Source organism: Trachypithecus francoisi, unplaced genomic scaffold (assembly GCF_009764315.1).
Source record: "Trachypithecus francoisi isolate TF-2019V2 unplaced genomic scaffold, Tfra_2.0 Contig01440, whole genome shotgun sequence".
Classification (NCBI taxonomy): Eukaryota; Metazoa; Chordata; class Mammalia; order Primates; family Cercopithecidae; genus Trachypithecus; species Trachypithecus francoisi.
In genome coordinates this window covers 119,762-191,850 of record NW_022681431.1, presented here as the reverse complement: position 1 = coordinate 191,850, position 72,089 = coordinate 119,762, and the positions used below count along the sequence as shown (strand labels likewise).

The following is a 72,089-nucleotide window of genomic DNA, read 5'->3' as shown; positions in this document are numbered from 1 at the left end:
TGTAATTTCCTGAGTGATAGGAACATCATTGGTTATAATATTTGGTGTTAGTTTCAGTACCTGATACAAGAGCTTCTAAGACTTTTGGAATCTCTGGGGTGATAGGAGTGTCTTTTGTATGATAATGAGATGACAGGTGGCTTCGGCCCCTAGACAGGTTCAGGATCAGGGCTGGTTGTCAGAAAGATGAGTCATGATTAAAGAGTTGGACATACCAGCCCCACCGCTACCTCTGGGAGGGGAGACGAGACAGGCTGGAGATTGAGCTAGTCACGGGTGGCCAATGACTTAATCATGTTGATGTTATGAAAACTCCATAAAACCCTCTAAATACTGGGTTTGGGGAGCTTCTGGTTTGGTGAACTCATTTGGTGCTGGGGAGGGGGCACTTCCAGGAACAGCATGGGAGCCCCGACCTCTCTGCCCCGTGGTGTGCCCTGTGCATCTCTTGCATTTGGCTGTTCCTGTGTTCTCTTCTTTGTAATAAACCAATAAGAGTAAGTAAGTGCCAAGCACTTTGCGTCTGTCACCTCTCTTACTTTTTCAGCAACACTGTGTGGCAGATAATGTCCTCATTTTGCCGGTGACAAAATGAGACTGATGCATTGAGTAACTTGCTCAAGGTCACATAAGTGGAATTCAAGATCCGACTCTGAAACCTGTGCTTTTAACCAGCGTGCTGCATACGTGGCCTCTTTATTTGTTAGGAGTTTTGGTGTCTCTAGGGCCTGACACCAAGTTGACCGTTGTGGCCTAGAGCTGTTCTAAGGGAGCTTTTAGCGGCCCTGCTGAGAACAGAGCCAGCACCTCTGGATTGGCAGGGCAGAGGCTATTCCTGCTGGGAGCTGCAGGTCACTCCCTGTAGCCCTTGGCAGATCTTGCTCATCCACTCCCTCCCTCATTCAGTAGTTCCTGAGTGCCGCCTCTGTGTGGAGGAGAAGAAGGCAGCCTTCCAGGTACACACAGGGAGAGGCAGCTGTACACTGAGCTGGCTGTAGGCTGGGACAGTGTGGCTCCAGAGGTGGCGATAGAATGCTCTGGGACTGCAGAGGGAACACATGCTTGTGAAAGGGAGGAAGGGGCAGGCACCGCAGAGGAGGTGTACTTGAGTTGGACTTTGAGGGAGGAGCTGGATTTCCACAGTGGAATTGAGCAGCTGAGGCTTTCTTAGCAGCTGAAGTTTACAGCCAGCCAGCCTCAAATGTTCAGTTTTTCCTGAATTCCCTTTTTTAAGACAGTGCAGTAAGTTTTCAACAGAGATAAAGCAGTCACCTCCATGTCATTAATGTTCTGCAAATCCTGTGTGTAGTTTTTGATGCTTAGCAGATGGGGGCAGCCTGGGCCATAAGAGAAGAGCCAAGTGTGTCCACCTGTTTGGACATCAGTCAAGTATGGCACAGGGCAGTGATCACTGCCTTCCCCTGAGGAACTCAGTTGTACTTTATGTGGAGAGGACAAAGAAAGCTGTTGCACGGGGAGCAAGCGACATTTCACCTGCAAAGCAAGGCACAAAATACATAGTCTGTGCCCTGCATGAGAAACCTAGCAGAACTGTGTGCTGATTCCCACCCCTGCCTCCCCTCCTGAGAGCGAACTGTCCATTGTACCATGGTGGAAGGCATTTCCGAAGCCTCTGCAATCGGAGTGATCTGTTACTTGCCCATTGAGCCTTGGGGGCAGCAACCAGGTGGTGTGGCTGAAACACAGGCCTTGGCCAGACCTGGTTGGGCATGTTGGTTCTGCCACTGATTGTGAATTACAAAAGCTTGGAGAAGTCATTGTCTTTGTCTGTGCCTCTCATGTAAGATGGGGAACACTGTGGCCATTGCAGAAAAGCAGATAGGTGGAGCGAGTATGAAGTGCTTTGTGTGTGTGTGTCATACGGTGAATGAAATGGCACTGATTGACATTACTGATAGTAATAACAGGTTTAATTCAGGAATAAAACTGGTAAAGTGGGCCAAGTGAGGTGACTTATGCCTATAATCCCAGCACTTTGGGAGGCCAAGGCAGGCGGATCATGAGGTCAGGAGTTTGAGACCAGCCTGGCCAATATGGTGAAACCCCATCTGTATTAAAAATACAAAAATTATCTGGGTGTGGTGGTAGTCCTGGGTGCACCTGTAGTCCCAGCTACTTGAGAGGCTGAAGCAGGAGAATCGTTTGAACCCGGGATGTGGAGGTTACAGTGAGCCAAGATGTTGTCACTGCAGTCCAGCCTGGGCTACAGAGTGAAACTCCGTCTCAAAAAAAAAAAAAAAAAACCTGGTAAAGTATTTTACCCAGCCTAGGTACATGTGGTAGAGCCGAATGAAAGCTTAGAAAAATATGACTTGAGAACTAGCCCAGCAGAGGAATCAGGTGGGATGTGTTGTTACTGAGTAAATAAAATTTGCACCTGCTTTCTCCCAGGCCTTGCTGAGTTGTGTACAACAGAAAGCTCAGGTGTTGGGGGCAGTTGACCGGTTGAAGAATGCACTGCTATTATGTGAGGAACATTGGGCTTTGAAAAAGCAGAACTGGATCCACGTTCTTGCCTGGTAACTCTATCATCTAGTTTGTAAAGGGGAATACAGTTCACTGAAAAATTCTTATGACAGTGGGGAAAGGATTGGGGCATCTGCATTGGTTTGTGTAATATAGATCATATGAAAGAGCATTTAGGCTGGAGGGAGACTTTTCATCTCTATAACTTTACTTTCACAAAACAATTCCATCATGATTTGAAGATTTTTGAGTCAAAACTACATTGTTCTACTATGTGCTTCGGGGCAAATTTATACATACAATTTGCTTAAAATATTTCAGAAGATACAAGAATATATGTGTAGGGTAAAAAGCTGAAATTTGCATTTCCCCTTCTCTAGAGGTAACCATTGGGAATAGTTAAATGTGTATTCCAGCTATTTTGTATATTTATAAATACACTGTGAATATATGAGTGTATATATACATATATGTTATAGAAACACATTTTTAGAGATGGAATATTGCTGTGTTGCCCATGCTAGTCTCAAACTCCTGGGCTCAAGTGACCCTCTCGCCTCAGCCTCCCAAAGTTTTGGAATTACAGGTGTGAGCCACTGCGCCTGGCCTGCATGAGTATATTTACTAATTGCTAAGTTACTCTGTTCAATACGTGTCTATTGAACTCCCCCATGTGCCAAGCATTGTTCTGAATACCTTATATGCACAAATTCACTTAATTTTTAGAGCAGCTCTATTATTGTGGCCCTTTTACAGTGAGGAAACTGAACCACAGAGAGGCTGGGGACGTTGTCTAACATCACACAGCCAGTGCTGTTGGAATTGAGGTTTGAACCCAGACAGCTGGCTTCAGATCTCTTAGCTGTTATCATAGATGACACACCCAAACCTTAGGGCCGCCTCACAAGCCTTGCCTGAGCTCTGCAAGAGCTCTGTGAGAGTCATGTATGTGAGGTTTCTTTCCTTTTTAAGGACACAAGTCTTGGAATTGTCCCAGACCCTGGTAGGACCTCTTGAGGACCAAACAACAGGGATTCTTCAAGCTTGCCGCAAGGCCAGATCTCTGATTTAGCTACTTGGAAGCTAGATGTGGAAGAGAGTAATTTTGCCAGAACAAAATGTCAGGATAGCTGGGCTGACTCGGCCAGATGCAGTGGCTCATGCCTGTAATCCCAGCACTTTGGGAGGCCGAGGCAGGTGGATCACCTGAGGTCGGGAGTTCGAGAGCAGCCTAGCCAACAAGTTGAAACTCCGTCTCTACTAAAAATATAAAAATTAGCTGGGCGTGGCGGTGGGTGCCTGTAACCCCACCTACCAGGGAGGCTGAGGCAGGAGAATTGTTTGAACCCAGGAGGCAGAGGTGGCAGTGAGCTGAGATTGCACCACTGCACTCCAGCTTGGGTGACAGAGCGAGACTCCATCTCAAAAAAAAAAAAAAAAAAAAAGGGGAAGGGGAATGGCTGGGCTGACTCATCCTAGGGAAGAAACCCTGCAGCAGCCATAGGACCTTGGCCGCTTGGGTGAAAAAGAAGGAAGGAAAAGCTTCACCCATGGCGGTGACCTGGACTGCAGAAACCACACTAAATAGTCCACATCCTGGAGCCTGGCCACCCCATTTGCTTCTCTTCTCCTGAGTAGAGGGTGTGGGGAGCTTTCTACCCTGGAGGCTGAGCAGCACAGCTTCTAACCAGGGTAGGCATTTGTCTGTCCTTGGGAATACAGACAGCATTCTCATAACCAGCCCAAATACTCCTGAACAGCTTTTTGTAGGGTGGAGCGGGGCAGGGCAGAGGGTCATTTTGACTCATAGATACCTTTTCCACTTTCACTGCTGATAACTGTGTTGCAGATTAAAGTTTTGTTTTTGATATTGAAGAGGGCTTAAGAGAGTGAGGTATTATGGCACATCTAAGTCTGCTAAAATAGAACCATGGGGTAGTGTAGGAAAATCTCTTCTAAATTATGGATCATATATGGTGAACGTTAGAAGCCATGTGTACCTAAGTTGAAAAAATCAAAACATGTCTTGTATTTGGGTGACCCCGGTAAGTCTGGATCCCACTGCGCCTTGTGTGAACACAGGATGCTGAGGTGTAGGGATCAACAGGCTTTTTCTGGATGTCTTCGCTTCTCCTTTGGGGTAAAGTGGGGCGGCAGTAGGAGTGCACAGCTGTTGGGCCCCTAATATTTGTCAGCTGTTTTACATGTGGGATTCCATTTAATGCAATCTTGGAGGTAAAATTATTTTATTGAAGATAAAGATAGAGGCTTAGAGAAGTTAAGAAAATTGTTCAAGGTCACATCATTTTTTTTTTTTTTTTTGAGACAGAGTTTTGCTCTCCTTGTCTAGGCTGGAGTACAATGGCATGATCTCGGCTCACCACAACCTCTGCTTCCCAGATTTAAGTGATTCTCCTGCCTCCCCCTCCCGAGTAGCTGGGATGACAGGCATGAGCCACCACGCCAGGCTGATTTCATATCTTTAGTAGGGATGGGGTTTTTCCATATTGGTTAGGCTGGTCTTGAACTCTCAACCTTGGGTGATCCCCCCAGCTTGGCTTCCCAAAGTGCTGGGATTACAGGTGTGAGCCACCACGCCTGGCCAAGGCCATGTAATTTGTTAAGTGGAAAGATGAAGTACTTGATGAACTCAGAAGTTTGGCTTCAAGACCCTTGATCTTTCCATAACACGTGGTTCCTTCCCTGGTTGGTGGGGAGTGACTGAAGGAATCAAGGAAGCTGTGTTTTGTGGAAAGAAGACCTGAGGGGTGTGTGGTTATTCCAGGCTTGGAATTGCCATGCTGGGCTTCTGAATTGTATAGCTTGGCCATATGGAGAGAAGCCCCTCATTTAAGACTTATTCTTTGGGGGAAATAAAGGAAGGCTGCCCACATGAGACAGGCAGAGGCAACTTTCTCAGAGTTGCTGTGGCAAAGGAGTCAGCACCATCACTTTTGTGTGGCAGAGGCTGACATGCAAGTGAGTGGCGGATGAGGAGTGGGGAAGCTTCAGGATGGAAAAGAACGGCTCCCAGTGGAGGCTGTTGTGGGGGCTGGAGACAGCTGTGCAGAAGAGGGATGTCCTATGTGATTGGTTAGGGGTGTATTTGGCTTTCTCTGAATGATCCTAACTGGAAATAGGGGCCAAAACTAGGGTGGCTGTCAGTTTTGAGTCAAGTCCTGGCCACGTGGGACAGAGTCATGGTTTTAGTTTCTGCGTTGTGCAGAGAGAGCAGTCTGGCTTCCTGTCTGATGTACTAGCCTGGCTGGCCTCCTGGCTGTTTACTGTAGATAGGGGTTTGGTTTCCTGGGTGGGCAGCTACAGGTTGTGGTCTGAGTTCTCTCTTTATACATATGATCAGGCATGTTCTGTGTGTATATTCAGTCCCTCATTTTTCTTGTCAGTAAAAATATCAAATGACAAATTGGATACATTGGGAACTTTTTAGATGTCTGTGTCCCCTGGAGGAAGTTTTCACGTTCACATTTAATCAGAATGAATATAAACAATTGGGCCATTTATCTGGAAGATTTAAAAGGTAAATCTTCAACAATACTACCTCGGCGCCATTGCCTCTCTGTCCATCATTAGGGAATGTGTTTTTATCCACTGCCAGCTCATCGTCCACCAGTTTCTGGTTGATCCATTTCTCTATACGTCTTGTCTTGTGTGCATCTCATTGCTTGCTAGTGTTAGCTTTCCCCTTCGTCAGTGTAGTTTATTTGTGTAGCCTCTGTTGGTAGGAAGTTATTTGTGGAATTTGTGAATGGAAGGGACCTTGGAGGTCTGCTAGATCAGCCCAGTGATTTTCAAGATAAACAGGAATACAGGGAAATGTTCCAGCTTTTTTGGTGGCAAAACCAGGAATAGAAAGCAGTGTTCTTTGTGCCACAATGTCATTGGAAGACAACTCAATGTGGGCCTAATATGCAGAGTAACTAACTTTCATTTATCTCTGCTTCTTACTCTTGTTATCAGACATTTTAAATTGACCTTAATGTGTTAGCAGAAATATGAAAAGTCCTGACTTGTTTACATATAAGGTACTTCTTTGCCTACTCATTTGGTTGTTTTTTTCAACAGGATTGAAAAGACATTGTGATAAACTGAATGTTTATGTCTCCCCCAGATTCTTGTACTGGAGCGCTAACTGCCAGTGTGATGGTATTAGGGGGTAGGACCTTTGGGAGGTGATTAGGGTTAGATGAGGTCATGAGCGTGGGCCCTGGTCTGACAGGATTAGTGCCTTTTGAAGAAGAGAAACCAGGCTCGGTGTGGTGGCTCACACCTATAATCCCAGCACTTTGGGAGCCCAAGGTGGGCAGATCACGAGGTCAGGAGATTGAGACCATCCTGAAAATGTTTCTACGAAAAATACGAAAATTAATTGGGTGTGGTGGCACGTGCCTGTAATCCCAGCTACTCGGGAGGCTGAGTCAGGAGAGTTGCTTGAACCAGGGAGTCGGAGGTTGCAGTGAGTTAAGATTGTGCCACTGCACTCCAGCCTGGTGACAGAGTGAGACTCTATCTCAAAAGAAAAAAGAGAAAGCAGAGAGCTCCCACTACCCTGGTGTGAAGAAACAAGAGAAAGATGGCTGTCTGCAAGCCAGGAAGAGGTCCCTGTCCCAGAACTGAGTTGGCCGACACCTTGATCTTGGACTTCCAGCCGCCAGAGCTGTGAGAAATAAACTAATGTTTAAACCACACAACCTATGGTGTTTATTATGGTATTTGCCTATGGTATTATGGCCATCTGCTTTGACTGATACAGAGATGATTCCAGAATACTGTAGCCTGTATCTAAGGTGGTGATGCCATGAAAATAAATGTAGTAGTTCATTCCTTTATATAAAGATAGCGCTGTGAGTCCAGGGCCTTTGCTCATGTCTTAGTTGAATCTTGTTTTCTTATAATAGCTTTCTAATTTCTCTTTTTGCCCTCTAATTTATATTATATATCTGGATTAAATCATATATGGTATGATTTTAAACTTCATGTCTATACAAACTTTTAGTGATTTTATTTCACTTTATTTTATTTTTGAGACATGCCCTTGCTCTGTTGCTCAGGCTGGAATGCAGGCGTGCCATCACAGCTCACAGTAACCCTAAATTCCTGGGCTCAAGTGATCCTCCCGCCTCAGCCTCCTGAGTAGCTGGGACTACAGGTGTGCTATCCTGCCTAGGTAATTTTTAAATTTTTTGTAAGGACAGAGTCTTGCTGTGTTGTCCAGAGTGGTTTCAAACTCCTGGCCTCAAGCAGTCCTCTCACCTCAGCCTCTCAAAGCACTGGATTACAGGCATGAGCCTCCACACTCAGTCCAGTGATTTTTCATTGTTAAGATCAAGGACAGGTTCCCTGGCTTGGCATTCAAGGCTCATGATCCGGGCGTGATATGCAAGTTGGGTTTCAGTGTTTCCATTCCCACCATCAGCCTTGCATTCCAACTTGTTGCCTAAGCCCTGTTCTGAAACCCAGCCTGAAAGCTGCACTTAGAATTTATACCTTCTCATCTCTTCATCTTCTTTGCCTATGATCTTTTTTTTTTTTTTTGAGGCGGAGTCTTGCTCTGTCGCCCAGGCTGGAGTGCAGTGGCCGGAACTAAGCTCACTGCAAGCTCCACCTCCCGGGTTCCCGCCATTCTCCTGCCTCAGCCTCCGGAGTAGCTGGACTACAGGCGTCCGCCACCTCGCCCGGCTAGTTTTTTCCATGTTTTAGTAGAGACGGCGTTTCACCGTGTTACCCCAGGATGGTCTCGATCTCCTGACCTCGTGATCCGCCCGTCTCGGCCTCCCAAAGTGCTGGGATTACAGGCTTGAGCCACCGTGCCCGGCTTCTTTGCCTATGTTCTTATCTCCATCTGGGACATCATCTCCACACTTCTGCCTCTTTAAATCTTCTCCATCTTTCAAGACTTGAAATACTCACTTCCTTTACATGATCCCTGCTCTGACATCCAAGCTAGAATTAATCTTTCTTACTTTGAACTCTGATAGAGATTAATGTTTTTCATCCTTTAATTATGCAGCAGTCCTGTGTGTTAGATATTATTATTTCCCCAGTTTTTCATAGTTACTTTGAAAATATTTACTGTAGTCATATATTTTGAATATGTAATATGAGCGACATTCAGAAGGTCCTGGCGAGTGAAAGGCAGTCCTCCTCCCATCACTGCTCTGTGACCACTATTGCCAGTTTTGTTTGTTTGTTTGCTTGTTTGTTTTTCCAAGATGGAGTCTTGCTCTGTCACCAAGCTGGCGTGATCTCAGCTCTCTGCAACCTCCACCTCCCGGGTTAAAGCGATTCTCCTGCCTCAACCTCCTGAGTAGCTGGTACTACAGGTGTGCGCCACCATGCCCAGATTATTTTTGTATTTTTAGTAGAGACGGGGTTTCACCATGTTGGCCAGGATGGTCTGGATATCTTAACCTCGTGATCCACCTGCCTCAGCCTCTCAAAGTGCTGGGATTACACATGTGAGCGACTGCACGCAGCCTATGTACCTTCTTTTTAAAAACACAGATGTTGGCATAAGATAAACACTGTTCTCCACCAGTTCCCCACTGGTAAATATTTAGGTTATTCCCTACCGTTTGGATTAATCAATGCTGAGTTGTACGTAATTCTTGCATATTTGCATCAATATGTTCATAGGATGCATTGCTGGAAATGGAATTGTGGGATCCAGGGTTCTGCACATTTTAAATGTTGACGGGTGTTGCTCGATTCTCTTCCGTTAGGGCCATACCGTTATCTCACTGTCAATGTGTAAGGGCGCCTATTACTATTTCCTTGCCAACAGTTTCTTCTGACATCACACACACACACACACACACACACGCGAAAATAGCCCCCTTGTTCCAAAAACATGGACATTTTACATTTCTACTTAAAGTGTGCGCACACTGACTGAAGCTCTGTGTTGCAGTGATGTGTGCTGCTAGGATTGTGGCTCTGTTTCGAATTTGCTAGCCAGGCTACGGCTTTCCAGTCAGGTATTTTTTGCTTTTTTCATGTTGTTGCTGCCGTTGGGCCAGGGTAACGTGTGTGAATTTCCCTCTACTGCCCAGCCAGATTTCCTTTCCAGTGGAAGGGCTCAGTGTCTCATCCGGCAGTCCTGTTTCCTGGTGATCTGGGCCAAGTGTCTCATCCGGCAGCCCTGTTTCCTGGTGACCTGAGTTGAATGTCTCATCCGGTAGCCCTGTTTCCTGGTGATCTGGGCCGAGTGTCTAATCCGGCAGCCTGTTTCCTGGTGATCTGGGCCGAGTGTCTCATCCGGCAGCCCTGTTTCCTGGTGATCTGGGCTGAGTGCCTCCATGAGAAGTTGCACCCATCTTCTCCAGTAGTGCATCTTTTCACAGCAAGCAAAACATTTTTACCACGTTTCTAGTGGGACAGGCACTAGCTCTTTTCTGGGCATCAGGAGACCTGGCTTTGTTCTGGTTCAAGCAACAGCTGGTGAGTTACCAAAGACAAGTTGCATCTGGCCCCTGGTCCTTTGCTTTATATGTAGAATCACAGTCCGAGTGGGCATCACTGCCGTGGCCTCTATGCGGTACTGAGTGTTGTGGGGATGATGCCTAAGTGTCAGGGTGCATTTCCACCACTAGGGGATTACAGGCCAGCCAAAGACACAGGAGGAAAGCTAACAGCCCCGGGCAGGTACACAGAACCAGAGGAGTTTGAAAGGATGGTTCCAAGCTCCTTGGTGTGATTGATGTGATCACAATAAACATTTTATCTCTAAGTCTTGGGCCATTGGACCAAGAGAAGAGAGAGCTGGTATTGAGTTGTAGTGAGAGGTGCATGGTTTGTATGCCTGCTGAGCCTGGCTGGGACTCAATTCCATTGAGTCCCTTTCCATTTTACCTTCTGTTTCCACCTTTTTCATGCTCCTGCTTGTTTCTGCAGAAAAAAATGCAATAAATTCCTTTCAGAAACTTTACAAAAGCCATAAATGCTTATTGAAAATAGTTCAAATGATATGGAAGACAGAAAGATAGTGAGTGTTTCTCTGTTGTGTGTTTGGATGAATGTGTCTTTGGGGTAGTCACTATTAACACGGGGTGTATTTCCTTCCAGATCTTTTCCAGTGTACCTACAAATATACATGTATGCATTGTAAAAAACAAAATAGTACCTGATAAACATTGAGTCCCCCTACTCCCACTGCACAATCTACATGGACATCCTTTTATGGTGATACGATGAGACCTGATTGACTCCTTTTGTTCGCAGGAGTGGCAGGTAATAATAGCTACAGATAACTCACCTTCAGTGGGCATTTACCATGTGACAGGGTCTGTGCTCCAGGCAGGCTACATGAAGTGGGTCTTAAGGCTTTTTACAACAATGCTATGGGTGAACACAGTAATTGTTAACATTTTGCAAATGACAGAATTGCAGTAGAGAGAAGCAAAGCTGCTTGCTCAAACTCATGGCACGATTCCCGAGAGAGAGAGAACACTTTTAAAACAATTGTTGTTATAATCAGGTGATTTACGATCATTTCAAGAAATAGTGCATTCAGTGAATACATTTCAGGGTCTGGTACAGTCTGGGAGCTGTTCCTGAAAATGCACTGGGCTAGAGGTAAGGGAGGGGTCCATTGGCCCTGGACCCCTAGTGCAAGTAGGGAGGTCCCGGGGAGAGTGGGCATGGAGAGGAGGTCTCTGAACAAACCTTGCAACATCCATTTCTGCTGAGTCTGGTCCGAGGTCTGGGTCTTGACATGTACACTTTTCAGAGATACTTCGTTTTGATTTTTATCATGGCTCACCTGAGCAGCCATGGTTTGAAACTGTCTGGAGATGTGGTCTGGCAGGCCAGTGCTATGCCCATCCTTCCTGCTCCTGCAGGAGGGGAGTCATCCTGGGACTAGAGGGCTTCGCCTGTAATCAGCTATCTCATAATAAGTGGATTTGATGCTGGTTTCGCTAGGTCAGGACATTTCCCATTTGGAAGGAAAACTGATACTTGTTTTTGGGTTTTGCTGAGGAGCCACAGGGTTTAGAGCAGGGACTGGAAGTTTGTTGAGACACACGTGAGTGCACTCAAACATCTTCCATGAAACGTGGAAATAAACACAGTGTTCCAGAGAGGTCCCTGGCTTTGGGATATAAATATTTCTGTAACAGAATGGCACTGGATGTCTGCTGTATTTTTTTCTCTGCTATTTTGGCAAGTTTTATTTGGGTGTATGTCTCCTGTACAGAAGGTATGACATCACTTTTTGCCACCAAGTATTTACAGCCATTGGTGCCTCCTATGTGGGTCACTTTTGTGCCATGGTTTCTTTGGGAAAATTGTAGGTCTCCTACCCAAAGCACATTGCCCATTTCAAGGTGCTCCTGATTTCTGAACACTTGTGGCAGTGCCTTCCATGTGGGTGAAGCCAGCCGAGAAAGTACCCCTCCCCAGGAGGTGGGGACTGGTGATTGCCTGAGTGAGGAGGCCAGGGATGAGCCCTGGACTAGAACTTGTGACTGACTGCTTTTCCTTCCCCTCCTCTCCCTCCTATTTTCCCACCACCCCCATTTTTAAAAATTTCTTATTAAAAATTAAGCAATTATTTTGGTTTCCTTTATTCACTATTCCTTGCTAATCACATACAGACTGAGCCTGGGACAGTGGAAAGGAAAGTTGTACTTGGCTTCAGATGATCCTACCAGCCCCACATTGAGGGGCTTCCGCCAGGTGGCATTGTCAAGTGGTGTTGTGGAGGTTCTCCTTTCAGTCCTCAGCGTTAACCAGCAGAGGCAGGTGGTACTTATTCCTGGTTAATGTTGAGGAAGTTGAGCTCAAAGTGGCTAAGGGAACTTCCCAAAGTCACATAGGAAGTAGCAGAGTAACCAAACACAGATTGTCTCTGAATCAGGCAGGTCGTCCGATTCCAAAATGGGCTGTTAATTTTTGGAGGTCAAAAAGCTGAACAGATACAGACATTTCTTTTTTTATTTATTTTTTTTTTGAGCTAGGGTTTTGCTATGCTGCCGAGGCTGGTCTAGGCTCAAGCTGTCCTCTTGCCTTAGCGTTCTGAGTGCTGGGCTTACAGGTTTGTGTCACCACACCCAACCGAACAGACATTTCTTGAAGGAAGACATACAAATGGCCAAAAAATATGTGAAAAAAATGCTCAGTATCACTTATAATCAGAGAAATGCAAATCAAAAACCGCAGCGAGGTATCATCTCACCTGTTAGGATGGCTATTATCAAAAAGACAAAAAATAACAAGTGCTGGTGAGGATATGGAGAAAAGGGAGCTCTTACACACTGTAGAGGGGTGTAAACTAGAGCAGCTGGCTGGGCGCGGGGCGCACGCGGACATCCCAGCACTTTGGGAGGCCGAGGCGGGCAGATCACCTGATGTCAGGAGTTTGAAACCAGCCTGGTCAACATGGTGAAACCCCGTCTCTACTAAAAACACAAAAATTAGCTGGGAGTGGTGGATCATACCTGTAATCCCAGCACTGTTGGGCGGCTGAGGTGGGCGGGTCACTTGAGGCCAGGAGTTCAAGACCAGCCTGGCCAACGTGATGAAACCCCATCTCTACTAAAAAATACAAAAATTTGCCGGGTGCAGTGGCAGGTGCCCGTAATCCCAGCTACTCGGGAGGCCGAGGCATGAGAACCACTGGAACCTGGGAGGCGGATGCTACAGTAAGCAAGCCAAGATTGCACCACTGTACTCCAGCCTGGGCAACAGTGAGACTGTCTCAAAGAGAAAAAAGAAAAAGAGAGTAAGCTAGGGCACCCACTATGGCAAACAGTATGGAGGTTCCTCAGAAAACTGCAAATGAAATTACAGTGTGATCCAGCAGTCCCACTACAGTGTAGATACCCAAAGAAAAGGAAATCAGTGTCCGAGGGGCATCTGCACCTCTGTGTTCCCTGCAGCACTGTTCACCATAGCCAAGATATGGAACCAGCCTTGATGTCCAACAGCAGATGATGGATAGAGAAAATGTGGTCTTGATACACAGTGGAGTACTATTCAGCCATAACACAGAATGAAGTCCTGTTATTCTCAGCAACGTGGATGGAACTGGAAGATATTATGAAATAAGCCAGGGACAGAAAGTTACACAGCACATGTTCTCTTATGTGGAAGGCAGAAAAGAGTGGATCTCATGGAAGATGAAAGTAGACAGAGGATCCTAGAGGATGAGAAGGGTGGGGGAAGAGAGAGATAGGGAGAAATTTTTTAAAGGATACAAAATTATAGCTGGATAGGAATAAGTTCTAGTGTTCTATAACATAGGATGACTATAGTTAACAAGAATACATAGTTTCAGGTTGGGTGTGGTGGCTCATGCCTGTAATCCTAACACTTTGGGAGGCTGAGGTGGGTGGATCACCTGAGGTCAGGAGTTTGAGACAAGCCTGGCCAACGTGATGAAACCCCATTTCTACTAAAAATACAAAAATTAGCCGGGCATAGTGGTGGGTGCCTGTAACCCCAGCTACCAGGGAGGCCGAGGCAGGAGAATAGCTTGAACCTGGGAAGCAGATGTTGCAGTGAGCTGAGATCACACCACTGCACTCCAGCCTGGGCAAAAGAACAAGACTTTGTCTCAAAAAAAAAAAAAAATATATAGTTCCAGATAATTGGAGGAAGGGTATTGAACCTTACCAACACAAAGAAATGATAAATGTTTGAGATGGTGGATGCATGCTAATTACACTTATCACATACATTACATGTATTATGACATCACTATGCGTACTCCATACATATGTACAGTACACAATTATGTGTCAATTAAAAAAGAAAAGGCTGAACTTAGATTGGAATGGCTATGAAGTAGCTAGCTTTTCCATATTTTTGATAGAGACCCTAGGCATTTATTTTAAGTAAACTACCCTTGGCTTCAGGAAGTGTTTAGTATTTGAATTTTAGCCTTTCATTTTATAATACAGAGAAGTAAAACTGCAGGCTTGCTTTAGATACCATCAAAGGGGTTTGCCGTGTTGACTTTTTTATGTAATAAGGGGAAATATACCTTAATCAATAGGAATACATGCTCATTTTTCTCTCTCATACACATTTTTGGTTGTTGTCCAGGCATTGTGATACTTATGTAAACGGTATGCGATATCTTAGGTAGGAAGGAATCAGAATTTGAAGGTAAGAATACTTAGAGTTATATATTTTTCAAGCTTTCAAACTGAACATTTTACATGTCCATTATGTAACTGTAATTAAATTTTCAAAAAGACAATACCTGTCTTTAATATGGGTGATGGTTTTTTTTTTTTTTTGAGACAGGGTCTCACTTTCTCCCAGGCTGGAGTGTAGTGGTGTGATCATGGCTCACTGCAGCCTCAGCCTCATAGGCTCGAGAGATTCTCCCACTTCAGCCTCCCAAGTAGCTGGGACCACAGGTGTACAACACCATGCCCAGCTAATGTTTAAAATTTTTTGCAGAGACAGGGCCTCCCTCTGTTGCTCAGGCTGGTCTGGAATTCCTGGGTTCAAGTGATTCTCCTGCTTCATCCTCCCAAAGTGTTGTGATTACAGTCATGTGCCACTGCCTGGCCCCATATAAGTGGGATGATGACTTTAGCCTAGGATTTCCAGACCAGCCTGGGTAACATGGCACAAGACCCTGTCTCTACAAAAACTAAAAAAATTGACTGGTCATGGTGGCACCTGCCTGTGGCCCCAGCTACTCCAGGAGGCTGAGGCAGGAGGATAACTTGAGCCCAGGAGTCGAGGCTGCAGTGAACTCTGATCTTGTCATTGCATTCCAGCCTGGGTGACAGAGTGAGACTTTGTCTCTTAAAAAAAGTTACTGGCTACTTGATTATTCATAGGAAAAAACCTGAACTCTGATCTAAACCTCATACCTCATACAAAAATTAACTCAAAATGGATCATGGACTAAAATGTAAAATGCAAAATAAAGATGAAAAGAGGAGCTGGAGACTGGGAGAAACTATTTGCAAATCACATGTCTGATAAAGGACTCATATCTCTAATATATAAAGAACTATCAAAATTCAGCAGTGAAACCAAATCATCTACTTTGAAAATGAATAAAAGACCTGAAGAGACATTTCAGATAACATATAAGCACATGAAAAGATGTTCAACATCATGAGCCATCAGAAAAATGCACACTAAAGCCACGTCACTATACACCTATCAGAATGGCTAAAATAAAAAGTAGTAACAAGACTAATGCTGCTGAGGATGCGGGGAAACAGGATCACTCACACTTGGCTGGTGGGAGTGGAAGATGGTACAGCCATTCTGGAAAACAGCTTGACAGTTTCTTAAAAAACTAAATGTGCAATTGCCATAGGATGCAGCACCCACATACATGGGCAGTTACCCCAGAGAAACGAAGACTTATGTTCACACAAAAGCCTATGTGTATCTGTTCATAGCAGCATTATTTATAAAGGCTATGGAAACTGGAAACAGCCCGGAGACTGCTCAGCAGGTGAATGGTTAAACAAACTGGGGCACCCAGGCCCCAAATACCACTCTGCAGTAGTTAATGACATCCTTGTTTATCAGTCTTTCAAACTAGAAACCTCCATCATGCTTCATCCCCTTTTCTCCATCCTGGGTCTGAGTGGACGTCATTTTGCATTTCTTTCCAATGCATTTTCCCTCTGTCCTTTCTGGTTGTGCCTCATGCCTCATTTGAACTGTTGTAAGGGCCACCGAATTGTTTCTCTGTCTCATCATGGAATCCTTTCTACACTTCATGCCCCGCATTGCCATTGGAACAATCTTTCCAAAACATGAACAAACTAACTTAAAAGAAATATCCCAGGTAGCCTTCCAAATAAGTCTAAGCTTTCTGTTAGAAGTTTTACTTCTTGTCTATAGGGAACCCCAGGACTGTAGAGAGACGGATTTGCTGTCTGCATTTTAAGATCAGGCAGAAATCCCTGGAGGGGCCCATGTGGAATAGTGGTACAAATACTGGTTCTAGAATCAGAAGCCCTCATATCCTGGTCCTAACACTAGCTGGATGTTCTTGGGAAAGTTTTGGTTTCAAACCTCAGTATGAGGAAGTATACTCAAGGGATCACACAAGGCTGCTGGGAGGAGCGGATGAGGGACGTGGTGAACATGCTGTGTAATCCGTGAAGCACGTCGTATGTGTGAGAAGTGGAGCTGTGTGGATAGCGGTTCTGGAATCATTGTATGAAAACGATGGAAAGCGCATTCGTAATTCTGCCTGATGATACCACTGGGCATCTGTGTTGTACGTGCCTGCAACATGGGTTAGGCCCGTGTCAGTACAGCTCACGGTTTGGTTTTCATGCAGTTAGAAAGGCCCGAGAGGACCCTGTCCCATTCCAGCTGTAGGAAGGAGGTGGCTGTCTCCTGCCTATATTTGGTGGGATTGTCTGTGGCTCCTTGGGGACAAGAATACAGGGAGTGGGGGAAGAAAGCCGGCCTGACTGCTCGCTAGTCAGCCTTCCCCCAGGGAGGAGTGGAGGGGTCATTTCGTGGTAACTTGCCATGTCTTTCTTAAGCCATCTGCTCTTAGAAATGACCAGCATGACAAGTAAAAGACCCATTAGAGACAGATGGGCTGTGCGTCCTGTGCGTTTATGGATTTGTGGCCTCAGAGCTGCCAGGACTTCATAGCTTTCTGGGGAATGCTGGGTCAGCCAAGGGGCTGAAAATAGTGAGAGGAAGAAAATTCCCCCTCGCTGCTCTGGTCTGGGAGTGATGACTGAGGAGAGCGGCATGGAGGGCCCAGTCGTGGGGTCCCTCTCAAGCACACCCTCACCACAGTGGGAATGCGGGTCTCAACCTCCCCAGGCCTCTGTGATTTTTGTCTATCACATACTCACCTCCAGCAGGGATGTCTATGGTGATGAGATGAGAGAGCATCATAGCACATGTGGCACTTAGTAGGCTTGTGGTGAGTGGACGCTGGCATCAGTGGAACAGGAAACTAGGCGCTGCGTGTGGACGCACTCACGTGCTGGTGGCATGGGTGGACAGAGGAGAGAAGGACGCTCTGCAATTCTCCTGTTGGTCTGTCACCCCCGCTGTTGTGAGCAGAATCCGTGAGTGTATTCTGTTGCCCCAGTCAACTTGGTAGGCTGATTGCTCAATTTTCTGCTTCCACTTTTGATTTCTTAAGAATGGAAAAACGAATACTTCAGTGACTTTTCTGGTTGATGGCATACATTCCTTGATATCACCTTAATGCTCTTTAATTTCTATGTATTTTGGATGTCGGAGCTTGCCTGACATCTGTGTTTTTATACCTCACCCTCTCGCGTAACTGTTGGCCACACCAGGACCAGAGAGAAGTGACCAGACCGATTGGTAGCAGGGCTAGGACTGGAATTCCCCAGGCTTTTGATGCCCAGCAGGCTCTGTTTTCTGTATTGCACTGCTCTTCCTTATTTTGACACCTGTTAGGACAGTGGATGTGAAATGTAGCTGGGCACTTTTGGGGGTGTGCTAGGAGTGTGGCAGATGCCTCAGACGCATTTTCCCCTGGTTCTGAATTCTCATGGCTCAGAGTCAGTCTCTAGGCTACTGATCGGGAAGATACAGAAAGTTGTTTTGTATGGCAAACTATGCCAGGGCATTTTTTTCACCCGGTAATGTATTTGGTTTGGACTGGAATAAATCTCTGATATTGGTTTCTTTGCCAATATTATTAGGGAGTGGAGGCTGACTTGTTAACTTAGCCCGATTCGTAGTGCTTAGAATCTCAGTGAGTGTGTGTTGAACTGAGCGGAAGTGTGAGGCATCTTGGACAGTGGTTTGCAAACCTAGCTGCATCTGGGGGGCTGTGAAAAAAGCACGCGTGCTTACTCCAGACCAGTTGAAATAGAATCTGCAAGAACAGAGCCTGGGCAGCTATAGTGTTGTTAAAAACCCCCAGGTGGTTCGGATATACCGTAAAGGTTGAGAACCACTGCTCCACAGTGAATTGGAGGCCTGGATCATAGATGTGCCTTATGCTTTCACCAGCTTAGAATGGTTCTTGTGCTTTAGAACTGTGAAAAAAATGTTATGCAAACAAATGTGGAAATAGCCAAATGCCACATCCTGTTACTATCTGCCATGAAGTATATTTACCAGTTATTCACTCTATTCTGATCTCTACCCATTCCACCGTTTCTTCATGGAACAACAATTTGACAGTTGGTTATGCAGAACCAGAGTAAGTCTAGTTTGATTGGCGGGAAACGATTTTGGGTATGAAGTACTCTTTAGGCATTTATTGAACTCTTGTTTGTATCACCTCTGTGCTGGACCGTTTATAGATATTACTTCTTTAAGCAAGGCCTGTGGAGTCAGGCTGCCTGGGTTTTGCTAACTAGCTGTGTCATTTGGGGCAAGTTTTTAAGCTTATATAAACCTGACTTTCATCTATGAAATGGGATGACAAGGGGTCATTATCATCTCACAGGATGGTGCAAATGTGTGTGTAAAGTGCTTAGTTTGGTGCCTAACACATAGCAACTACTCAGTAAAGTTATTACACCCTCATCATCAATTTAAATGTAAATATTAAGAGTGAATAAATTTGTAAAAGGTATTATACCCTTACCCCTTGAACCAAAGGCTACTTTAGTTTTAAGTGGTTGGGTTAATTTATCACTTAAATATTGGCCTCTTGAATACCTGGAATTTCAATTGAACGTAGCCAGAGGATTTCATAATTGGATCGTTGCCTCTGGAAGTTGGAGATTTGTTTGGTTTCACTTCCTACACTAAGCATGTGGCTGTACACACCTTTATGGTGACTTCTGGTACTGGGGAATCAAAGCTTCATTCGCTTCTTTGGAGGAGATGATCTTATGCTATACCAGGCACTCAGACTTCGTTAACTATGTACCATCCAGACAAGACCAGGTGCTTCCCATGGCAGCCTATCCTTTTCTTAGTTCTCTCATCAATCTAGCCTGTTCCTTCTATTCCTCTTTATACTAGAACTTCTCTTTGAACAAGGAATGTTGTTTTGTCACTGCTAGGTCCCCAGCAATTAGTCATGCCTAGCACATACTAGGTGCCTCCTGAATGTGAATAGGTGATCATCTAGCAGAACACAAGATAAATGCGTGGGTTGAGATTTAAGCTGTGTGGTATGAATGCTGCATTGGCAAACTTATTAAATCAATTTTCTTAATACAAGTTTAACATGTTTTAGTAACTGACTTAGTTCAGTAATCATTTACTGAGTGTCTTCTAGGCCAGACATTGGGAACCGAAAGGTAATAATATATGATTCCTGCCTCATGAGCAGGAAGTCTAGTGCGATGGACAGACATGTGCCAATGGCTGCCATGGAATATGGTGAGTATTAAGATAAAGGGGCACCCTGTGTGCCCTTGGAGCACAGAGCAGGGCTTGTGTTCTGGGAACATGGGCTCCATTTGCAAACACAATTTAAATTAATTTTCTTTTTTCTTTTTTTTTTTTTGAGACAGAGTCTTGCTGTGTTGTCCAGGCTGGAGTACAGTGGTGTGATCTTGGCTCACTGCAACGTGCTCCCCCCAGGTTGAAGCAATTCTCATGCCTCAGCCTCCCGAGTAGCTGGGATAACAGGTGTGCACCACCACGCCCAGCTAATTTTTGCATTTTTAGTAGAGATGGAGTTTCACCATGCTGGCCGGGCTGGTCTTAAACTCCTGACATCAGGTGATCCTCCCACCTCGGCCTTCCAAAATTCTGGGATTATAGGCATGTATGTGTTCATCCTTTTAAATATCTGTGGGTAGCACTTAACTTTCTTTTTTTTTTTTTTTTTTTTTTTTTTGAGACGGAGTCTCGCTCTGTCACCCAGGCTGGAGTGCTGTGGCCGGATCTCAGCTCACTGCAAGCTCCGCTTCTCGGGTTCACGCCATTCTCCTGCCTCAGCCTCCCGAGTAGCTGGGACTACAGGCGCCGCCACATTGCCCGGCTAGTTTTTTGTAGTTTTTAGTAGAGACGGGGTTTCACCGTGTTAGCCAGGATGGTCTCGATCTCCTGACCTCATGATCCGCCCGTCTCGGCCTCCCAAAGTGCTGGGATTACAGGCTTGAGCCACCGCGCCCGGCCAGCACTTAACTTTCAATGGGTACTAATTAAACTATTGAATGACTTTAGTATGGATTGAATGACTTTGCTCGGGCCTTGTTTTTAATTTCCTTCATTAGAGGTAAAAAAAAAAAAAAAAAAAAAACGCAGGTTGAATATCCTTCATCCAAACTGCTTGGAGCCACAAGTGTCTCAGTTTTTTTACATTTTTGGATTTTTGAATATTTGTATTATACTTGCTGGTTGAGCATCCTGAATTCAAAAATCCAGAATCTGAGCTGCTTCAATGAACATTTCGTTGAGCGTCACGTCAGCACTCAAAAAGTTGTGGATTTTGGAGTGTCTGGTTAGGGAGACTCATCCTATATAGGTGCTGGATTGTTGCAGGAGTTCTGGACCAGAGGTTAGGTGACTAGGCTTTGGTTTTCGCTTTGTTACTAAACAGGCTGTTTTCTTCCATAAGCTCAGCTTTAGATCCCCCGGTTGTGAAAGAAGGGGATGGGCCATCTGATGTTTAAGGCCTCTGTTCTGACTGGGAGACACCTGGCTTCAGTTCATCTTCCTTAGGAGTGAATAAAGAATATGGGAATTTTGAAATTGTTAGTCAACAGTTACAGGGTTGTTGCAGCCTGGTTTTGGGTAGAGGTCATCTTTAGTGAGCCCGGGGAGAAGCACTGGTTTAGCTGTCAGCTGAGTAGGGTAAGCGGTCCTCTTAATTTTCCTGTTTTAGTGAAAGCATTGTTAAGGGTCACAGCGTGAGTGGAGCTGGCAGGACAGAGGAGGGGAACTCACTGTTACAGGTTATATTGAATGTCTTTTTAGTCACTAAATGCTTTTTGTGATATGTTTTTCACAATTTCAGTGTTGTATGATTTCTCTGTGTTAAGCACATGAAATTTAACGTCAACAAAAAAGAATGCTCTTTTTTTTTTTTCTTTGAGATGGAGTTTCGCTTTTGTTGCCCAGGCTGGAGTACAGTGGCATGATCTCAGCTCACTGCAACCTCAGCCTCCTGAGTTCAAGCGATTTTCCTGCCTCAGCCTCCTGAGTAGCTGGGATTACAGGTGCCCGCCAGCATGCCCGGCTAATTTTTGTATTTTTAGTACAGACGGGGCTTCTCCATATTGGCCAGGTTGTTCTTGAACTTCTGACCTCAGGTGATCCTCCTGTCTCGGCTTCCCAAAGTGCTGGGATTACAGGCGTGAGCCGCCATGCCCGGCCTTGAATGTTCTTTCTATGGGAATCTACAAAAGCCAGCTTTTTAGTCTAGTGGCAGAAAACCTCTTCTTCATTGTTTAGCTGTGCTGTGAGCTTTGAGGGCTTCAAGCCCAGCTGAAAAAGCTGTAGTATTTTATGTCAGTTGGCTGTCTTGGAGAACTTAATGAGCACTGGGCTGGAGTGATACTGTCAAAATTCACGAGCTGTTTGAGGCTCTCGAAGCCTAGATACTGGGGTTGCCCAAATACATTGGCTGGACTCACTATTTCTCTCGGGAGTAAGGGTGTGGAAAATGCCGTGGTCTTAACTCTGCTCTTAATTTTGCAGTGCTGTTATTAATGGTAAGAATGATTTCATACGTTTGTATTTTGCTTCGTAATTCACAGAGAATTTTAAAATCCATTATCTGATTTTATTCCCTCAGCAGTTCTATGAAAAAGGCAGAGCAGTTTTCCTATCTTCTGTTTTCCCATGATTCTCTTGTGGCTCACAGAAGCTAAGAGCCTTCACCAAGGTCATAGGGTGAATGAGTCGCAGAGCTGGAAGTAGAGGCTCAGGCTTCTAGGGACCCTGTTTCTTCCTCGAATAGCTGGCTCTGGTGGCACTATGCTCAGGTAACTGCGCATGCTCGGTTTGGTCTTTTGTAAATCCCTGCCCCATTTCGGGGGAGGTTCTTGGGAGGCTTCTATTCATTTTGGAGCATTTAGGTATCTTGTCCTCTCTCCCTCCTCCCAGATGCATGGGCATTTCTGCAGGTCCCCAGGCTGGCCCTTGTGAGTGGGGGCGCCTCCTGCCTCCACGTTGTTTACATGCCCCTTCTGAAGGTGCTCCTCCCCGCATGGAGCCCCCTCGTGCCTGCCTCCACACTGCAGGCTGTTCCGTAAATGTTACTGAGTCAGTATCATTGTTTTCTAGAAATGGGACGGGGTATGGATGCCAAGTTCTTTTCTGTGTGAAGGCTGCAATTGTATCATCTTGCCTTCCCCGTGTGTGCTCCTTGAGGGTGTCGCTGTGCTGCGGTCATCTGTGTTCCCTAGGGTGCCTCCCTTGGAGTCCGGGCCGTAGCAGACATGCAGTCAGTGCTCATGGCCTAAATGAGAGGAAGGCCAGCAGAGCCATGAAATCTGGAAAATGACAAGTGAGGAAAGGAATTTTTATTGAAGGCATGTGAAAAAGAAATCTTTTTAGAAAAGTTGACCTGTTTCTCAACTGGAGTTGAACTTCAGCTCAGAAAAGCAGCTGTGTGCCCAGAGGGCTTTGGGATTTCAGTTTGTGACAGATGAATTGAATTTGTTGTTGTATGAATGTATTATCCTTTTGTGGTTTTATTAGGCCTTTCTCCCAAATGGAATAGATTTTTCTATAAAAGTCACACTTCCTTTTTGAGAAGTGTAACACTAATTTATGGGATGGTCTCCCACAAGATTACCTGCCAGGAACCAAACACACTGCCTCAGACTCAGGCCCTGGTTTCTGCCTGTGCAGCTGCAGGGCAGAGAGGCACGCTCCAGCTGAAATCAATACGCATGTCTGCATCTTCTCTTTCTTTACTGCTGTTCCGTCTCTCAGCTGGCCTGCCTCTAACGTCTAGGAGCTTGGTGGGTGTAGATACATTACGGTATGGAGGAGGGATATGGTGTTGCAACAGCCAGGAGACTCGCTGAAGTCTCTGTTCTCTTCCTGCTCACTGCTCTGACTTTGTATAAGTCACCTTTGTAGGGCTGTGCACAGTGGCTTACACCTGTAATCTCAGGACTTTGGGAGGCTGACCTGGGAGGATCTCTTGAGTCCAGAGTTTGGAACCAGTCTGGGCAACATGGTGAAACCACATCCCTAGAAAAAATAAAAATTAAAAAATTAGCCAGGTGTGGTGGCTCATGCCTGTAATCCCAGATAGTGGAGAGGCTGAGGTGCGAGGATCACTGGAGCCCGGGAAATTGAGGCTGCAGTGAACCATTATCACGCCACTGCACTCCAGCCTGGTCAGAGCAAGACCTTGTCTCAAAAAAAACAAAAAAAAACAAACAAAAACCCATTTGTAATAGTGGCAGTAGTTAACTTTTGAAAGTTTGGAGAAAAGTTCCTAAATAACCTGTGACCATGGACAACTTCCTTAGCCTTTCTCTGCCTTAGTTTCCTCATCTATGAAAAATGAGAGAATATGGTACTGATCTTACAGGATTTCAACGAGAAGCAAACGAGATCAAACTCACATGGTAAGTGCACACTCAATGTTATTATTTCAACATTTTAGAGGAAAAAGAATGCTAATGGGTTACTATGGCTAAACATAGTCTATCACTGGCGTTAGTCATGGTATTGGAAGGAACTTGAATTCCATATAGATAGTGTGATGGAGAAAGTATTTTGGGCATTGGCAGTATTGGACGTGTCTGTCCTGTGTAGAGAGCCGTTTCCGCTTGTTTCTTTAAATGTTATGGGAAAAGCAGTCGACCCTGTGCTCTCTGCTGGACAGCTTCAGTCTCCGCGTATTGATTTGGCTAATGGTCGCTCGCTGTCATCATGGCAGCAGCAGTTGAAGGGACAGCTTGTCTTGATTTGCATTTTTGGGTGTTTGTGCTATTTCATTAAGACATGGAAGCCTGCTTATGGCAAGCTGGCAAATTCAGCAAAACTTGGAAAAACCTGTTAGCACAGTTTGCACGTGTGCGGGCACAGAGCAGCCAAATAAACACACACATTTTTCTGTGTTTTAAAAACTCTCTGAAAAAAAAAGAAAAAGACATTAAACCATTGCCCAGATGGTTTATAGGGGTAGAACTTTTTCCTTGAAGTACATGAGTATGGCTGTCAGACATCTGAAACCCGAAGGCATCTTAAAACATCATTTTGGGCCGGGCTCGGTGGCTCAAGCCTGTAATCCCAGCACTTTGGGAGGCCGAGACGGGCGGATCACAAAGGTCAGGAGATCGAGACCATCCTGGCTAACCTGGTGAAACCCCGTCTCTACTAAAAAATACAAAAAACTAGCTGGGCGAGGTGGCGGGCGCCTGTAGTCCCAGCTACTCGGGAGGCTGAGGCAGGAGAATGGCATAAACCCAGGAGGTGGAGCTTGCAGTGAGTTGAGATCCGGCCACTGCATTCCAGCCTGGGCGACAGAGCGGGACTCTGTCTCCAAAAGCAAAACAAAACAAAAACAAACAAAAAAAACCCCATCATTTTGATGCTACCCCCTACCCGCCCTTTTTTTCCATTTGTAAGGGACAAGGATCCAGGAAGGAAAGTATCAGCTTACAAAGGCTTTTGTTACAATTAATCGTTCATGTTCTTTCTTTTGGTATGTTACTCTCTGTTTACATTTTTTTTATTTTTACTTTTTTTGATACAGAGTCTTGCTCTGTCACCCAGGCTGGAGTGCAGTGGCACGATCTCGGCTCACTCCAACCTCTACCTCCCAGGTTCAAGGGATTCTTGTGCCTCAGCTTCCTGAGTAACTGAAATTACAGGCATGTGACACTATGTCCAGCTAATTTTTTTGTTTTTAGTAGAGACAGAGTTTCGCCATATTGGTCAGGCTGATCTTGAACTCCTGAACTCAGGTGATCTGCCTGCCTCAGTCTCCCAAAGAGCTGATATTACAGGTGTGAGTTACGCGCCCGGCCGCTGTCTCCATTTTGTAACACTAGCATCACCCCAGTGTAGGGTGGCTAGGGGTATTCTTCTTTCCTGTTTCCTGGTGTATTTTCCTCTACAGCATTGATCAGTCTTTAACATACTTTTTGGTTGTCTGTCTCTACCTACAAAAATATATGTTCCCTGTTATATCACCAATGCCTGACACGTAGATAGTTAGTCAATATTTGTTGGATGAATGAATGAATGAATGGGCTGAAAGAACCTTATTCTTCTTTCTTCGGTCACTTCACACCAAATGCTTTTGGAAAATGCTATGTGAACAGGAATCGTAAGCAGGAGAGGTTACACACATGACTGTGGGATAGCCCATCATCCTCAGATACTTGTCTGGAAGGAGATGGAGTACTTGAGTAGAAATGATACAAGATAACTTCTTCAGGAAATCAGCCAAGTGTCACAGCTTTTCACACAGGCGTGTGATGTTTGTGTATGTGTGTATGAAGAGCTGTCGTGGCCTAGAATCACGGGCCTTTAGATCCCTTGTACAGATAGAAAAGTAAAGGCGGAGGCCCAGGAGTGCTGCAGGCCACCGAGGTAGAGTCCCTGTCTGTCCTTCTCAGTGTCCGGTCCCTTCTCACTGCACTCCCCTCTTTACTGCTAAAGCCACTTTCCCTGACTCGGAATGTGTAACCACGAGGGAGAAAATATACTCCAGGCTCACAGTTTGTGGAGAAAAAGCCCAGCAGCTGAAAATAATGTTCACAAAGTTTGTACCTAGAAAAAGTGGCCGTTTCTATCATGTCTTTGAATTTCCCTGTTTCTCATACATTTTATAAACAAGACAGTAGAAGGAGATTCGGGAACAGCAACTTTAGAACAAGGGGGAAAAAATCAAACCTAGAGCACTCCAGTTTCTCTTTTTTTCTCAGTTGAGGGCTGAGGCACTTTAGCTTCCTGTCTAAGGAACTACTCAAATCTGATTAGAAGCCATTGTGGGCTGGTAATTATCCGTAATTTTAGGAAGACAGGTGCAGCACCAACTCTGTTCTCTAATAGCAGGCTTATTAATTTTAAATTTGCATGGCGGGAGAAGCAGATGGCGAGGTGGGATAAGCGTTCAGATGCTTGGTCATTGATAGCTTTTTAGTTCCACGTATCACATGGGGATTTGGGACCCAGGAAGCCTTCTGAGAACTGATGACTATCTGTCCCCTAAACAGCTGGGATCTTTTTCATCCTGAGCTCAGAAAGATTGCTCCTACTGCAGCCAGGGAAGACAGGTTGTTGACTGGTTAGAAATCATAGCAGGTTATTTTCTCCATCCGCAGTTCGCAGTTGGAAAGCAGAGCTATCAAAAAGTTGTCTTCTCTATCGTATTTCAAATCTGGGTGTTTAAAAAATTATGTAAGCAAATTAAGCATTTCTTTCTTTCTTTCTTTCTTTTTTTTTTTGAGGCGGAGTCTCCCTCTGTCGCCTGGGCTGCAGTGCAGTGGCCGGATCTCAGCTCACTGCAAGCTCCGCCTCCCGGGTTTACGCCATTCTCCTGCCTCAGCCTCTTGAGTAGCTGGGATTATAGGCACCGCCACCTCGCCCGGCTATTTTTTTTTGTATTTTTTAGTAGAGACGGGGTTTCACCATGTTAGCCAGGATACTCTTGATCTCCTGACCTCGTGATCAGCCCGTCTCAGCCTCCCAAAGTGCTGGGATTACAGGCTTGAGCCTCCGCGCCCGGCCAAAGCATTTCTTTAATGGTAGTTGTGTGTGTTCTTGATGCGAATGAGAGGTGCATTCCCTTGCAAAATCCCTGGGACTTTATAGGAGGATGTGACCCTTAGAACAGAAGTTGGTTTTCTAGATGATCATGTAGACATGATGCTGAGCACTAGACAAAGATGTTGATTGAAGCGATTTAAAAAAATTTTGTCTGAGTTCAGATTTTACACCAATATTTAGAAAATCAGCAAAAGAACTTGGAGGAATGTTCTCAGGCATGCAGTTCAGCCCCCTGCCCACATTGTCATAAAATCCCAGTGTGAGTACAGGGAGGCGCATTCCTTTCTGTTCTCATCACAGGTCCTTTCCTGGCTCTGCACCTGCCTGTCATGCACGTCCGTGTGAAGAGACCACCAAACCGGCTTTGTGGGAGCAATAAAACTTTTTAATCACCTGGGTGCAGGTGGGCTGAGTCCGAAAAAGAGAGTCAGCGAAGGGAGATAAGGGTGGTGCCGTTTTCTAGGATTTGGGTAGGTAAAGGAAAATTACAGTCAAAGGGGGGTTGTTCTCTAGTGGGCAGGAGTGGGGGTCACAAGGTGCTCAGTGTGGGAGCTTTTTGAGCCAGGATGAGCCAGGAAAAGGAATTTCACAAGATAATATAATCGCTTAAGGCAAGGACCGGTCATTTTCACTTCTTTTGTGGTAGAATGTCATCAGTTAAGGTGGGACAGCACATTTGCATTTCTTTTGTGATTCTTCAGTTACTTCAGGCCATCTGGGCATATATGTACAAGTCACAGGGGATGTTGTGGCTTGGATTGGGCTCAGAAGCATGACATTGCCCTCTTCCCGACATTCCCTACCTTTTCCCTCCTGTGCGGTTCTCTCACAAAGTGAATGGCCTCAGCCACAGCTTCTCTGCAGCTGCATCAGACTGTGGCGACAGGAGTGGTGGCTGCTGCAGGGCCTGCTGTCCCCTCGGAGCCCGGTCTTGCTTGCTGCTGCAGCCTGGTGATCATTTTGCACCTCAAGTATGCAATTCTACAGAATGAGAGCCAACTTGCTGGGGATGGGGCTTCTTTATCATGGTGCTCTGCATAATTTAATCTCGGGTAGAAAGTATGGAAAAGTATGTGATACCTGTGGTTTGATGTCAGAAGGACGTTGTGAACTTGATGTGGACTGAGGATGTTAAGGTGCAACAGGTACCCCGGCTTCATTAAATGAGACTTCCCCATCTCCCTGCCAGGCACGCACAGGTGTATGGCCACATCTTATGTGTTATCCTTATCTAGAGTGTGCCTTGTCGTCATGCTTAAAGTTACATGATGATATTCTTCCTTGTAGAGTAGGTCCCAAACCGCATCCAACACAGAAATGTACTCTTGCTATTATACATAGAAAGTGCTTTCATATACCAAGTGGGAGAGCAGTCCTAAAATCTGGGCTGGAATCACAGAAGGAAGGCAGTGGAAAGCAACAGATTCCCTAGTCCAAAGCTGATTTTTGATGAACCTAGAAACGGGACCAAGAGAAGTGAATTTGCCTAAGGCCCTGAGAGTGTCTCACGGTAGGATTTGAACCTAGCAGTTTCTTGACCTATTTCTTTAAATGATTAGTCATGCTTCCTCTGATTCCTATATAAACATATTCCTCATTCATTCTTTGTTTCAGTGAATTATTGCGGTGCTACCACGCAACAGTATTTGAGTCAAAACGTGGCAGTGTTTATCCCTTTCCAAGGTTTTCAGTTGCACAGTTTGTCAAAGTTGTGCTAACAGTATCTTGTTGGTTGCAAGGTGTCCTTTCAGAAGCCAATTGTGTGGTGTATTTATGTTGATTGTTGGAGGTAGTTTGGTTAGAACCTAGTTCGAGTGGCTGGTGTGGGCCTGGGGGACAATGACAGCTGCCTGCTTCATGGGCAGAGATGAAGTCATTGCTTCCTGCGAAGTACCATCCTCCTGGCCACACACTCCAGCCCATTTCGTTTGTGTTGATTTCCTTGGCATCTGCACGTTTCTGGCTTCATGTGAGTCTCATTTATTTGAGCATATGACTTCAGGCTGTGGGGAAGAATGGCCATTTTAGCACAGAGATGCACACAAAGGAACAACTGGCTGAATGTGAGTGAAGACATTCTTAGTGGGGGTTTCATTTCTTTTATTCTGTAACAGGCAGTCTGGGAAGCATTCTGGATATGTGGCCTGTGCTGCCACAGTTCCTGCAGGATCGCAGATCTTTGGAGATTGTAGTGATAACTGTTATCATTGAGAATGTCATTCTCGCAGGCTCTAATAAGTCAGGATTTATTCAGTGTTAATTTGTTAAAGACAACTGTATTTCTAGCCAAATCCATGTTAGACGTTTCTCCTGGCAGTGTTGCTGGGGCTATTCCCGTGGCTTAGTCTTATGGAAGCACACGCCTTTGAATACTGCTGAAGCTGTGAGTACCCAAAGCGCACCGGAGTACTTTTGCCATACGGGGTGTTAGTCACTGATACACATCTCAGTCAGACCTGATGGATTCTTGACCCCTTTCTTTTTAAATTTTTAAATTTTTATTTTTTATTTTTGTTTTTTAAGAGCACAACCCCTCAGGTGGCCACCGTGAATCTCTGCTGTCTTCAGTTGGCTGCAGCCTATTTGCCATCTCTGGTTCAAACATATTCGAAGCCTGATGATGCTTCCCTCCGTTCTTCTGCTGTGTGACCTCCGCGCCTGCAGGGTTCAAGACTGTCAGAGCTGGGAGCCCCCTTCACAACTACCAGGGTTTCTGGAACCTCCTTTATCTAGCCCTGGGGATGGAAGAGATGTCATCAGAGGTGAAGGCTTATTAGGTTTACATGCCATTGATAACGAATGTGGTTTTCTTTTATATAAGGGGAGCTTCTTATAATGCGCTTTAGTAGGTAAAGAAGCTTTTGAGGTTTGCTTTCTCTGGAAAGGTAATTTGTGATCCTGCTGTTGCTTTCAACAAAAATGTAATTTGCATACCAGTGCATGTTGTATTACTGAGCACTGGCTGACAAATGGTTCTTAACTCGTCATTCACTCCGCCACTGTTTCTTGAATGGCATATGTGTGCCAGCTGTAGTAGGAACTTGCTAGGCTCTAGGACTAACCCTTATGAAACGGGGGTCCTGGGGGAAGCAAATGCATATAACTATAAACGTTTGAGGGGATATCAGAGGGGGTGACTATAGGTGCAAAACTTCGTTCATTCATTGCCCCATCTAGGAGGTTTTGTGTCTTAGCAGCGTGTTCCATAGCAACATATCCGTGTATCAAAATATTCATCATATTATTTTGAAATTCTCTGCTTAGGTATGTGTTTTTCCGACAAAGTTTAGAACTGGTTAAGGACAGGCTATGGGGTATGTATGATATATATCTACACACACACATATATTTATATATATATATACACATTACCATTGTAAATATACTATATATTAATATATATGCACACATATATATTCCTCTCTATATATATGTACAGACACACCACACACATATATATACACACACACATATATATGAAATACACACACACACACACACTTCTACTGCCAAGCACAGAAAGTCCAAACTAGGCAAGAGTTGTTTTAGTGTTCATGAAAAAATAGATGTGCTTAGTTGAGAGTGGCCTTAAGTTGCCAGGGGAAAGACAGGATGGATTCACAAAGGGAGATAGTGGTTTTTTTTTTTCTTTGTTTAACTCTTGAATTCGAAATAATCCAGACTTATTGAAAAGTTGCAAAAATAGTACAGAGAATTCCAATATACTCTTCCCTCAGATTCCCCAAACATTTCACCACATTTGTACTTTCTTTTTCTCTCTCTGTGGATATAATTTTTTTTTTTTTCCTGAAATGTTTGAGAGTGGAAGCTAGAATGCAGGGCAGAGTGAAAGGCGGAAGGAGAGAGGTGGGTTGGGAGGCTTTTTTTGTTTTTTTTTAACGTTCTGAAATGGAGTTTCACTCTTGTCACCCAGGCTGCAGTGCAATGGCACAATCTCGGCTCACTGTAACCTCTGCCTTCTGAGTTCAAGTGATTCTCCTGCTTCAGTCTCCCGGATAGCTGGGATTACAGGCGCCCACCACCATGCTCGGCTAATTTTTTGTATTTTTAGTAGAGGGGTTTCACCATGTTGGTCAGGCTGGTCTTGAGCTCCTGACCTCTGATGATCCACCTGCCTTGGCCTACCAAAGTGCTGGGATTACAGGCGTGAGCCACTGTGCCTGGCGATTGGGAGGCTTTTGCAGTAACCCAGATCGCTATGATAAGGGCTGGACCTGGTTGGAAATGATAAGAAAGGTGAGAAGTGGTTAGGTCTGGCATATATTTTGAAAGCAGAGTTTAATGGGTTGGATGACAAGAGAGAGAAAAAGAAGTTTTAAGGATGATGTCAAGGATTTTGGCCTGAGTAACTGGAAGACGAGAGATGCTGTTATTGGGATCGGGAAGACTATGGGAGGAGTGGGTTATAGCAGGGGGAATCAAAAGTGTGTTTTCGGCATGCTAAATTTGAGGTCCAAAAAGGGATGTCAAGAAGTGTTGGCTTGGCGCAGTGCCTCACGCCTGTATTTCCAGCACTTTGGGAGGCTGAGGCAGGCAGATCACCTGAGGTCAAGAGTTCTAGACCAGCCTGATAGTTATTAAAATCTATCATTGATGTTTACTAATTAATCATATTATTGCTTCTAATACCGTAGGGAGTGTACACCTACCTGTGATGTTGTTCCTAATATCCAGGGACAGAGAGCATGATCTTAGTTTTAATATCGTAGTAGGTGTGCACTCACCCTGTGACACTGATCCTAATATCCGGGGGGTAGAGTATGACATGACTCCCAACATAGCAATGAATGGACAGCCACCTGGTGATATTAATCCTAATATTCACAGAACAAGTGTATGATATTACTCCCAATATCGCAGGGTGGATACAGCTCTTCTGTGATATGGTTCCTAGTATCTGGAGGGGGAGAGGATGATAACAATTCCAGTATCGCAGGCTGTGTTCACCCACCCTGTGATATTGTTATTAATATCCTGGAAGGGAGAGGATGATATGACTCCCCGTAGAGCAGGAGGCGTACATCCATCCTGGGATATTGTCCCTAATATCCATGGAGAGGAGAGGCTGATATTACTCCCAATATGGCAGGGGGTGAACATCCACCCTGTGATATTCTTCTTAATATTCCAAGGCTGAGAGGTTGATATGACTCCCAGTATCGCAGACACTGTACACCCCCGTGTGATAATCTTCCTGATATCCGGAAGGGGGGAAGATGGTATTAATCCCCACATCGCAGGAGGTGAACACCCACTCTGTGATATCTTTCCTAGTATGCAGGGGGAGAGGGGATAATATTATTCCAATATTGCAGAAGATGTACACGCCCCCCCGTGATATTGTCCTTAATATTCCAAGGCACAGAAGACGATGTTACTCCCAATATCGCAGAAAGTGTACACCCCCCAGTGATGTTGTTCCCATGATCCAGGAGGGAAGAGGATGATATGACTTTCAACCCTTGCACCCTGCAATGCTCTCACCCTGCAACACCGACACCCAGCTCAACCTGACGTGGGACCAGAGGTGCTGGCTGGGAGTGTTCATTGCTTCTCTTTTTTCCCTTGCCAGAATCAGTAGAGGAAGCTGAGAAGGAGCAGCCACAGGAACAAGGTAGGTTTTGCCCGTGTCTCAGGCTTCCTCTGGTTATGAGCTGGGCCTTGGAGTAAAACTGGGGGAGAGGACAGAGCTGAGTACTTTGGGCATTGGATGCGGCTGTCACCTCTCTGTGGTGTGGGTCGGGGGCTTGAGGAACATCACCTGAGGTGGGCCTGAACCTCCCGTCTACTCTGGCACTGGAGGCCGTGGTGTCCCACACTTCTTCCAGTGAACATGCTGACCCCCGCCTGGTCCCCGACTGAGGTGGGGCATCCTTTCCACTGCTGGGGCCCACATGTAGCTGTGGGTTCCTTTTTCATGACCCGGAGAAGCTGCAGTTCACCTTGTGCTCTGCCTCAGAGATGGGAGGCCACACTGCCCTCAGCGGGTAGCAGAATTCAGAGCCTTAGGTTGCAGGGGCCTCAACTGAGGTCCCTGAAGGGTCTGCTCCTTCCTGAGGGGAGCCAGTGGGGAAGGGAAGGCTGTTGTAGGTTTGCCTCGGAGGGAGTGGTTCCACCCTCTGCCAAAGTCACTGGGGCAAAGACACATGGCTCTCCAGCTGTCCCAGAGGCCAGGGTAGTGGCTGGGAGGGGCTGTGTGCCTCTGCCGAGTAGGGGAGATTTCTTAGCTAATCTGGTGTAGTCAAGTCAGACATTTGTCTCTAAATCATATTTATTTATTTTTTTTAATTCCAAGGCTTTACAGATAAGGAGGCACTTTGTATTGAAAATGCTTTTTACATGTGAGCTTGAAACAGAGAGTCTGCTTCAATCTAGGTGTTTTCCTTCCCAGTAATGCCTCCTTTCATCCCAGGTTTTCCAACAGGAAATGAGCTTGTTTGCTCACCTCTGGGAGGGGGCTTTGGCTAGGAATCCACCAAAGCCAGCAGGCTGGCCTTTGTGAACCCTTTTGGAACTGTGGGCTTCAGGTTTTCAGACCATCCAAGGTGAAGGTGGCCTCAGAGGCCTGGAAGCTTTCCCATCCTTCTGGCAGGGATGGTCCGTTTCCCTGCACGGAGCTTGGTACCTGGGTACAACACCCCTGTCCTGTGCCATCGGTGGCTTTACCAATTTTGCGTAGCAGCTTTTGAGCTGATCAATAGCTCTGATTGACTGTTGAGGATTTCATGGATTCCTGTACCCCACCGGGGGCCCAATATGCTGACAGAAGTTACATTTGTAGTTGTGGTGCTGCATACACACGGGTCCAGTTAGAAGGCTTTGATTCTTTCTAAAGGGAAAGACATCTCTGAGGGATCGCTGAGCTGCCATAGTCTCCTCAAACCATGCTGTCAGGTGGGCGACAAAGCAGGCAGGAGGGTGATTTCGTAGGAGAGTCGGGCCACGGGCCTGCGTGTTCTCTCTGTCCCCATAGTGCCAGAGTTCCTACATGCTCCAGGCCCGGGTTTCATTGCACATAATTCTCAAGGGCTCATGGCAAGCTGCACCAGGGACACAGAGGGCCGGGATGCGGGGACCCTGCCCCCAGTGGACCAAGGACTCACTGCTGGACTCTAATCTGTCTAGGTGTTTTTGTGACTTGCAGAAATACCTCCACCTGGCCTGGGCCTGGAGCCACAGGAGACCCTTCCGAAGGTGAGGAATGTTCTGGAACAATGCAAGACCTGCCCAGGTTGCCCCCAGGAGCCAGCGTCCTGGGGTCTCTGTGCGGCATCCAGCAACGTGAGCTTGCAGGACTCCGAGGAGCCCTCCTTCTGATTGGAAGCTGAAGAAGACTGGGAGGATCCAGAGGCTCTGAGCTCACAGCTGCTGTTCCTGAACACCTCCGGATACAAGGGCAGCTTCCGTGGCCTGTACAACGTGGCGCTGCCATGGCTGGGCGGCATGTTCTGCAGCTTTAGCGACAAGGAGGAGCTGACTGGGCGCCAGGCATAGGCTCGAGGGGTGGCCAGGAAAGCTGGCCTCCTCCTGGCCCTGGCCAAGCTCTGCTTCCTCCTGGGGCAGCTGTGCAGCAGGAGGCTCAAGCTGTCCCAGGCCCGGGTGTACTTTGACGAAACACTGGGGACCCTGGAGGGCAGCTTCGGGGACTTGTTCCAGGTGGTGGCTGTGTACGCCAACCTGACCAGCATTTACCGGAAGCAGAACTGGGAGAACTTTACACAGGTGGTTCCCAAAGCCGTGGCCCTGCTCCTGGGGATGCCCGGCCACATCTACAGCACCGAGGCAGACGGGGAGCTCCTGCAGCTGGCGCTGCAGTGGGCGGTGGGTGGCCAGAGCCTGCAGGCCGAGGCCCGGGCCTGCTTCCTGCTGGCCAGGCACCACGTGCACCTCAAGCAGCCCGAGGAGGCCCTGTCCTTCCTAGAGCGGCTGTTGCTTTTGCACAGGGACTCGGGAGCCCCAGACGCTGCTTGGCTCTGAGACTGCTCCCTGCTCCTGGCAGACATCTACAGCAGCAAGTGCCTGCCCCACCTGGTGCTGAGCTGTGTCAAGGTGGCCTCATTGAGGACACAGGACTCGCTGGCCGGCTCGCTGAGGAGCGTGAACCTGGTGCTCCAGAACGCCCTCCAGCCCCACAGCCTCCCCACCCAGACTTCCCACTACCTCAGACGAGTGCTGGCCTCCCTAACCCTGGGCACAGGGCAGGCTCTGCGTGGCCTCCACACCAGCCTGGCCCAGCCGTACAGCCACCAAGGCTACTATGGGCCGGCCATCACCTTCATGACGCAGGTGGTGGAAGCCAGTGCTGTTGCCGGAGTCTGTGCCATCGTGGACCCCCTCGTGGCCCTGGCCTGGCTGCACGTGCTTCATGGGCAGAGCCTGGTGGCCTTGAACATCCTGCAGTCTGTCCAGGATGCAGTGGTGGCTAGTGAGGACCAGGAAGGTGTGATTGCCAACATGGTGGTCGTGGCTCTGAAGAGGACGGGCCGGACGAGGCAGGCAACCGAGGGCTACTACCGTGCCCTATGGATGGTTTGCGACCTGGGCCAGTGGAGGAACCAGGCAGTGGTTCTGGTCAACTTCGGGACCCTGTGTCTGCACGCGGGTGCCAGCAGGCTGGCCCAGCACTACCTCCTGGAGGCCGTGCGTCTGTTCTCGAGGCTTCCCTGTGGGGAGTGTGGCCAGGACTTCACCCACGTACTCCTGCAGCTGGGTCACCTCTGCACCCGCCAGGGCCCGGCCCATCAGTGCAAGGGCTACTAGGAGTGGGCCCTTCTGGTCGCCGTGGAGATGGACCACGTGGAAAGTGAGTGCCCCAGTTCCTCTTGTGCGCCTTCTGGGGCCACTCGGGTCAGGGCGCACCTGGGGTTTGTGATTCGGAAACAAGTGGTGGTTTTTCCACCATCGAAAGTGCTGAGTCATGGCCAGCAACAGATGGTGGCAAGCGCCCTGGAGACAGGCGGTTCCCATGCAGGGCCAGGCCCTCTGTGCCCTACTGGGGCAGCCAGCTCTTTCCGGTTTGCTCAGGCACCATCCTGCCTTGAGCACGGAAAGTCCTGCGTGCTGGGAATCCCTGGCCATAACCCTGGGATCAAGGCAGGCGCTGCTGAGCTGGGACATAGGGCCCCTCCATGAGCCAGGCCCTGAATGCCAGTTCTTGTGCCCATGTTATCTGCTTGGTGTCTCGGCAGCCCTGCGCACCTGTCGTCCCACTTCACAGAGGACACAGGGGTGGGTGATTGACCAAAGCCACAGAGCAGTTCATGCAAAAGCAACTCGTGCAGTGTGCCAGGCCCCACCCACAAATGGAGCTTGTGGGGTCCTCGGGAGGCAGGTGCTGAGCGTGGGAACGTGAGCTTCAGGCCAGAGAAGCCACAAAAGGGTGAGTGGCATGATGGCGGGGCAGCACTTGGCCCCGGGTTAGGGAAGCCTCTTTAGTCTGGGACCAGAGGGTTGAGAGGATTTAGTCAAGTACTAAGTGTGGATGAGGGAGTGGTGGTGGGGGAGGGGCTGGTGGTGTAGCCTGTGTGAAGGCCCAGGGGTGAGCGAGTGGGGGTGAGTGAGCAGGGATGACTGGGGGTGCGTGGGGGTGAGTGGGGCGTGTGAGTGTGATGAGGAGTGAGAGGGGGTATGATGGGGTGAGTGAACGGGGGTGTGAGCGAGTGGGGGTGAGTGAGCGGGAATGTGAGTGGGGATGAGTGGGGTGTGAGCAGGGGTGAGTGAGCAGGGCTCATACAGGGAGGTGCAGAGTTGGGAGTGGGTGTGTTGGGTGCTGGCTGGTGAGAAGCTCTTCTGGAGAGCTAAGCAGGGCCTGGGGCCTCAGGCTGTAGCTTGCCTTTTCCCCAAGAGCACTGGGGAGCCATGGAGTGCTATCGAACAGTCACTGCACACTGAGCAGTGAACGGACAGTAGGTGGGCAGGGCTGTCTGAAATCTAGGCCGCAGAGGATAGATGAGGAAGTTGAGTCCAGGGAAATGGCTGAGACAAGGGATATTGTTGAGTCCCCTCTGTCTTGCAGCGTTTGTCATGGCACAGTGAGACCACTCAGAGGTGTCTCCTGTGGCCTGGACCAGAGCCCAAGGGGCTGTGACCAAACCTGCCCATTTCCCAGCACAGGCCTGGCACCCACTCCTGGCCCTAGGAGGGATGAGATTTTGCAAAGAACCGTGTGAAGGGGCCCCGGTCCCACACATCTGCCCAAGGAGGGGGGGGGGTTCATACCCAGGCTTCTTCCCCAGGGGTATTCTCTGATTGGAAGGAGACCCTCCAGGAACCCAGCAACCCAGCCCCCACTGCAGCCTCCGGTGGCTCCTGGCACAATAGCCTGTGGTACCTCCTCCTACGAGGCCCTCCCCGGGGTGCTGGGGGATTCAGACTTGGAAATGCAGGCCAGGGAATAGAGATCATGCTTCCCTGTCTCCCCACCCTGCGCTGAACGGTCAAGGAGACCGAGGGTGAGGTTGATACCCCACGTGCTTACTTGGGGTCATTTTTGTCACTTTCGGTAGTTTGTGTCCTTCTAGGAGTTTGGCTGTTGTGTCTAGATGGTCTGATTTGTTGGTGTACAATTGTTCGTAGTGTTTTCATGGAATCCTTTTATTTCTGTCAGGTCGGCACTAATGTTTCCTCTTTCATTTCTGATTTTAGAAACTTGGGTTTGTCATTGTTTATTATTTTTATTAGAGATGGGGTCTCATCATGTTCCCCCAGGCTGGTCTTGAATGCTGGCCTCAGCGATCCTTCCACCTCGGCCTCACAAAGCGCTGGGATGACAGGCGTGAGCCATGGTGCTCAGTCTCTGATTTGAGTCATTTGTGTCCCAACTTTCTTTTCTTGGTCTGGTGAAAGACTTGTCAATTTTGTTATTATTTTCAAAAAACCCACTTTTGGTTCTGTTGACTATCTCTTTTGATTTTCCATTCTCTGTATTTTTACTTCCCATTTCCACTCTCACGTTTATTATTTTCTTCCTTTTATTCACTTTGGGTTTAGTTCATTTTCTAGTTTCTCAAGGTGGAAGGTTAGGTTTTTGATTTGAGATTTTTCTTCTTTCTTTGAATGTAGACATTTACAGTTATAAATTTCCCTTTCAGCACTGCCTTAGCTGCGTCTTGGAGTTTTTGATACGCTGTGTTTTTTTTTGTTTTTTTTTTTAGGTTTTTGCTCCATTGCCCAGGCTGGGGTGCAGTGGTGCAATCTTGGCTCACTGCAACTTCTACCCAGGTTCAAGCCATTCTCATGCCTCAGCCTCTCGAGTAGCTGGGATTACAGATGTGCACCACCACACCCGGCTGATTTTTGTATTTTTTTATAGAGACGAGGTTTCACCATGTTTCCCAGGCTGATCTCAAACTTCTGGACTCAAGCGATCCTCCCGCCTTGGCCTCCCACAGTGCTGGGATGACAGGCGGGAGCCACCGCGCTGGTCCGGGCTGTGCCTTTGTTTGTATTCTTCTCAAATTAGTTTTCAGTTTCCCTGATGGTCTCTTCTTTGACTCACTGGTTGTTTAGGAGTGTGTAATTTCCACATATTTTTGCATTTCCCACGTTTTCTTCACTGTTGACTTCCAGTTTCGTGCCAGTACAGCTGAAGAACACCTCTGCTTTGGTCTCAGTCCTTCTCCATTCACTGAGGCTCGTTTTGTGGCCTGGCACATGGTCTGTCATGGGGAATGTCCCATGGGTGCTCGAGAGGACTGTGTATTCAGCTGTCGTTGGGGGCCGTGTGTGACACGTCCATTCGGCCTACCTGGTTTCCGATGTTAATCTTCGGAATGTTTCTTACACTAGAAAATCAGAAGCTTTCCACTGTTCCCAGCACCCTGACTTTGGGAGAGGCCAGTGAGCCTGTGGGTTTGGAGCCTGGTTGCATGAAAGAAGCATGTGTGGGAACACCAGGGGCTGGTTTTGAACCCCATTCCCCCAACATGATGCCATGTGTGGCAGATGTGACGCTTGGCTTTGCTCTCCCGGGGTTCCATCTGCGACAGGGGCTACTTGTGCCCCTGGCCTCATCAGCTCAGGCTGAAGGCGGCCCTGGTCCTGGCCAGAGGGACTTTGTGAAGCAGAAATAGATGGCCTGGTGCTGGGGCTGAGCCTGGCCAGGACCTCGGCCCTGGGAGTTGTAAAGAAGGCCGGCCTCTACCCTGAGCATGTGCACCAAGCTGTGCCCATGTCACGGTGTGCTCGGCGTCTGCCCTTGCACAGGCACATGGCCTGTCTGAGCTCAGGCTGCCCGCCTATGGGGCCCAGGTTCACAGAGGTGTGAAAGGAACGAGCACAGCACAGGGGCCTCCGAGCCCAGCCAGCCTCGCTTCGATGCTGGGAGGCTGACGTCTCTCCATTTTGTCTTCCGCCCAGGCCAGCTGCGGGCCGTCCAGCGGCTGTGCTACTTCTACAGCGTTGTCAACAGCGTCGTCAAGCCCAGCGAGGCCCAGTGTGTCATCTACCATGAACTCCAGCTCTCCCTGGCCCTCAAGGTGGCCGACAAGGTGCTGGAGGGGGCAGTTCCTGGAGACCATCAGTCAGCTCTACCTGTCCCTGGGCACTGAGCGGTCAGGGCTGGCTTTGCAGTGGTGGGGCTGGGGAGGGTGGCAAGGGGGCTGGGGGGGCCAGGGCAGGGATGGGGGGGGCACAGGGAAGCTGGCCCAGGGCCCTATCAGGCCCTTTCCTTTGGATCACTTGGTTCTTTGGCATCGGATGCTTTGAGATGGTGGACCTGGGGTCGTCCCAGGGCTGCTGCTGGCTTGAGAGTCCCAGCTTGAGCTTCGCTTGTTGGGTCAAAGATCATCTCAACCCCAGCAGAGGCAGTACGTACACCCTGGGATGTTCTTCCTACTATGGTGGCTTTTGTCATCTGACCTCTGCCTGCCCCGAATCTTCACTCCTGACCTTCATCTGTCCCCTTAAATGTGACCACAGCAGCCACCTGTGGCTTCTCTCCCACAGAAGACAGAGCCAATTGTGTCACCTGCTTCCCTGGGGCAGGGTTTCAAGGTCTCACGTCCCATATGTGGCCCACTTGGCTTCCCCCGAGCATTCTGACCTGGTGGGGTAACCATGGCCCTGGCCACCCCACACACAGCTCCCGGTGACATTGCTGCAGTCACAGCCCCTCGAGTGTCGGACTTACTGAGAGAGCAGGGAAGGAGCCAGATTCCATGGGGACCTGGGAGACTGGCTCCAGTCTTGGCCTCAGGTTCACAGAAGGAAAATGGGCCAGTGTGCTGGAGCCATGTTTCTCAAAGTGTAGTCCCTAGATGAGCAGAGCAGCATCTATGTCACCTAGGAGATGGTGGCAAGTGGGAGTTCTAGGGCCTGCCCCAGGCCTGTGGAGCTGGAAGCTGTGGGGGGCAGGGCCAGCAAGCTATACAGACAGGCCTCCGAGTGACTGTGATGCCTGCACACCTTGGGAACCATCGACCTAGATAGCCTCTGAACACTAACGGCTCCTGGTGCGTCTGGAGAAGACACAGGCCATGTCTGGGAGGCAGGGGAGATGGGCTAGCACACTCCTCCTGCCACAGGGCAGCATGATGCTCGATTCCCTCAGAAGGATGACCTTTATCTTTTCCATGCCGTGTGTGTTCACCCTGGCCCTCCCAGCAGCCTGGGAAGGGCAGAACACTGCACACACAAGAGGGCCGTTTCCAGTCCCCACATTCCAGATTCACCTGTCACCAGACACACAGGAGGAGGCAGACTGGTTCTAGGAGGATGAGAGCCCTTGTTCTGACACTGCGTCTGATTCCAGGGCCTACAGATCCACTCTGGACTATACAAACAAAGTCTGGGGATTCTCATTGACCTCCAGAAGAAAGAAGAGGCGCATGCCTGGCTGCAAGCAGGGAAGATCTACTACATCCTGCGGCAGAGCGAGCTGGTGGACCTGTACATCCAGGTGAGTGGCAAGGGATGCAGGAGGGCCCCTGTGCTGTTCACTCTGTCCATCCATCCTTCCATCATCTATTTACCTATTCATCCTTCCATCCATCCGTCCTTTCATCCATCTATTCACCCATCTATCCATTCACCTGTCCACCCACCCATGCATTCATCCTTCCATCATCTGTTTACCTGTTCATCCATCCATCCATCCATCCATTCTTCCATCATCTTCCCATACACCTGTGGGTCCTTCCATCCATCATCCATCCATCCTTTATCATCCATCCATTCACCTGTTCGTCCATCCATCTTTCCATCATCCATCCAACCATCCATTTATCCATCCATCCGTGCATTCATCCATCCATCATTCATATATCCTTTTATCATTCATCCATTCACTTGTTCTTCCATCCATCCATTTACCTGTTCATCCTTCCATCCATCCATCATCCATCCATCTATCCGTCTGTCCATTCATCCATCATTCATACATCCTCTTATCCATTCATTCACCCGTCTATCCATCCATTCACCTGTTCTTCCCTCCATCCTTCCATCATCCATCCATTCACCTGTTCATCCTTCCATCCATCACCCATCCACCCATCCATCCATCCACCCACCAACCTACCTATTAATCCATCCCTCCATCTGTCAATTTGTTTATCCATACATTCGTCTATACACCATCTGTGCATCCATATGTATACATCATCTACCCACCCATACATACACATTCCAACCACCCATCCGTCTGTGCGTCCATGTATTCATCTGTCCGTCCATCCATCCAAGCATTCATCTATCCACACACCCATCTGTCTATACATCTGCTCATCCATCCATCCATCCATCTACTCATTCCTAAGCCATTGCTGAGCACCTGTTGTGTGACTTTTCTCTCCCTCCAACTGGTTCCCTCACATCCTCCTCCAGTGGCCGGCATCTTCTCCCTGAGGGCAGAGGTGTGGCCCCTCACAGTGCCTAGCACCTGATGGTATACAGCACATGCTCAAAGAATGGGACCACTCAGTTAACACACAGGAGAACTTGCTCCAAGCGACACGTGGCACATCTCCTTACAAAATGAATCTATCAATAGTGGCTGTTTTCAGAGGCTTTCCCAAACAGCGTGATCTAGAACAAATTGTGAAGCCCACAAGCCTGGTGAGGCTTTCATTATTGAGCACCTGCTGTATACCTCCTTGAGCTGAGGAGAGGGATCAAGAGCTCATGGCCGAGAGAGGAACAGGCCCACCCACAAACACTGTTGATGTGGAGCCCTGAGCTGCAGCAGGGATGTGGCAACGCAGAAAGGAACCAGGGGATGGGTTCCCAGCAATCTGGGGGCCACGGAGACTGATTGAGTGCTGGGGCGGGGGGGGGGGAGTGGGCTAGGGCTATCCCTGGTGGTAGGATTCACAGGTGTCGGGCTCCTGGGCTGCAGCTGCTCAGTCACCTCCTGGCACTGGGGTGCATCAGTTCATTGTCCTCATGCCAGTGGTGGGGCAGCCCTAATCTACAGGTCTGAAAAATGCTCAGGTGTACCTGCAGTGTGTGAGAGGAAGGAGGCTGGTGAAGGTGGGCATGGCCACCTCTCAGGTGTGGGTCTTGAAGGAACTCCTGCCTCCTTTCAGGTGGCACAGAATGTGGTCCTGTACACAGGCAACCCCGGGCTGGAGCTGTTTCAGGAAGCTGGAGACATCTTCAATGGGGCCTGGGAGCGGGAGAAAGCCGTGTCCTTCTACCGGGTGAGCTGGCCTGTGGGCTGATGTAGGTGGGCCTCAGGGGGGCACCAGGAGGGCTGAGGCACAGGTGTGGCAGGGCAGAGGCCTCCCACCTGGAGGCAAGGCCACCCATGCACATGCTTCGTTTCCCAGTGGTCTCACAGGGAATGATATTGACCGTGCCCCTGCCTGGGAGAAACGCTCGGGTCTGGACATGACAGTGGCTCTACCCTTGCACCTGATGACCCCATGTTCCAGATGAGGACACTGAGGCTCAGAGAGCCACAGGGACATGTCAAAGGACACACAGCATGTCAGTGGGAGGGCCAGCACCCAACTCTGCCTGCACCCCGAAGCGGGGACGGCTTCTCCCTTCCTCTGAGCTCACGGTGTGGCTCAGCCCTGGGCACAGATAAATGTGTCTTTAGAGCAGAGAGGAGTGCTGGCTCCTCCCAGTCAGACCCCCGGTGCACAGGCGGGAGAGGCTGGTCGGAGGCTGCCAGGTGTAGCTAGATGGGCCTCAGATGACTCTTCAGCCTCCAACTTGGGTGTCTGAACCGTGCGTTATCCCGGAGCACAGAGCTCTGTGGAGGTGCAGGGGTCACTGGGGCGTGGGAAACTCCAAGCACATGTCTGAGCTCTAAGGAGGGCGCTGGGCAAGGTGGGTGCTGCGGGAAGCGTGACCCCACCTGCCTGTGTGGTAGGACCGGGCCCTTACCCTGGCAGTGACTACGGGCAACCGCAAGGTGAGCCGCAGCTGCAGCTCTGCAACAAGCTGGTGGCAATGCTGGCCACGCTGGAGGAGCCCCAAGAGGGCTTGGAGATTGCCCACATGGCCCTAGCACTCAGCATCACTCTGGATAAGTCCCCTGAGTCCCCGCCCTGCCAGGACCGACACTTTGCCAGAGCCGAGCCTCCAGGTCTTCAGGGCAGGAGCTGAAACAGCTGCTGGATTTTCCTGGTCTCCTGTCCAGGCAGGCAGATCTGCCCAGCTGGCTTCCCTGTCTGGCCGTGGGCCACAGCCCGAGGTCTCTCATGTAGTGCAGAGCTCCCTGCCTGGCTGAGCTCTGCTTCCTCTGTCTCTTCCCGCTGCTGACCACAAGGGCCGCCCAGCGTGCCCTCTGCCTTCCAGACATGCCAGGCATCTCGGTCCCTGTATGTGCCAGGCTGAGTGGCACATTCCCTTTGTCTTGTGCCCCTCCCACCCTCATCAACCACACAACTCTCTGGCTGATGAAATCCCAGTTCCCCCTCCAGCAGCCTGCCCCTTAAGGCAGGGCATCCCCTGGTGCTGTGCCAGGGTCGTCTGTCCTCCTCCAGAGACAGGGAACCCTGGGCAGGCCGCAGGCCCCAGCGCCTTGTGCCTTGGGGCCCAGTACACAGTAGGTATGCAGCTGTGTGGGAATGCATTGAATGCAGGCTCCATGGCACTCACCCTGAAAAGGGGAGGACATCGGAGACAGCCTAGGTGGGTTTGTGCAGCTGTGGGGGGACCAGGAGCTCAGGCACGCAGTGACTCCCCAAGGTTAGGGGCTCTGATCATGACATACCCAGGAGGAGTCGGATGTCACGTCTGTGGGCTGCATGGAGCCGGGGTGCCCGGGAGCACCTGGGCTGCATGGGTTTTGGGCTCCCCTGGTTAAAACCAGTGAGCAAAGGCAGGTGGCTATGTGTAGGCACAGAGCTGCGCCATCCAAGTCCGACTTTGCCAAAGCCTCACAGTAGACAGGGACAGGCCTTATTAGTTCTGCTTTGCAGATGGGAAAGTGAGTCTGGGAACCTGGAAGGGACTGGCCAGAGCTGTCCAGGTGACCGCAGGTGCCTGGAGGCAAGCCAGGGGTGCTGCCTGGGGTCTGCATACCTGCTCCTGAGGGGCCTGTGCCCTCCTTGCCCCAGGGAGCCACGTCCTCATACCTGGCCCTTTGGCCTGCACCCCAGGGGACTGGTTGAACGAGGGCATGGCCTACCACAGGCTGGCCGCCCTACACCACCGGCTGGGCCATGGCAAGCTGGCGGAGCGCTTCTACCTCAAGGCCCTGTAGCTCTGCAACTCGCCGCTGGGGTTCGACGAGGAGACCCTCTACTACGTGAAGGTGTATCTTCTACGACCTGAAGGTGGGTGGGGAGGGACAGGGCTCTGGGTGTTCCTGGCCCCCTTGGAGTGGGATCTCTACCGACACCCCAGAGGCCTGGGTTCCAGCCTTCCTTAGGAATGGCCCAGTGGCCTCCCTGAGGCTCTGCACCCAGCTGGAGGAGATGGCAAGGTTCACAGATACAACCCAGCTCCCAAGCTGGCCAGGCCCCACCTTCAAGAACTCAGTCTCAGCCAGGGAGGCTGATACATGAGCGGGCAATGGTGGCCTCTGGGTAAAGAAGGGGGTTGTAGTCAGGGGGACGCTTCTGGAGGAGGTGACACCAGCGCTGAATCTTGACTGTCAAGTTGCATGTAACAAAGGAAGCAGGGCGGGAGAAGGATATTTCGGAGGACGGCATCATCCTCACGTTGAATCCATGTTGCACGATCCAACCCAAATCCCAGTGCCTCCTCTAGGGAGCCTGCCCAGGGTGCCAGCCTGCACTGAGCAACTCCTTCCTGGAGTCCTGAGACACCTTGAATCTTCACATCACCCAGGAAGGGTGGGGTGGGACCAGTGTCTTACCATTGGGTTGACAGACAGACAGGGGAACCCCAGCTCAGAGCAGGAGTAATGGGGCGGGGCCCCAGCCAGCCAGGCTGAGACCTTGCTGGGTCAGGTCTGTCTCGAGGGGAGGTGCTGTGCTCCCTCTGCCCCCAGCCCTGCAGGGGTGGAGAGCTGGGACTGGCAGACTCAGAGCCGGGGTGTCTCCACCCCTCTGCCCAGCAGGCACAGCCCTTCCTCAGCATCGCACCGGCACCGCTTCAGTGCTCCTTATGGACTGAGGGGCCAGGGCACTCCAGTCCAGGGGCCGAGATCTTGGGGGCCTGAGAACAACATGAGCTGGGGCAGCCTTAAGACCCCGCCCTGTATCCCCCACTGCAGGCCTGGGGCTGCCCGGTAGGCCTCTGCCCAGTGCTGGCAACACCTGGTGGTCAGAAGCGGTCCCTGTGGCCTCCCAAGTCCCAGCCAGACAGGGAGGTGTCAGGCCCAGAGGGACGCTGCTCACCTCTCAGGGGCTCGCCTGGGACCCAGGGGATGGGCCTCCCAAAAGTGGGCCTTTATCTCTCTTGGTCAAGCCTGCTGCCCCCTCCGCCTGTCCAGGAGGAAGGAAAGGGCCAAGTAGTACCTGAGAGGCCAAAGTCCATGGTTTTGAGGTCGAGGGGCAGAGACCTCCTTCACGTCCTTCCCGTGCACAGCCCCCCTTGCCATGCACAGCCCTCTGGGTCTCATCGTGACTATGCTGTCAGTGCAGGCCAGCTTCCCACAGGGAGGCTCCCTCGGAATTCCCCAAGGGCGGCTGTCTTTCCAAGGCCACACCCTCCTCCTTGTATAGGAGGCTCTGGACCCAGGGCCCAGAGCAGTGGGAGAAAAAGCTGGTCTGGATGGGGCCTGGAAGGCTGGCAAAGAAACAGAGGTAAATGGGCATCTTTTCCAATTGCCTCTAAACTGGGGTCCCCTTTAGTCTCCACGTGAGAGTGAGCCCTAGAATAGGGTGGATTAGGTGTGTCCTGGCTCAGCCTGCCACTCACTAGCTGCTGCACACACTACAGGCACATGGAAATGCACACAGACACGTGCACACAGGGACATGCACACACAGGCACACGCAGACACATATGCATTGGCTGGCTCCTTCCTGTTTAGTTAGGATGCCCCCAGCCCTTCAGGAAGCCTTTGCCTCCCCCCACCGGCTGAGTCCGGGGCCTCCTGGGCCCTTCCCGCTCTCCTGGGCTTCCATCTGCCACAGCCCGGGCCACGTTTGTGGTCAGTGTTCAGTCCCAGGTCCCTCAGACTGGGAGCAAGGACGTTAGGCTCAGCCATGCACCCAGCACAGAGTCCAGTGTTTGGCTGGGCCAGGGGGCATTGGATGAGCAGCGGCGGTGACTCGGGGCCTTCTCTCACCCCTGCTCCGTGTGTGGGGCGGGGCAGTGAGGGAATGGACTGCTGCATCTTGGACTTTGTCCTTGGCCCTGGGAGCCATCTTGAGATGGTAAAGAGGGACAGACCAGGCACGGGTCTTAGAGAGGTCCCTTGGGTCACTCCCATGTGGAGGAGGCACCTGGGGAGAAGCCAGGTGGGGGGTGGGAGGGTCAAGGAGGAGGTCTGGGAGGCCACATCCCAACCCAGGGATGGTGAGTTTGAGCCAAAGATGCATTGAAAATGGGAGTGGAGGTCTGGGGAGTCACACATCGTCAATATTTCAGGGAACATTGACAGACAGGATACCTGTGAGATGGTTTTGTACCTGGCCTGGCCCGTGGAGGGCCTGGAAATGGTCAGCATGGACAGGGGCCAGAGGGGAGCCTGGGTCACTCAACACTGTGCCCCTGCTGTGGCTTGGAGCCACGGGTCCTGCATGGAACGCTCAGAGCAGGCAGGATCTGCCCTGACCACAGCCCACGGGGAAAGCAGCCACTGCCTGCAGAAAGGGTGGGACTGGGACAGGAGGCTTCGGGTGAGTGGGGCATAGGGATAGTCAGGAAGGCTTCCAGGGGTGTCAGGATCGTCCCCACCTCCTGCAGCTGAGACCACAGCAGTGTCACAGGCTTCAGGGCTCATGGGGTGAGCCAGCATTGGCTGGACATGTGGAATGACCTGGAGACAGGAACGGCCTCTGGGAAGACGGGCTCCGAGTCCTCCTCTTGCTGAGCATGGCCTGTCCCTTTCAGGAACCGTTTGAGGCAGCCGGGTACTACCAGCTGGCACTGGCAGCCGCCGTGGACCTGGGCAACAAGAAGGCACAGCTGAAGACCTACACGCGGCCGGCCACCATCTCCCACAACTTCCTCCTGGACCGCGAGAAGTCGCTCTTCTTCTACCGGAAGGCCAGGACCTTCGCCACAGTGCTCAATGTCTGCAGCGTCAACCTGCCTCCTCTGCCACTCTGCGGGTGGGCCCCCTGGTTGGCCCCAGCCACCCTCGCTGAGGACAGCATCCGAGGGAGTGGGTTTTGTGCAAGGAGGATGGTCTCCTGCCTCTCCTGGTGTCTCCCGTGGCTCATTTTCTGGGAAATGGAGGCATGAAAGCAGGGTTCAAATAGCAATAAATGTTTTTTTGCAATAACATACCGAAGTCCCCATGGCATCCTTCCCTGTGTGCTTCCTGGGCGGGGTCTAGGTGCCAGCTCCTTCCCTGGTGGCAGCCCTCTGATCTTGGGGATGAGAAGGACCCTGAGTCCAACAGACCTGGGCCAGGTCACCATGAGTCTCGGTTTCCTCGGTGGCCAGAGGGGAGACGGTGGTGGAACTGCCTGGGCCGCTCCCTGCTCAGAGCTTTGCTGTAGGTCTCCTGCCGCCCTTGCCTTCAGGCCACTGTGCCTGGATATGGGGGCTGCTAGTGTCCCTGTCCGCCATTGAAGAAATAGAGGCACAGAGAGGTTAGGTGTCTCACCCACCGTCACGCAGCAGGTAGGGGCGGAGACACAGAGCCCAGTACACTGACCACCACACCACCCTGCCAGCCTGCAGCCAGGAAGGTGTCCCCCATCAGGACCCAAGGTCAGCTCCTGGACCTCTCTTGTGGTATCAGGAGAGCCGCAGGCCAGTGAAGGTGGCCCCGGGGATCCCTCACTCAGTCTCCTCTGCTCCCAGACTTGGTTGGGCCGAGCCTGGCCAGTCCCACCTCTGGCCACTGGTCAGCCCTGCGGGAAGTGAGACGCACGGATCTCCGCCTGTGTAGATGCTGCTACCCAGTATTGAAAGCTTTATCTGGGCTGCCCCCCAGCCGTCCCCACATAACCCTCCCCTTCTGGCCCCCGGCCCTCATCCCAGTCCCTGGAATCCCAGGTTTTCCTTCTTGGAATCTCTTGGCCCCAGGGAACACAGCTCACGTGGTCTCTTTGCCAGTTTATGCAAGGAAACCGAGGTTCAGAGACTGTGGGTGTCCCATGTGATCTCACATACACTGCACTCTCCCAGGCCCCCCTTTTAAACACTTTAAATGAGGTGACGTTCACATCGCATACAATTAACTATTTCAACGCGAATGTGGTAGCATTTGTGCACTCACAGTCCTGTGCAACCACTCACGCCAAGTAGTTTCAAAACGTCTTCATCTCCCCACAAGAAACCTCCCATCCTCACTAAGCAGTTACCCCTCCTTGGTATCCCCCAAGCCCCTCGTTTAATGGAAGGGGAAGCTGAGGCCCGGAGAGAGACTTGCCAGTGGGTGGAGCTCTGATAATAAGGAATCAGGCACCCATCTGCTGCTTCAGTCCTGGGTTGGTTTTCCACCCAGCAGAGGTGACAGAGCCAGGAGGTTCTGGGAGCGCCACAGGTGTCACTGGTTCAGGCCTGGGTTGGTTTTCCACCCAGCAGAGGTGACAGAGCCAGGAGGTTCTGGGACCCCATGGTTGCAGCCAGAGCCCTGCCCTGAGCCTCCCCACCAGGGGGCAGCAGAGAGCTTTCCAGAACCGGCCACGGGGCTGGCGGGAAGCAGCGGGTCAGAGCGGCTGACAAACCTCACGTGGACCCCAGGTCACTGTCTCTGTGGGTTGGGCTTGAGAATTGGAGAGGAGGCCGCATGATTAGAAACGTGAAGACAGCACGGCCTGGCTGGAGCAGCCGGAAGCGTCGTCACGTTTACTGAGGACACAGATCTCCTGCCCGCTGGGCCGGGCCTGCAGCCAATCTTCTGGGGGGGAGGGGGCGGCCTGTAGGTCCGGGTTGCTCTCGGTCCCCGACCTGCCTCAGAGTCCGGGGGCTTTGGAACTGTGCCTCCCCATCTCCACCCACCCTGGCTGGTGCCACGAGGGGACTGGATCCTGGGATCCTGTTCCTCTTGGGCAGCAGAGACTGGGGGACCAGAGGAGATGATGGGTCTTCAAGCCCCACATTCAAACCCCAGCCCACCACGCACAGTCTGGGTGTTCGTGGTGAGGGAGTTGATGTCTCTGAGCCCGTTTTGTCACCACTAAAATGAGGCCGACCTACTGGGGCAGAGTGCCAACCTCAGGGCTAACAGAGGCCTGTTTCCTACTGACAATACCTCTTACTCCTGGGAACAGCTCCAACAACCACACACTAGGGAACACTCAACCCAGGCCAACTTGTCAGAGGCACGTGAGCCAGAGCGACTCCATCTTGAATGGAGGCTGGGTAAAGGGAGGCTGAGACCTGCTGGGCCGCATTCCCAGGAGGCTAGGCATTCTTAGTCACAGGATGAGATAGGAGGTCGGCACAAGATACAGCTCATAAAGACCTTGCTGATAAAGCAGGTTGCAGTAAAGTCGGCCAAAGCTCACCAAACCCAAGATGGCCACGAGAGTGACCTGTGATTGTCCTCTCAGCTCATTATGTGCTAATTCTAATGCATTAGCTGCCACAAGACACTCCCACCAGCGCCACAACAATTTACAGATGCCATGGCAACATCTGGAGGTTCCCTACATGGTCTCAGAAGGGAGGGCAGAAACTCTCAGTTCTGGGAATTGCCCACCCCTTTCCTGGAACACTCATGAATAGTCCAACCCTTGTTTAGCGTATGATCAAGAAATAACCATGAAAATGGGCAACCAGCAGCCTTTGGGGCCACTCTGCCTATGGAGCAGCCATTCTTCTTTCTTTTTTTTTTTTTTTTGAGATGGAGTCTCTCTCTGTTGGCCGAAATGGAATGCAGTGGCATGATCTTGGCTCACTACAACCTCTGCCTCCTGGGTTCAAGTGATTCTCCTGCCTCAGCCTTCCTAGTAGCTGGGATTACAGGCACCTGCCACCATGCCCAATTAATTTTTTGTATTTTAGTGGCAACAGTGTTCTGCCATGTTGGACCAGGCTGGTCTCGAACTTCTCACCTCAGGTGATCCACCTGCCTCGGCATCCCAAAGTTATAGGATTACAGGAGTGAGCCACTGCGCCTGACCAGAGTAGCCATTCTTTTATTCTTTTTCTTTCCTAATAAACTTGCTTTCACTTTATGGACTCGCCCCAAATTCTTTCTTCTGTGAGATCCAAGAAACCTCTCTTGGGGTCTGGATCGGAACCGCTTTTCAGTAACAAACTTGCTTAACCTCTCAGACCCTTCGTGTCTTCATCTGTAACCAAAGACAAAGCCTCCCCCGAGGTTCCAAAAGTGTGCAGAGAACGCATGGGAAACGAGGGGCACAGAGTTGGTGTGCAGAACCAGTATCACAGACTGGGTGTCAAGCCACTGTCATACTGGAAGTAATATCACGCTCTCCCCCACAAGTTATGAGGAACAGTATCACAGGGGGGTGTGTACCTTCTCCGGTAGTGGGAGTAGTATCATCATCTCTTCCTTTAGATGACAGGAACGATGTCACAGGTTGGGTGTACATCCCGTGTGCTTTTGGAAGCAATGTCATTCTCTCTTCTTGTAGGTTTTACAATTCATATCACAGGCGGGATGTACACCCCTTGTTATATTGGATGGAGTCTCATCCTATTTCAACCTGTATCTTTAGAACAATATCCCATAGGGGTTATATATCTCTTCAATATTGGTAGTAATACCATCTTCTCCTTTCCTGGATATGAGAAACAGTATCACAGGAGGGGTGTACACCCCTTGCAATGTTGGTAGTAATATCATCTCTCGCCTGTGGTTATTAAGGACAAAATCCCACGGTGGCTGTATGGTTCCTACTTTATTGGGAGTAATATCATCCATTCACCCCCTGGATATCAGGAACCATATCGCAGAAGAGTTGTCCAACCCTTTCGATATTGTCAGCCATGTCATCTTCTTCCCGCCTGGATATTAGGAACGATGCCCCAGGGTTGGGGGCGGTGTGCACCCACTGCGATATCGAAAGTAAACTCAGCCTCTTTCCCGCTGGATATTAGGAACTGTATCACAGGCGGCTGTACACTTCTTGCCATATTGGGAGTCTTATCATCCTCTCCTATCTTGGATATTATGAAAAATATTACAAACGAGTGTACACCTGCTGAGACATTGAGAGTAATATTACGCTCTGCTCTTCGGGATATTACGAACAATATCACAGGAGGTGTGTACAACCCCTGCGATATTGGGAGAAATATCTTTCTCTCCCCTTGAATATAAGAAACAATATCACAGGAGGATGTACCCCCCCGTGATACTGGGAGTCATATCATGTTATTCGGAACAATAGCACAGTGGGTGTGTAAAACCCCTGCCATATTACCACTAGTATTACTTTCTCCATCCCAAGATATACGGAACAATATCACAAGGGGATGTTCACTCCTGTGATATTGGGGATAATATGTGCCTCTCCCCGGCTGGCTATTAGTAATATCTTCCTCTCCCCGGCTGGATGTGAGGGAAAATATCACAGTGGAGGTCCACGCCCCTTGCGATATTGGGAGTAACATCATCCTCTCGCACTCTGGATAGAAGAAACAAGAAGACCGAAAGGATGAACACACACTGCGGTAATTTCATTAATGTCATCCTCTACCCCCTGGTTATTAGGAAAAACAGCATAGAGGAGTGGACACTTTCTGCGATATTGGGAGTAATATCTTCTCCTCGCCGGATATCAGGAATAAGTCTATTAATTAATATTAATAAATATAAAAATTAATACTAATCAACGACATTAATGACAATAAAGACACTAAATATTAATACTAATTTAAAATGTTAATGATTAGTATTATTAACACTATTAATAAAATAATGATATCATCAATTAATGTTACTTAAATCAACACTAAGTGATGCTGGCAATAAAACAATATTAAGAATTAATCATAATAAATGTCAATTATTAAAAATTAATTTTTGGTGTCCATCTATTTAAAATAATCCATATTAATGGTAAAATATTAATTGATAGTATTAATTATTACAATCGATTCTTGATGTTTAATAATTAATAATATCATTGTTCCCTGAGCAATACATTGGAGGTGTACACCGGTCTGTGAAAGAGTTCATTATTTCCAGAGGGGAAGACGATACTACTCACAATATCCAAAACAGGCGGTGAGTCCACCATGGCTCCCAATAACCAAGGGGGGGAGGGGTGGCTCCCATAGCCGGGGGGGAAGGGGGTGGCTATTGGTCCCCACCTCGCGGGGGATGGCTCACCCACCTTGTCACAGCCCCTGCTTTTGACAAGGGCATTCCAAAGCTAATCTGAAAAACTAGTCCAGGCCATGATCGGTGGGGGATCAGAATTGCCTCATCACCCCACCTCCCTTCTGGAATTAGACAGAACTTAGACTGTTAGTCTGATGGGAAACATTTACAATCTATTCTCTCCGAAGCTACCTGGAGGATTCTCTCCACATGACAAAGCCTTGCTCTCCACAACCCCTTATCTGACAACTCTCTCGACCATCTGTCAATCAGGAAATTTTTGAATCTACCTATGACCTGGACACCCCTGCTTCCAGTTGTCCCACCTTTCCAGACCAAACCAATGTACATCTTACATTTATTTGATCGATTGTCTCATGTCTCCCTAAAAGCTATAAAACCAGGCTGGGCTCTGACCACCTCGGGAATACGTTCTTAGGATCTCCTGAGGGCTGTATCAAGGGCCATGGTAACTCATTTGGCTCAGAATAAATCTCCAAATGCTTCACAGAGTTTGACTCTTTCCTGACATGGTACCTTTCATGGGTATTCATCTGGGGGACTCACAATCAACCGGAGGCAGCCGTTGTCCACTGTGCAAAAGTCTCTGCAGGACTGAGCCTCTGGCACGGGGACTCCAACCCCTGAAGCAGCAGCTCTCCCACGTCCCACGGCCTGATAGACCTGCACCTCCCGGGCTTCTCATTTCAGAGTCTCAGCAACACATCTACCAAATGTCATCAACATCACAGAAGATTCCTCGAGGCTTTTGGCTGTTGTTTCTCCCCAAGTTCACTCTAGAACCAGAATGGCAACACTCGGAACGGGATGGCTCTCAGTCACTGACCCTCCTGGTAAATACACCGTCTCCAAAGCCCTTTCCCGCCAGACACAGCTTCCTTCGAGTCAGGCTCGACGGCCACTTCCCCAAGAAGGAAACCTCTTCAATCCAGCCATCACAGCTCCTGTTCATATCTAGAGCTTGTCTGCCAGGAAGGGAAGACTCCTCATTCCAGAGACAGCAGGTGTCACAAACTCAGGGTTTTAGCCATTGCGAAGGCAAACACTCATGAAATTAATACACTTTTTCCTCCTTGGATACTGACGTTTTCTCTTCTGGAGGTCAGCCAAGGCCATCTGCATGAGTCACGAGCGTGATGGCTCCAGGCCCTCCTTCGGTGTCAGCAGTGTGGCTCCGCTCTGAGACCCTCCTGCACCAGCCGGGCCATGCAGCTGCTCCCACGACTGCTGTCAGCAAACTACAGTGATTCTAAAATGATCAGCAAACTGAGGTTCCGAACGATGCATTTTAAAGAAAAGTGTGTAAGTTTTACTGCATGAAATCAGCTACATCTTTTCTTACTCCAGAGGCTTTTTGTTTTGCTATCCTCAAGGTTCTCTACAATGATCCCGACAGTCAAGGTTCCCAGTTACAGGCAGAGGGTTGGGCAGGCCGCGTCTGATGTTTCACACACACAGAGGATCCACGTCAAAGGATTTTCCCTGTTCACCAACATCATCAGGACAGACTTTAAGCAGTAATAATCTCCCTGTCTGGAAAACTGAGCTCACTTGAGAACTAATACAACAAATGTGTTTGACAAAGTTGCAGGTGGACATTTTAGTGAATGAATCACTATTTCAAGGAGGATAAAGGCTCACTATTCAAAGGCATGTTTTTGTCAAGTTTTGTCATTTCAGCTTCATGCATTTAAATCATGAAGTGAGGCTTGTACCTGATACATTACAGAATCTCTACAAAATAGACAGAATTCCAATTCTGCACATTCACTCTTTCTTTTCCATATGCATACAGATGGTGGTAATTTAAGTTGCCATTCCAAGAGGATTTCTAAATTAAACTGTCTTCTACTTTAAACACTACGTGTTAAACATTACACATTCCATTGTTAAACATTTATAGCAGGGTGTGTATGGCCCGTTTTAAAGATTTCTTCCTCACTAAAAACAAGCGTTTAAACAATAAATGGTCTACTCTAAAATATTCTAGAGACAGAGATACATTTGGAGAGTGGACACACTTAACACAGAAATCCGGAACATCCAACAGGCACAACCAGCAGTGAGGGTGGAAGGGGCGCCATGTGAGTGCCCCTCAAAACACACACAAGCCTGGCTGCTTAAAAGGAATGAATATAGCTCAACACTCCTATGTGAACATGGACGTGTCTACTGCCTTACAGAATCCTCCTAGCTGAGCTGCAGGAACCTTCCTTGGAGCCTTTTCTCACCTACACTGCCTACAGGTGCCCACTGGGCTCCCTGGACAGTCTCGTGTCTTTGTTTAGAATATCACAGTACTTGGAGGCCTGTTTAATCCCAAGTCAGAGCCTTATCATAACTCAGACACCATCCCTCAGGGTTTGTGGGCCAACTTCGGCTAATGCAGGCTGCTCCACAGTGCCCTGCAGATGGACTTGGTGCATCCACACGATTTTAAGATTTGGGGCTACCACTTTCTGCAGTCACAGATGCGGACTTATATATTCGTCATGACTGAAGGCAGCACGTATTTTTATGGTCCTTCTGTAATGGTAATAATTATGGCAACATTTCCCCGATCCTTAAAAAAGCCTCCTAACAGCAGTTGCATTCCACCCCCTTCCTTCAAATTAATAGAATTTACCAAACTAGGTGAGATCAGTCTTCATGAGAAAGTGACAAATCAGTGTTCACACAATGGCATAGTAGCTGGGCATAGAGTGTACGTCAACATCCCAAACTAAGCACCCATCACAATTATTCCCAAATCACAGGAAAGCTAGAAAAATTAGAAGGCTTAAAACATAATTATAAATGAAAATAACAAGACATCAAAGTTTCTGTGGAGCATTTGTTAGCCAAGCAAGGAAAGCCATTAACCAGTGCTGATTACACTGCATTTGATTACAGCAGCCAAAGAGGAAGAGACTTTTAAAGATTAGTCTTTCAGTAAGAATGGTTGCTTAACAAGTTCAGACTACTGGGCTACACCAATCGTCAATTAAAAAGCAAGGCAAACGAGTGTGAGTCATTTTCCTTAATTCTTAATGTGTCAAAAATTACCACATTGGCCAAGCTGGTCTCCAACTCCTGACCTCAGGTGACCCGCCTGCCCCGGCCTCCCAAAGCGCTGGGATTACAGGCATGAGCCACCACGCCTGGTGGAGAAGTGTTTGACAGAGGCTGAGGGGAGGGTCCTGTCCCTTCCTGGGACATCCACGTCCCACCCAGCTTCCCACACCGACTATGACACTCGAAGCATCACAGCAAGGGCAGCTGCATCCCCGCAGTTCTCTGCACTAACGCCACAGCTGCGTGAGCAGCCATAGCCCTGGAGCTGCCAGTCAGCCTTATCGCGCTGGCACAAGCACAGCAGAAACTACCACGCCCCCAAGAGGGAGGAGTGGGGACCCAGGGGAGTGAACTAGGAGGAAGGAATGTGGCCCAGGTGAGTAGGGAGGTGTGGGGGTCCTGCGGAGTGAACTATGAGGGAGGCGTGGGGGCCCAGAGCAGTGAACCAGGAGGGAGGCGTGGGGGCCCAGAGCAGTGAACCAGGAGGGAGGCGTGTGGGTCCAGGGCAGTGAACCAGGACGGAGGAGTGGGGACACAGGGAGTAAACCAGGAGGGAGGAGGGTGGAGTTTGGCCCAGGGAGTGAACCAGGAGGGAGGAGTGTGGTCCAGGGAGTGAACCAGGAGGGAGGAGTGTGGTCCACGGAGTGAACCAGGAGAGAGGAGTGTGATCCACGGAGTGAACCAGGAGGGAGGAGTGTGGTTCAGAGAGTGAACTAGGAGGGAGGAGCGTGGTCCAGGGAGTGAACCAGGAGGGAGGTGTGTGGTCCATGGGAGTAGGGAGGAGTACGGTCCAGGGGAGTGAACAAGGAGTCTCTGGGGGTAGCAAGTTCACACATTACAAATACCTCCCAATCCATCCGCATGCAGGGAGAGGACGGAAACCACGCAGGACCTGCAGCGCTTTCTCCTCACAGATGAAGAGTGAGGATACCGACTCATGCATGAAATCAGAGTTAAAGTTCTACCACGGTGGGGAGACACTTCACAGACCCAAATGGGTACAAAAAGAAACCAGTCATACAAGATCAGTGGATGGAAAGGGATCAGAAATTTAAGCCTGTAACAGGCTTTCAGAAAAAACTTCACTTGATCTGCAAGATGACTGCAGCTCTGCTTGATCATTTCTGCAAATGTCTAACTCGCGTTGAGCCATCTCAGAGCCGTTCAAGAGGAGTAACAAAATCAAAACGCCAAGGCATGCTCCGTATTGTAGATAGCCTGCAACAGTATGGAAATGAGCAGCGGTGCCAGAGCTTTCAAGTTTGTTTGAAGTCAGTTCCAGCATGAGGGAAGCATCTTCCTGGCTGAAGCAATGAGGTGGGCTCCTGCTCACTGCATGGAAGACCAGCTTTCAGCTAAGCTGCTGAAATCTAAGCAACGTTATAAGAAAAATCACTGAATTCTGCCCGACGCTCCAAGGGTGTTTTCCTCTCTGAAAGGAGCCCCCTTCCGGGACTTGGGATTGAGTGACAGCCTTCAATTATGGTTATCCTGGTGGTAACAGGGAACTCCTCAGCCTGCCGGGAGCTGGGGCCCTCGACAGCCTCACGGCTCCACACGCCAGTGTTCTAAGGATCACACGTGTGCAGATAGCAAAGCTTGCTGCACAGACGACAGGTGCTAACAAGCCCCAAACGTCTCACTCATACTTGCTAACCACATCTCTTCTCTCAGCCTCCACAGCGTTTCACAATCTGCCTTTATGTGGAGAAGAACCGTGCATCCTGAGTGCCACAAAGATTCAACTCCTTCCGGGCAGAAGGGTGCATCTTTCCGACATGGGGTCCTCACTCCAGCCGGCACAGGATTTGCAGAGTGGGTGAGTCTAATGTTGATGACACTTTCTCAATATTCCCTTCACACCCCTCCAAAAACAAGAGTACTGCCAGCTTCTTACCGAGGTTGTCATGAGGAAAATATTTTTCTCTTATTTGTCACTTTTTAAAGTAATACTTGTGAAGAATGTGACTCTGCATGTACACTGTAAGCACCCACACCGTGAACATTCTGCTCTCCCATGACTGTATTCACAGGTCCCAAGGACAAAACTTCTCCATAGTAGCCAAATATATATCTATACATATATACATATACATATATATATACACACACATATATATATACACATATATATATATTTTTTTTAACATGACTTCCACTCATCTGAAAGTCACAGATGTGGCTTTTCCTTCATAAAAAGATCCAAATGATCCACAAGCCAGGTTTAATAAACACGTTGGTCCAAGTGCGAAAATGACCCCTCAGTCTCCCTCCCCTCAAAGACCAGGGCAGCCAGGAAACTGCGCTCTCCAGTAAATGACAGCCGGCAGGATTCCCTAAATAAGCAGCCGGAAGATTCCCATCTCGCAGAGCGCGCCTTTCAAGACTCAAGATGTCCCCCGCTCCCTGAATGTCCTACAAAGAACAGACTACCCAAATGAGGACTGAGGCAGTAAAGAAACATGTTTTCGGCCGGGTGCGGCGGCTCACGCTTGTAATCTCAGCACTTTGGGAGGACGAGGCAGGCGGATCACAAGGTCAGGCGATCGAGACCATCCTGGCTAACACGGTGAAACCCCCGTCTCTACCAAAAATACAAACAATTAGCCAGGCGTGGTAGCGGGCACCTGTAGTCCCAGCTACTCGGGAGGCTGAGGCAGGAGAATGGCGTGTAGCTAGGAGGCAGAGTTTGCAGTGAGCTGAAATCGTGCCAGTGCACTCCACTCTGGGCGACAGAGCAAGAGTCTGTCTCAAAAAATTAAAATAAATAAAATTTAAAATGTTTTCAGCAAATAGCATCAGCGACCCCCAAATGAGAGGTACTGTTTTCATTCTAGGAGGGAAACACTACAAAGCACGTACATTTTAGCCCCGTAAGTGAATTCTTTGGGCCTTCCTGTGTCCGCTATCAAATGCAGCACATCACCTCAAAAGGCAAAGTTCTATAAGTCACATCCAAGGAGGGGAAAAATCATTCTAAGTTTTAGCAATCCAGTAAGAACCCGATCCAGAGAAGCCTACTTGTTCCAGACTCTAAGCAGCAATATATTGCTACAATCTAATGAAAACAAAGGGATGATTAAGAAAATTTCAATGCTAATAAAAGACAAAAATGTCATTGGATTTATTCTACTCTAGACGGAGCAGCCGGGCAGTTCACCCATACGTTATGATCGTTGCTGTTTTTCAGGCAGGGTCCAAACTCTGTCAACAAGGCTTGACAGCAAGGGCGTGCTATCCACTCACTGCAAGGTCCGCCTCCCAGGCTCAAGCGATTCTCTTCAGCCTCTGGAGGACCCGGGACTACAGGTGTGCAGTCATCATGCCCAGCTAATTTGTGTGTTTTCAGTAGAGATGGGATTTCACCAGGTTGCCCAGGCTGGTTCCTGGGTTTCAATCTCCCAGGCTCAAGCAATCCGCCCGCCTCGCCTCCCAAAGCGCGGATTACTAAGCGTGAGCCATCACGCCAGGCCTTTTTTCTTTTCTTTTTCAGTGGTATGTGCTTCAGTGTTGTAAGCATTTAAAAAAAAAAAAAAAAAGGCCGGGCGCGGTGGGCTCAAGCCTGTAATCCCAGCACTTTGGGAGGCCGAGACGGGCGGATCACGAGGTCAGGAGATCGAGACCATTCTGCTACACGGTGAAACCCGTCTCTACTAAAAAAATACAAAAAAAATAGCCGGGCGATGGGTGGGGGAGCCTGTAGCCCAGCTACTTGGAGGGGTGAGCAGGAGAATGGCGGGAACCGGAGGGGAGCTTGCAGTGAGCTGAGATCGGCCACTGCACTCCAGCCTGGGCGACAGAGCGAGACTCCGTCTCAAAAAAAAAAAAAAAAAAAAAAAAAAAAATAAATAAATAAATAAATAAAATAAAATAAAAAAAAAAAAAAGAATAAGCAAATTCTGTAAGGGAAAGAAAGCATTAACACGTTTTACACGTCTCAAAACTCAAAACTGAAATGCTAAGAATAAATGTATTTTATTCACAGAAGCAGCATTCTTAAAATTCTGTAAAAGTGGTACCATGGACAGCACCACATCACAGACGAGTGTGGCAGGACTGCTCAGATTCGGAACACATTCTGAACAGTCCTCCTGCCACTTTCCTCAATGGGAACACTTTATTTTGTCTTTTATTCAAATTAAGTACCTTGAAAGGGAGTTGAAGAAAACTGCATAGCAGATTTTAAAACTTCAATGCTTTTCTCAATTTTCGCCACATTCTGATACATTTGACTGACTACACGGCCAATAAGTCTAAAGCTTTTTGCATCGATCAAGACAATGCTCCTTGTAGCAGTAGGCTTTTTCTTGTCTATACAAAGATCTATAACTTAAGCTAGTAAACTGGGCATTTCACAAAAATTCTGCACAATTCCTAGCACAGATTTTAGCAAAATAAAACCGTTATCTTTCCACAGTTACATAACCAAGCATAGGAAACTGCACAGTTAAAATAATCATTCCATTATTTTATATAAACAAATGATAAAGGAGTATGCTTTGGAAAACAGTATTTCCATATGCCAACGATGAAGCAGAAGACAGTGCCTCAGCCTCATATGACATTTGACTACCGAAGTACTCTGGCCCAAGCCCAGCCCGGTTAAATGGAAATGAAGTCAACGTGTGAGTGACCGTGGTGGGGCACTCTGATAGCCACAGTCCAGGAAAGAACAACATCTTTCTTCTTCATGGGAAAACCGAAACATACTCGAGACCTTGATTCTTTAAAACACAGTCTGCGCCAGAACTAACCATAAGCTCCCATTGATCAAGATTGCTATAACCACAGAGGTGTTTTTCCAGGCCCTTGAAAATCACAGACATGGTACATACACAACGTTTTCAAACACTCAATGCTGCCAATTTGTTAAATGTGCTGTGATACCGGAGGTCTTGTGCAGGACCAGAAGCGTCGCAGCCTGGTTATCTGTCCTGGTGTTCAATGCTTTGTATGTGCAAAACCTGCTGTTACAATTTACTGGGCTTAATGTGATTCAGTTCATCACAGAAGAGAGCTATGACATTTACTTAATTCCACGCACAGATTCTCAGGTTCACCTTCCACGAGTGACTGCTCTGTCCATGAGACAGCGGACAGAAGATGCAGGAAAGGCCTGGGAGATGCCAGGTGCTCACAAACTGGTATCAGTCTGCTGGTTTTGGCTTAAAGGAAAACAGACATAGAAGAAACTAAAAGGGCTCACTACACCTAATATCACAATGTTCTCAACTTTACCTTAGCCAAAAAGAAAAGCGGAAAAGCAAAACTACTGCAAGGCATGATTCCAGTGCTCATCTGAAACATGGAATATTTAGAAGACAAAGCTTATTGTGAGTGCAATTAAAATACACATAAAACACTGGTGTCACAAAACCCAGTCTTTGCGATTGCTTTTATAAAAAGTAAAATTCTCATGAGGATCGCATACATTAACTGATTTTCAAATGAAGGGACTGGTCAACTTCAGGGCATATGATTCTGCCACACACGAGGGGAGCAGTGAGAGAGAAGAGCCAGGATCAAGCGTCCTGAGGCTGTCCTAGGACTGAAATTCAGTTTCTGCCAAAACAAAAACACAGGAGTCTGTCAACTTCGATAGCAAGCTCTGCTTGAGAACGTCAGGATGTTAAAGTTGCAAAGGGGCTTCTCCCTGCTTTGGGCACGTGTCATCCTTGCAAAAACACAGCTCAGCATAATCAAAAACCAGGAAAGAACACAAGCCTTCCAGACCTGTAATCCAAGAGCAGAAGGGAGCAGAGGCCAAGCTTGCTCGACAGAACTGTCCCCGGAGGAGAACAGCACAGAGGACGTCACAGGGAGGGCAGGGCAAGCAACAGCAGCCTCCGTCTCACCGCAAGCAGGGCCTGAGCCAGGGGCGCAGTGTCCTCCAACCTGACAAGGAGGCGCAAGGGGCCACAGACAAGTCAATTCAGGGTCCTTTTCAGAAAGGGGCAACAATGAGAAAATCTGGTCTCACCCACCCCACACCCCCCACGGTAACAGCTGAACTTGCACGAGTGTCTGTCACATTCTCCAACCCCTCTTGCAGATGCTCTTCCTGCACCCGGGTGCCCATCTCCGTGCTGCTCCTGAGGCCACATCTGTTGCCATCCAGTAGTGACCAGGAATTCACCTTTGTCTGGGAGAAGCCAACGCAGAGTTCACACACTCCCGTACACGTTTGCTGGCTGAGAATCTAACTGCACTGTCTGATTCCAGATGTGCTGCTACCAAGGAGAACGTTCGATGTCCGGCATTTATAAACGGTATCAGTGGGTTCTCCTGGGACTCCCAGGCAGCCGCACGAGGGAGGGAGCTGTTGCCCTGTTACCCCGAGCCAAAGCAAGCCTGTGAGGCAAAAACCACAGGCCACATCACACTCGAGCAACGACTCTTGACAGTTGCTCGTTCATGTGTTAAGAAGAGTTCAGGGTACAGGCATCAGACAGGCCTGATCTCAGCCATGGGACAGCAGTGACTGCCCACAAGTCCCGTATCTAAGCCCCGACTTGCCCATCTGGCCTTCCTTCAGGAACAATGACCACCTCACAGTGCAGCCATGAACGCTAAGTCAGCACGTGCATACACAACCAAATTCATTTCAATTGTGCTTTCTACCCCAATTTAATACAACCAAGCACTATCATTGAGACTGAATAACCAATATTAGAACAGAAGATCAGGCCAGCGATGGTGGCTCAGACCTGTAATCCCAGCACTTTGGGAAGCTGAGGTGGGTGGATCACTTGAGGTCAGCAGTTGGAGACCAGCTTGGCCAACATGGCAAAACCCCATCTCTACTAAAAATAAATTATCTGGACATGGTGGCTCACACCCTGTAACCCCAGCTACTAGGGAGGCTGAGGCATAAGAATCGCTTGAACCTGGGAGGTAGAGGTTGCAGTGAATGGACATCGTACTACTGTGCTCCACCCTTCCAGCCTGGGTGATAGACCAAGCTTCTAGTAAAAATATAAAAGGTCAAGATGAAAACTGATTGCCAAGGTTCATGTTCCATATACTTCAAACATAAAGTTCATTAGTTGGTACTTGATCAAGTTGTTGCTTTCTTCATTACAATCTTGTATATCCTTCTAACACAGCTCAAACTGTTTACATTTGAGCACACCTCGAGTATAACAAAAAATAAAGTGCCTATATTTCATCAATGAGCAAATTCCAGTAAGGCTGCATCCTGCTCTAGTTAATCCTTTGACAACGTAAAACTGAACCATCCTGACATAGCACTGACACATGGTACAAGAATAACGATCTCCAATTAAATCGCTAGATTTAGAGAACACATAAATATAGGTTATCAGTAATTCACCAGCGATTAGCAAGATTTTAAAAAAAGAAAAATATCGAGACTATAACTAGGAATAATCAAGGAAAAACAAACACGAGAAATTAGTCACGTTTAAATCAATACCCTTTCTGTGGGGCCGTAAGAAAGTATACACAACAGGTGTGCAAACTGTCATGCTAAGCTGTCACCAAGCTCTCTATGAAGGTGGTAAGAGCGTCCCAAGTCGCAGAGCCTCGTATTCCTATTTAAACCCTAAACAGCCAACACCACACTCAGCACAGTGAGAACTCTGAAAGCTCAGAGGAACGCATGATGGGATGAAGGGCCCCAGCCCTGCCATCACCCTGCTGCTTATTAAAAATATAAAACAAAGCCCTGCCTTCAAGGTGCTCAGATCTAACTAGTACAAGGTTTTGCTTTTAACAAGTTAACTACGAATGATGAAGACTCTCAACAGCTGTGCGAAATGTAAGGCAACCTAATAAGAGGAACTTGGCTGAGACTAAACCCAGAGATGGCTTTTTAACCACAGAAGAGGAAAGAACTGAAGAACCTTACAGAACGTTGGCAGCAATTTCTATTTCTCTATGGCAGAACCTGAAATTTACCTTTGAGACAGACTGTCCTTCTGTTCTGAAAAATCAGATTATTCTTGCAATCCTCCATCAGGATTGAAATTCCCACAGGCATGGAAAACCAAATACTAATTTTTAACCCCCCCAAAAAAACTACCTATGATCTTAGATGTGAGATTTAGTATTCTCAAAATTCCAAATTTGGAAATATTTTGCACAAAGTCCTTATTTTCCCTGTTGACTTGAAAGCTCTCTATTCTTTTGTCCTAAACATCTTCTTTCTCATCCTTCCAAACAGTATCTGAAGATGAACTTACATATCGTTTTCAATGTTAACAAAGAAGATACTACAATTGTCATCAACTGTTTCTATTCACAACTCTAGGAGGGATTGTGCTACATCGTGAGGAACAACACGAGGCAGTAAATACATCACGAAGAAAGAACAGTAGAAAGTGGACACATTTCCTGATGAGTGGCGATTTCTCATTGAGCTACTGACAAAGTTATAATATGGAAAGCTAGACAGCTGCTCTGTTAGCTCTACCTCACTCAAGTGACCGCGTCACTGTTGTTTCGGTTCCCTCTCTCATCTGGGGATGAGACACACCTCACAGAGCTGTTTATGATTTCGGGAACACACACATCAATGAAGTGACTGTTCCTAAATCGTTGCAAAGGGTATAGTAACCTGCCAAATTTCAACTAGGTTGCAACAAACAACTGTTTTCATCCTGCACTCTCCGGTGCCAGCGAGATGGTGCGTTCTGGGATCCCTGCGGGAGCCCTATTCCTGGTGCCATAGAGCACACACATATTTACATCACATAGTGTACGTATATGGTACACTGTAACACGTGTACATGCATAGAGAGTACACACATCCGAACATGTATAGTGTACATAAGTGCACTACGTGCGTACAGAGTGCACACACATCCAGATCCACGTGGTGTACATGTATAGTGTACACACATCCAAATATATAGTGTACAAACAAGTTCACTACGTGTGTACAAGCATAGAGCATACACACATCCATATAGCAAATGTACATAGGTACGCTAACCTGTATGCACATGCATAGCATGTACACCCATCTATATGCATACAGTGTACACAGGTATACTATAACCTGTATGTACATGCATATGGCATACACATGCACATCTGTATGTACACAGGTATGCTATTTGCTATATGTATACACATGCATATAGCATACATTCTTATCCAATGGACATAGGTGCACTACAGCATGCATACACAGGCACAGTGTACACGTAGGCACATGTATACAATGTACATCAGTACACTAACGTATAAAGCACATACACATATGCAATAGTGTACATACATATACAGCATGTATATGTATTAGTGTGTACATATCCAGAAGTTTATTCAGTGTGCATAGTGTACACGCATGCTTGTGTGCACATATGTATATATACATCTGCAGAAATCATCTGTACATACTCACATGGTGTACGTACACAGGTATGTATATGGCATTAAATACATGCATGTATGTACACATGCAGAACAGATAGGTGTCCAAGTAATGTGCATATAACCATAGTGCCCATACACACATATACACGTGTACATGCATGCCTACAGCATGCACGTGTGTAGGACACATATGAAGTGTACATACCTATACATTGTAAATACATGCACAGTAAAAATACATGTAGTATGGGTACACCACATACAAACATGTACGTTTATACAGTACGCATATACCGAGACCCAGAACGGGTCAGGAGTATTAACACTGTGGAAAGGCTTCCAGTTCTACCTAAGTGAATTGTTTTTCAAACAGAAACAGTGGGAAGGGCACCACCACTTTCCCTCAGAGCTCTGGGCCTGACCGTGGAAGCTCAGAGGTTTCCTAATGCAGTACACATCAGGACTGACTCACGACGAGGCGCTCCTTAAAAATTAAAAATATGTCCTCATGCTTTGGCCTTTGAGACAAAAGCCTCTTATTTAATCGAGTTCTGACTGAATTTGACTCACAGTGCTCTGGCAGATTCTTCATTTTCTGGTGAGACAGACGAATGTCCCAGGGTGAGGGCAATGCCAGCCCTTTCAGGGTCAGCTTTTCGAGGAGCGATGTCTGGCAGAACACAATCCAACGCCATAGTAGGATCCCCCAGCCAGCCACTTAGACACTTTCGGGTACTTACTCTGTCTGCTTGTTTCCCTTTTTTGAATTCAGCTGGGCGGGGGGGAACAAAAAATCAAAACCAAAATCAAACAGCCCAAGTGTTTGTGTGTCTGAAAAGTTAATACATCCACATCCAACTTTCTAAATGAGTCACGGCAGGTATGATGGTCACCGAACAGTGGCCACTGTTGACAAAATACAAAGTCTTCTGCAAACAAGAACGAGTTTCTAGGAATACAAAAGTCAAGGGAATTTACTTCACATATTAAAGCTGTCAAGGGTGCTCATCAAAAGTGTACTTAGAGGTTTTCCTTTCAAGTTATTTTTGAAGATTTTTAAGTTGCAATACTGAAAAGCCTCTGGGAAAAGAAAGGATACAGGTATCTGGAAGATTTCTACTAAATGATTTTCATGTCTTTTTGATAAAGTTAAATAAGGTCAGCCTTGAAGTCATGGGTTCTACTACTCTGAGGCTGTGGATGGAATCCACACCACCACCAGACAATTGAATAAACAGGAAGGCTGCACACACAGGACACAGGCAGTGAGCCAGCCTGAATACTTGTCAGCTTCTGGGTCAGTTCTACCCAATTCTGCCCAGGCCACACTGGAGACGAAAACCTCCCCTTTAGAAGCCTTCAATCCCTACCTTTCAAAATCTAATCCTCTTCAACTGAGGCCCAAGTCCAAAAATCTACTGACATCTTAGCACCTGTTGTTAGGCCAGCTGTCCCCCAGCCTTTTTGGCACCAGGGATGGGTTTCATGGAAGACAAATTTCTGGGGGGGTTGGTTGAATTGTAACTGTTCCACCTCAGGTCAGGCATCGGATCTTCATAAGGAGCACCTCCGAGATCCCTCACATGCAGTTTATGATAGGGTCCCAGCACCTAGGAGAACACACAGCTTATGATAGGGTCCCAGCGCCTAGGAGAACACACAGCTTATGATAGGGTCCAGCGCCTAGGAGAACACGTGGCTTATGATAGGGCCCCAGAACCTAGGAGAACATGCGGCTTACAAGAGGGTCCCTGCACCTAGAACAGGTATTAAATGAGTTCACAAAGCCAAAATCCACCTGATCTACCACTCCAAAACAAACATACACCACTGCCCAATATTGATGTGAGCCAAAAACATGGAAGTCCTGAGGGCCCACACTCACCACAGCCAGACACCACTTCTGCAAGAAGCAAGCACGTGCCTAAAGATCACCCGTGATAACCCAGGAGAGCAGCTTTGAGCAGAGACAAACGTGAAGGAGAGGCACATTGTCCAGGGTGCTGGGTGTGCCGGTCTTTGTGACCTCACTGAGATTGCTGACCTCTGGCCTTTGGTGTCCGCGCTATGGAGGAGGTAGCCCCCAAATCCCTGCCTCCCTTCAGCACTGACTGAGGCGGTCCTGAAGTCTCCCCAGGGCTGAGACTGCTTCTAAATCCTGTTAGCTGCACAGCCACATAAAAAACAAAAAACAAAGTATCAACTATGCAGACAGGAAAAGAAAAATATGTGAATCCTCCCTTATTCAACAGGTATTTAAAAAGTATCAGGAAAATTGTGATAGTCTTTACACAACCACCAGCTATCACGTCCTGTTGAAATGTTTTACCTAATCAGGAACACCTTTACCAAGCACCTGTGTGTTCAGGAAATCAGTTGACAGATTCCAAATAACCTCGGAACTTACGACCTGACCCCCACTCACGCGCATCACCTCTCCAGAGGAACGTGTCCTGGACACCTTTCAAATGGTGAGGAACAGGAACAAGGATAGGTTTCCCTCAATACCATGAAACAAGCTCGACCCCAAGGAGCCCGGAGAACAGCAACGTTTGTTTAGATGCTTTCCCACTGACCTTGTCAGAGCAAACGTTCCCATCCCACACCGCCCAGTGTTTAACTCTCCCTGGGATACCAGCAGCCGTCAACCCTCAACAAGCTGGAAACAGAGGCCAAGCTGACAGGAGGCCTCTCTCCATTCCCTACTGAATTCGCTCAGGACACGGATGTTCCCAAACACATACGGCCCTGGGTATTCCACACCTGGAGAATATTCAAACAACAGACGCTGCAAAGACATTCCCCTAAAGAGAAACTCAGTTTCTAACTTCCCTTAGGGAAACATAGGAGACCCAGAACTTTCCAGAAAATCAAGTGTGGGAGGAAGCCACTCACCTGTGGCACTTCCTAAACCTGCCTTCCCGCAGGTGCTCAGGGATGTCCCTGTGACAGCCCCGTCCACCCAGGATGGCAGCAGGGCTCAGGCAGCCAGCACCTGGGCAGCTGGTGAAGGAACCCCAGGGTGAAAACGCCATCCCAGGCTCCACTTCCCGGAGCCCCTCAGCAAGAAAAACAGAGGCGGGACAGAACCGAGGGCTGATTCGAGGCTGGGGAGCCACAGATCTGCACAGCTCAATCATCAGACATGCTCTTCTGTGGACAGAGCCCAGGGAGAGACCAGCACAGAGACCCTCGTGCCGGCTCCATGGGCCACCATCCTCCAGGGCTGCAAGTTTGTGATCACAGCTTCAGAATTTGGTTCCAGAATCTTCCAGAGTCAAAGACACACAAAACTGTAAAGCTGCCAGGACAGCAGGGCCCAAGAGCAGGCTCGGGGAGGACCACGTAGAAACCCCACACACAGTATACACGTGTGCATGCTTACTCCACACATGCCACCCCTTCACCCAATACTATACACGCAAACGCATGTGTGCACTCCATACACACCCTCAAATACACTCACCAAATATGATGCGTGTACACACTCCACACACACCCTCAAATACATACAACAGACATGAACATGCTCACTGCACCCACACCTGCTAAATACACTCACCATACACGCACAAACGTGACACACCTGCACACTCATTCCAGACATCACACCCCTCACCAAGTACACAGGTACACACACCCCCAAGTCCAGAACCTGCAGACTCCACAAGCTTTGGTTTCCCCACTGTTTCTCTCATCACATGAGATCCACACACAGGTGTCATTTACTGACATCTAACACCCGGGGAGGCCCCTAGACAGAACTGCAGTCACAAGTCGGCTTCATTCAGGCATTCATCACCAGCCTCCTGAAGCCACCTCCTGTCCCCACGGGGAGCGGGGGCCGAGACCGGAGATGTCACTGGGCTTACAGATCCCCAGGCTGGCAACCCAGCAGAATCAGGAGGGCTCGGCCACGGCCCTGGAGGGAGATGGGTACTGGGCTCAGGTATGCCGAACATGAGTCCTCATTTCCATACGGCGTCACCTACGACAGCGTCAGGTGAAAGCCAGTGGTTTGGCATTCCTGGGATAGACAGTCCTGGAATTACAAGGGAAGCTTTTTACTCCTCCCCTCTGAACACATGAGGTCCATGGTCCCCTCACATCTAACCCTGGGAATCCGAATCGGTGACTCCTTGTCCACCTGAGGACCACCCAAGAGGATCCACACACCTGCTACAACAGCAGCACCGCACCTGGTCCGCAGGGGAGCAAAGCAAATCCCACCTTTATGAATAAAATTGGATTACCCCGACACTGGCAGCCTGCAGTGTGTATATCGTCAAGCCCCCACATCTGCGCCACCTGCAAGAGGAACACAAGCCCTTAGTCCTGGGCTCTCAGGACAGCCTGTGAGGTGGATGCTGGCACCCTTCTCATCTCCCAGTGGAGAGGAGAGAAGGCCAGGATCAGGACTGGTGTATCAGGAGGGTCGGGGTTCAAACCCCATCTGCCTCACAAAGCAGCCCTTATCGTTCAAGTGACTTCTATCATCAGCCTTAAAATGTACCACAGTTACCAGCAATTCTGACTGCTCTTCCTTGGGACGTCATAAGCAAACATTTTGTTAGAAAGATTTTGCCAAATCTGCTTTCAAAATCCTGTTATGAAATGACTAATGAACATTTGAGCTATGAAATAAAGCACATAGTTAAATGAACCCCAAAATGACTATCGCGAAGGAAGCTTTAACTTGAAGTGAAAAATATCCTCTAAATGACATCAGCCAGAATTATCTTCAATCATTACTGATCCCATATGTTTCATGAATTATACAGCATCATCTCAGATATGAACTTAAAACCATTAGCTGAATGCACATTTCAGCGCAACCAAAGTTCTGCTATAATAAGCAGCACAGGCATGTCTGGAGAGGATTTTAATTGGGACTACAAACGATGCGCACGATCGTGGTAAGAGGTTTCATGCTGGCTGTTCTCCAAGGAGCGACACAGAGAAACACCACTAACCTCAAAGACACCTGCTGCTTTGTCATGAGATGAGAGACGATGTGGACGGACTACTGTAAGTATTTGAAAAGGAGAAACAATGCAAGGAAAGAATCCTATCAGTTTCCCTTTACATTCTTCGAAAAAAACAATTTTTCTTTTGGGATGATTTAAAAAGAAAATGACATTCCTGGATTTTTTTTTTTTTTTTTTACTTTTCTTTCTGAGACAGGGTCTTGGCTCTGTTGCCAAGACTGGAGGACAGTGGAGCAATCTCAGCTCACTGCAGCCTTAAGTGATCTTCCCACCTCAGCCTCCAGAGGAGCAGGGACCACAGGCACGCACCACCACACTCAGCTCACTTTTCTGTTATACAGATGGGGTCTTGCTATGTTGTCCAGGCTGGTCTTGAACCCGTTGGCCTCAAGTGATCCTCCTGCCTTGACCTCCCAAAGATTTCGCCTAAGCGACCGTGTCTTATGGGAAAATAGACATCAGAGCAAATGCATTTCTGTAAGATTTTCTACTTCTTTTCACTGGGGAAACAGGTAACTTGCCTCCAAGGGTCGGAGACAAAGACGTTACTGCAGACAAGAGCGCTGTGCATTCCGGGAACCGCTACACCACGAGGCACGGCCGTGCACCCAGGACGCAGGAGTAACACACGAGGCTAGCACAGGCCGATGCTGGCCCTCTCCAGAAGCAGGCCTATCCTTCCTCCTCTCCTCAGCCCCCTCTCCCCTTCAGGCCTCAGTGGCTGCTGATAGGGGAGAGGCCACAACTAGAGGAGGCTCTCAACTCCACCAGGGACAGGAGCCCCGGACGCTGGGGACTCAACTGCTGCCCTCCGTGCCTACCTCCTTCTGGTCCAGCCTTCTCAGGAGCCAGGCGTGGCCACTTTGACCCTCTTTCCCTTCTGTGGTTCCTACAAAAACCAGTCCAGTGAGCCCAGGCTGCCTCACCCTCCAGGGACACCCGGCACAGGCCCCCTCCATGACCTTATCCAAGCTCCTGGGGCCAGAAGGGTCTTGCAATATTTCACGTTCCAGTTGAGCATCCCCAGCCTGAAATCCAAAGTGCTCGGAAGAGCATTTCCTTCGAGTGTCATGAGGAAGCTCGGAATGTTTCAGGTTTCAGAGCATTTTGGAGTAGGGACTCTCAACCTTAATTTAAACCTCTTCAAGGAAGCCACACACTGAAGCCCCCGATGTCCACCCTACACAATCCCAGTACACCCTCTGAAGTCCTCAGCAACAGATTTTCTGTCTTCAAAAATAACCACAAGTCACAAACTCAGACGCAACCACAGAAGGGGGCTGTGGACACCCGCACAGACGATGAAATTTAACTGCCACATTTTTACCTGGGTAATTTAAAGTCATTCCTCAAAACACATCTGTTTCACTGAGTTGCATTTTAAGGTGAACACAAATCATTTCAGGGAAACAAACGTCACTTTGGGTTGCTTGTGGTTTCTTGACTCCCGTGAATAACTCAGCGTTCACCCTCACTTCTGGATAAGGGAGAAGATGCAAAGAAATCTGTTAAAACAAAGACATGAAAACACATTTAAGAAGGGTTTGAAAGGTTCCTCCTGTCCCCCTGGAGGGGAGAGGAGGATGCCTGGCAAGCTCACGGGGGCAGGAGCACAGCCTCCTCGGTGTGCCATGGACGCCGCCTCGCCAAGGGGAGAGGATGATGCCTGGAAGGCTCACGGGGGTGGGATCACAGCCTCCTCAGTGCTTTCTACACTCAGCAGCTTCAGAAATTCCCGTAGAAGCAGAACACATGAGAACTGGGACTGCAACGCCCCCAAAGAAAGG

At 48.6% G+C, this 72,089-nt stretch overlaps 1 pseudogene; it reads left to right on the top strand.

Moving 5' to 3' along the window:
* The first annotated feature begins 29,108 nt into the window (after positions 1-29,108).
* Positions 29,109-47,933, top strand: LOC117095894 (annotated as a pseudogene).
* The last annotated feature ends 24,156 nt before the right edge of the window (positions 47,934-72,089 follow it).